General features: G+C 37.6%; 2 protein-coding genes across 5 annotated transcripts; one reads left to right on the plus strand and one right to left on the minus strand.

The window, feature by feature from the left end:
- Positions 1 to 21,254: 21,254 nt before the first annotated feature.
- Positions 21,255 to 33,919, plus strand: RSPH4A (radial spoke head component 4A). The gene is made up of 6 exons (XM_063098476.1): positions 21,255 to 21,934; positions 25,545 to 25,779; positions 29,403 to 30,143; positions 31,345 to 31,495; positions 32,122 to 32,239; positions 33,685 to 33,919. Exons 1-6 carry the CDS (start codon positions 21,255 to 21,257, stop codon positions 33,917 to 33,919), a joined length of 2,160 nt encoding a protein of 719 aa, XP_062954546.1.
- Positions 33,920 to 35,414: 1,495 nt separating this feature from the next.
- Positions 35,415 to 60,445, minus strand: ZUP1 (zinc finger containing ubiquitin peptidase 1). Of its 4 annotated transcripts, none has more exons than XM_063097260.1 (10): positions 60,254 to 60,445; positions 58,357 to 58,928; positions 51,963 to 52,073; positions 50,018 to 50,139; positions 49,060 to 49,228; positions 45,950 to 46,138; positions 38,721 to 38,886; positions 38,075 to 38,226; positions 36,792 to 37,012; positions 35,415 to 35,584 (listed from the first exon to the last, which is right to left on the minus strand). In XM_063097260.1, exons 2-10 carry the CDS (start codon positions 58,916 to 58,918, stop codon positions 35,537 to 35,539), a joined length of 1,740 nt encoding a protein of 579 aa, XP_062953330.1. In that variant the 5' UTR covers positions 58,919 to 58,928; positions 60,254 to 60,445; the 3' UTR covers positions 35,415 to 35,536. The 4 variants fall into 4 exon arrangements, with proteins under 4 accessions (XP_062953330.1, XP_062953329.1, XP_062953328.1 ...); XM_063097259.1 differs by having other exon boundaries at positions 59,942 to 60,445; XM_063097258.1 differs by lacking the exon at positions 60,254 to 60,445 and adding an exon at positions 59,478 to 59,500.
- Positions 60,446 to 60,948: the final 503 nt, after the last annotated feature.

Below are 60,948 nucleotides of genomic sequence, written 5' to 3' on the forward strand. Positions count from 1 at the left end.
GTGTCGCCTAAGTTTTATGTATTAGAATCATAGCCCCACTGTGACTGCTAAGAGGATGGGAACTCCTATTATGGCAATTTAAAGGTGGAGCCTTGAAGAGGTGATTGGATTGTAGCACCATGCAGTAGTGAATTGATTAAAAGTGGTGGTCAAGGGCATGGTTCTGAGGGCTTTAAAAGAAGAGAAGAGTCTGTCTCTGTCTCTCTTCTCTCTCTGCTTCTTCCATCTTGCAATGTGAGACTGCTGGGACAGTGTTGCCACCACCAGGTGTGTTCCTTGGACTTTGGACTTTGAGCCTCCACAACTGAAGCAATAAATTTCATTTTCTTTATAAATCACCCAGTTTCAGGTATTTTGTTATAAGCAACAGACGTGGACTAATACAGCAACCTCAAAAACTACCCCTGCAAAAGAGGGCAAATTAAATTAGGGCAGTCTCTGGAACAATTTATGCCTCAGGACATTTTTGAAAATAATAGAGCAATCAGCCAATAATTAATACAGCTTAACAGCTTGGTATGATTAGGGAAAGAGACAATCAAAGAGAACCCTGCCAAAACCACCACCATCTTAGGGAAACTGGGTGAATGTAAAGGCTGCTATCTCTCAGGAGCAAGATTAGAGGCTTCATATTGTGGAGAGAAAGACTTTATCAAAAATAATAAAGTAAATCAGTAGAAATAAAGAGACAAAAATTACAATAACAAACTCTGAAATTGGAATACCTTGCACCCAGAGTTGCTGCAATAAAGAATAAAATGTTAGTTCTCAACAATACATCATGAGAAATGCAAAGAAAAAATTAAAGTCTGATGATTGCTGGGAGGTGGGGGGTAGTGGTGAGAAAGTAGGCAACAGCAGCTGCCTGCTGGTGAGAGTGAGCAGGAGAAATATGTCACAAAGACTTAAAAGTAGCCATTAAAACATTTTCAAAAATTAAAGATGATAATGCTTAAAGAAATATGAGAGAATGTCATAACATTTCATCAAATAGAGAACATCAATACAGAAATAGAAATTGTAAAAAAGAGCCAAATGGGAATTCTGGAGTTGAAAGTACAGTAAATGAAATGAAAATTTCAACATAAGGGTTAGCTCGATAGTAGATTTGAGCACGCAGAAGAAAAAAATCAGAAAACTTGAAGATGGATTGTTAGACATTATGCAGTCTTAATAATGGAGAAGAAAAAGAATGAAGAGAAATTAAGAGTCTTAGGGAAATGAGAAATACCATTAAAGCACACATACATATACATAATGGAAGTGTAAGAAGAACCTTTATCTACATATCCAAAAAGCACAGTGAAATCCAAGTGGAATAAATGTAAAGAGATCTGCAAACAGAGTCATCATATTAAAGTACTTAAATAAAAAGACAAGAAGAAAATCTTGAAAGCAGCGAAAAACAGCAGCTTATCACTTACATGGGAACCCCAATAAGGAACCCCAATAAGAGTAACAGCTGACTTCTCATCAGAGATAATGGAGGACAGAAGGCAGTGGGAAAATATATAACAAATGCTCAAAGAAACAAGGAAACAAACTCTCAGCAAAGAATTTTATAGCCACCAAAACCATCTTTCATAAATGAAGTAAAGACATTCCCAGATAAAGAAAAACTGAGATAATTGGTTGTTAGCAGGCTACCTTATGAGAAATGGTAAAGAAACTTCTTCTGGCTGAAATCAAATGATCACAGATATATATATTTTTTTTAATTTTATTTTGTCGATATACATTGTAGCTGATTATTGCTCCCCATCACCAACACCTCCCTCCCTTCTCCCGATCACAGATATTGATTAAAATTCACATGAGATAGGGGAAAAGCAAGATGGCTAACTAGAAAACTCTACCACTCATCTCTCCAACAAAGACAGACAAAACAAGATAGGTAACTACACTTGGACAAAAATAACTAAGGAGCACACTGGAGCACATCAAAGGAGTAACAGAAACACTAGTGAGCACAGAAACTCAGGATAGCCACATACAGAACAGAAGGAAATACCTGGCTTCCATCACACCATTTCCAAGCTAGGAGTAGCAGGGAACCAGGAGGAACTTCTGCCTCCAGGGAAAGGTAAGCAAGAGTTCTGCCATGGATGCCTACAATCCAAACTACAAGAGAGCTGGGGGGCCCTTGCAGCCTGTGAGCCCATGTGAGGAGCTGCTCAGTAGATGCAGAAAAAGCATTTGATAGTATTTAGCATCCTTTATGATAAAAACTCTCAACAATTCGGTATCGAAAGATAGTATCTCAATACAATAAAGACAATACAATGAAGACCATATGTGACAGACCCACAGCTAACATTATCCTGAATGGGGAAAAGTTGAAAGCTTTTTCTGTAAGAACAAGAAACAAGACAAGGATTCCCACTTTCACCACTGTTATTTAACATAGCAGTGGAAGTTCTATCCAGAGCAATTAGGCAAGACAAAAATAAATAAATAAATAAAAAGTCAGGGGGCAATAAAATTGGGAAAGAGGAAGTCACATCGTCCCTGTTTACGGATGTGTAGATGGCATGGCATAACTTTATATTTAGAAAACCCTAAACACTCTCTTTTTCCAATTTAATGGAGTAGATTTTTTAGGAATAGACTTTTTTTTTACATTGGTCTTAGGTCTTAGGATTTCAGTTTGGTATGATATGTTGTCTTTGGTTGTGGGTGGACTTAGTTGTGTGGTCTCTGTGCTTTTTTGCTGTAATTTTCATCAGCTATGTCTGCAGTTGTCTCAGTTGCTTGGGCTGCAGAGTTTTGCGACAGAGGTGGTGTGGTTTTCTAGGGACAGGATACTTAACCATTTTGGGGGAGCTGGGCATGTTTGGGCACTGCAGGCCAGCCAGCTGTGTGTGTCAGTGTCTCCCAGGGTGTAGGGCCACTTCTAGCTGGCTGTCAGAGCTAGGTGGAGTGCATGCAGGTGACAGCATGCCAATCTGCTATGTATTGGTGTCTTCCAGGGTACGGGGTTTCCACTAGGGCAGTAGTCAGGGCCAGGTACAGGCACACATGGGCATGCACAGGTGTGGAAGGCTGGCACCCACGTGGTAATGTGGTGGTGGCTCTTGAGGGGGATGGAGGTCAGGGCTGGGCACAAACATGAAGGAATGGTCTGCTATGTGGCAGTGGCTCCCAGGGTTAGGGTCATCAACAGCATAGCAGTCAGGGTTACATGGTGGCATGAATGACTGCAAAGTGCCAGCTTGCTGAGTGTAATGCTCCTGAAGGGCAGGACCACAGCTGAGGTGTCTGTCAAGGCTGAGCATGGACATGCTTGGGTGAAAAGAGCCAGCTTTCTGTGTGGCAGTGGCTCCCCAGGCACAGGGCCACCATTGGGATGTCTTCAGTGGTGGAGCTGGGCAAACAGGAGTGGAGGGCCGGCTTGCTATATGTTGGTGGCTGCCAGAGGGCAGGAGGCCACTGGGCAGCTGATGAGGTCAGGCACAAGTGTGTGCCAGTGCAGCAAGGTGGCCTGCATGCTGGGCTTTCTCCTAGGAGAGAAGGTCACCATTAGTCCTACTGTTGGGTCTGGACACAGGCACAATGGGGTGGTAGGCTTTACCACGATGTCGGCAGGGAGGTGGGGTTGCCATTGAGCCTGATTATGGGGCCAGGAATGGGCAAAGAGGGCAAGCCAAATGTGTAGTCATGTCTCTAGGAGGAGGGGATGCCACTTTCCCTACTGTTGGGCTTGGTATGGGTTCATATGGGTTCCATGCAGGTTGGCTGGCCACTTTGACTTTTGCAACTAGAACTAACAGACATCTGTAGAACACTCCACCCAGCAACGGAAGAATAAACATTCTTCCCAAGTGTGCATGGAACATTCTCCAGGAGAAATCATATGCTAGGCCATTAAGGATTTTCACCTTTTTTAAGGTGGGATAAAGTTACATTGTAAGTATATACCACATTTTCTTTATCCCTTTATTCACCAGTAAACATTTAGGTTGCTTCTACCTCTTGGCTATCGTGAATAATGCTGTAATGAACATGGGAACATCTCTTTGACTCTGATTTTAATCCTTTTGGATATATACCAGAAGTGGGACTTTTGATTTATATGATAGTTTTACTTCTAATTTTTTAAGGAAACTGAATAATGTGTTCCATAGTGACTGCACCAATTTGCATTCCTACCAACAGGGTACAAAGATTTCCTTTTTTCCACGTTACCAATATTTACTGGCTTTCATTTTGTTGATAATAGCTATCCTTATGGGTATAAGGTGACATATTATTGTAGTTTGATTTGCATTTCCCTGGTGATTAGTGATGTTGAGCATTTTTTTAAATGTATACTTGGGTTTATTTCTGGGCTCTGTCTTTGCTCCATTTGTTTATATGTCTACGTTTATGCCAATACCATACTGTTTTGATTACTGTAAATGTAAAATATATTTTTTAATTGTGGAGTTTGTTGCTTCCAACTGTGTTCTTACTCAAAATTGCATTGAGTAGTCAAAATATTTTATGATTCTATATAAATTTTAAGACTGCTTTTTCTATTTCTATAAAAAATACCATTGGATTATAATAGGGTTTGCATTAAATCTGTAGATCACTTTGGGTAGTATGGATATTTCAACAATATTAATTCTTCCTAATCACGACCAGAGGATAACTTTCCATTTACATGGGTCTGCTTAGTTTCTTCCATTAGTGTTTTACAGTTTTCAGGGGATGAGTCTTTCACCTCCTTTGTTAAGATTATTCAGAAGTATATCCTTTTTTGATGCTATTGTAAATAAAATTGTCTTCTTAATTACTTTTTTAGTTAATTTGTTGTTATTATATAGAAACACTGCTGGATGGGGTTTTTAAGATGGCGGTGGCTGCGGCGGTTGGCGCGGAGTAGCTGAGGTGGAAAAGGCGGCCACTGGGCCTCAGGCAGCCAGGAAACTTGTGGACCTTCCTCTTGCCATCTCTTAAGGGAGGACTGCTGCTGGTGGCCGGTCGTGGGGGGTGACCGCCACTTTGCCCCCGGCAGGAGAGGCTTCCTCATTTACATGCAACAGCTTTGAAGTGTGGAGCAGGAAAACAACTGTTTCTTAGCTGCAAAAGCGAGTCTCTAAACAGGGAACACGGCGCCAGGGCTGCTGTGGATGCAGCCAGGATCCCGGAGGCCGAGGCCGCGCTGAAGGCGGCCAGCTGCCCTATTCAGGATTCGAGGTTTCAGGCCGGCATTAAAGAAGATTCCTGGGAGTGCCCGAGCCACGCCACGACTGAACAGCCTGAGGCGGCAGCGGCCGAGAACGGGGAAGGTGGCAAACCAGAGGCAGAGAGTGAGTGCCTGACCTGGTACAACCCTGTGAGTGACCCCTGGACCAGCACTGTTGGGGGGGCTGAGGCCCACCCGGCTCCCGCCTGCATCACCAGGCCACTCACCGCCCCGGGGCTGCCTCCATTTTCCCAAGTGCTGGCAGCTCCACCCGGCTTGGCCGTCACTGAGCCTTCCCACTTGCTTGGCCCGGCGGGGGCTTTCCAGAGCCTGCGGGCCGGCCTCTCCTCCCCCTCCCTCCGCGGTTCTCTGGCGGGGCTGGTGGCGGGGGGCGTCCCTGGCCAGTGTCGGGAGGGCAAGGAAGTACGGGTGAGCTGACTGTCACTCCACCACACCCTGGACTCTGGCCCCCGGTAAACTTCCTGTTACTGGGAGGCAGATACCATCTCTGTGGCCACCAGTTCAGAAAAAAGCCTAACCAATTTCTGGTTGGGAATAGTATGGTAGGATAGTTCCCAGGTCCGCTTGAACCTGCCGGAGAGCAGGCTGCAGGGGGGCGCTAGACTCGGTATATACCGGAGGGATACAAAGGTGAACAAGTCCCGAGAAAGATCTACACAGTGCTACAAAGGCACCCAGAGCGACTGGTCATCTGTGCCTAGCAGAAACCTGGTAGACTTCCTGGGCGAGGCGGTGCCGAGCAGGGTCTTGAAGGCCCAGCTGATAGACGAGGGTTGCAGAAGACACGCCCCAGCCCAGCACAGTGTGCACAGAGTGGGCAGACATGCAGCCAGGGAGGCGGAGACTCAACAGAAACCACACACCCTGTGGGGTCGCCACTGCACGATCCAACAGACTGGGCCAGAGGACAGGAACAGGGAGAAGTCCTGCACAGGAAGTGAAAGCTCAACAGCGATCACACACCCTGTGGTACGTGATCCACCAGCCCAGCAGAGTCCAAGCTGATCAGAAAGGTGGCTCCCCGGAGAAGCCCAAGACCCGAGGCAACCACACACACAAGGCACTAGAGGCCAACTGAGCAGTCACGGAGGTAGCCATATGAAATTAGCAACCACAGCAACATTCTAGTTAGTCATTAGTCTCAAACCGATGGACTGTGAAACCCCCTGCCACAATGAATAAACACCAAAAAAAGATACCAGAAATACAAAAAGTCAAGAAAGTACACCACCAAAAGTTAATAAATCTCAAACTCTAGATCCTATAGAACAAGAAGCCCTTGAAATGACTGACAAGGAATTTCGAGTGATAATTCTAAGGAAACTGAATAAGATACAAGAAAACTCAGCTAGACATCATGATGAAATGAGGAAAAGTATACAGGATCTGAAAGAGGAAATGTACAAGGAAATCAATGTCCTGAAAAAAAATGTAGCAGAACTTGCTGAACTGAAGAAGTTATTCAGCGAAATAAAAAACACAATGGAGAGTTTAACCAGCAGGCTTGTCGAAGTTGAAGAGAGAACCTCTGAACTTGAAGATGGGCTGTTCGAAATAACACAAGCAGACAAAAAGAAAGAAAAAAGAATCAAGGACATTGAAGAAAATCTGAGAGAGATATCAGACAACCTTAAGCGCTCAAATATCCAAGTCATGGATATTCCAGAAGGGGAGGAAAATGGAGATTCCATTGAAAACATATTCAACAAAATAGTGGCAGAAAACTTCCCAGGTATAGGAAAAGTCACAGATCTTCAGATCCAGGAAGCTCAACGATCTCCAAACGTATTCAACCCAAAAAGGCCTTCTCCAAGACATGTCATAGTCAAATTGGCAAAACTCAGAGACAAAGAGAGAATCTTAAAATCTGCAAGAGAAGCGTCAAATCACCTATAAGGGAGCCCCAATCAGGCTAACATCAGACTTTTCATCACAAACCCTAAAAGCTAGAAAGGAATGGGATGATATTTTCAAAATACTGAAAGACAAAGATTGCCAGCCAAGAATACTCTACCCTGCAAGGCTATCCTTCCGAAATGAAGGGCAAATAGTACATTTCTCAGACAAACAAAAACTGCGGGAGTTTACTACCACACGACCACCCTTACAAGAAATCCTCAAGGGACTACTGGGTTTGGTTCCTGAAAAATAACTACCACTGCCATAAAAACCCAAGAAAGATCAAAACTCACTAGTATAATAAAAATGGCATTCATGAAGAGAAAACAAGCAAACAAAAACGCTATCTACAACCTAAGGAACCAACAAACACAGAAACCAAACAGTAAATCAGAAAGCAAGGAACAAAAGACACCTAAGACAACCAAACAACCAATAAAATGCTAGGAATAAGTCAACACCTTTCAATAACAACTCTTAATGTAAAAGGCTTAAATTCCCCAATCCAAAGACACAGACTGGCTGACTGGATCAAAAAGGAGGACCCAACTATATGCTGCCTACAAGAGACCCACCTCACCCATAAAGATTCACACAGACTAAGAGTGAAAGGATGGAAAAAGATTTACCATGCAAACAGAAAAGAAAAACGAGCTGGAGTAGCTATTCTTATATCTGACAAAATAGACTTTAAACTAAAAACCATAAAAAGAGACAATGAGTGACACTACTTAATGATAAAAGGACTGATCCATCAAGAAGACATAACAATCATAAATATGTACGCACCCAATGTTGGAGCAGCCAGATTTATAAAACAAACTCTATTAGACCTAAAGAAGGAAATAGACACTAATACCATAATAGCAGGGGACCTGAACACCCCACTGTCAATATTAGACAGATCATCTAGGCAAAGAATCAGTAGAGAAACACAAGATCTAAACAAGACTCTAGACCAATTGGAATTGGCAGATATCTACAGAATATTCCACCCAACAACCTCAGAATATTCATTCTTCTCATCAGCACATGGATCATTCTCCAGGATAGATCACATATTAGGTCACAAATCAAGTCTCAATAAATTCAAAAAAATTGGAATTATCCCATGTATCTTTTCAGACCACAATGGATTAAAACTAGAAATTAATAACAAACGAAACTCTGGAAACTATACAAACACATGGAAATTAAACAGCATTCTAGTTAATGACATATGGGTCCAAGAAGAAATCAAGCAGGAAATCAAAAAATTTATTGAAACTAATGAAAACAATGATACATCATACCAAAACCTGTGGGATACTGCAAAAGCAGTATTGAGGGGGAAATTTATTGCATTAAACGCTCACTTCAGAAGAATGGAAAGACGGCAAGTGAACAACCTAACACTTCACCTTAAAGAACTAGAAAAACAAGAACAATCCAAACCTAAAGTTAGCAGACAGAAAGAAATCATTAAGATCAGAGCAGAACGGAATGAAATTGAAAACCAAAAAACAATTCAAAAGATCAATGAATCAAAAAGTTGGTTTTTTGAAAAGATAAATAAAATTGACAAACCATTAGCATGGCTAACAAAAAAAAGAAGAGCGAAGACTCAAATAACCAAAATTAGAAATGAAAAAGGTGATATTACAACTGATTCATCTGAACTACAAGGAATCATTTGAGACTACTATAAACAACTATACGCCAACAAATTTGAAAATCTGGAGGAAATGGATAAATTTCTGGACACACACAAGCTCCCAAAACTGAACCATGAAGACGTAGAAAATTTGAACAGACCAATAACAATAAAGGAGCTTGAAGCTGTTATCAGAAGGCTCCCAACAAGAAAAGCCCAGGACCAGATGGATTCACAGCAGAATTTTACCAAACATTCAAAGAGGAATTGACACCGATTCTTTACAAACTATTCCAAAAGATTGAAACGGACGCAAATCTCCCAAACTCATTCTATGAAGCAAACATCATCCTGATACCAAAACCAGGTAAAGATATAACCAAAAAAGAAAACTACAGGCCGATATCCTTGATGAATATAGATGCAAAAATCCTCACTAAAATACTAGCAAACAGAATACAGCAACACATATGAAAAATTATTCATCACGATCAAGTGGGATTCATCCCAGGGATGCAAGGTTGGTTCAACATACGCAAATCAATAAATGTGATACACCATATTAATAAACTCAAACACAAGGACCATATGATCATCTCTATAGATGCTGAAAAAGCATTTGATAAAGTTCAGCACTCATTCATGACAAAGACCCTCTATAAGTTAGGTATAGAGGGAAAGTATCTCAACATAATTAAAGCCATATATGCCATACCCACTGCCAATATCATCCTGAATGGGGAAAAGCTGAAAGCTTTTCCTTTAAGAACAGGGACTAGACAAGGATGCCCACTCTCACCACTCCTATTCAACATAGTGTTGGAAGTACTAGCCAGAGCAATCAGAGAAGAGAAGGAAATAAAGGGCATCCAGATTGGAAAAGATGAAGTCAAACTGTCCCTGTTTGCAGATGACATGATCCTATATATCGAACAGCCCAAAACGTCTACAAAAAAATTGTTGGAATTGATAAATGATTTCAGCACAGTAGCAGGATACAAAATCAACACACAAAAATCAGTAGCATTTCTTTTCTCCAATAGTGAACATGCAGAATGAGAAATCAAGAAAGCCTGCCCTTTTACAATAGCCACCAAAAAAATAAAATACTTACGAATTGAGTTAACCAAGGAGGTGAAAAATCTCTATAATGAGAACTACAAACCACTGCTGAGAGAAATTAGAGAGGATACAAGAAGATGGAAAGATATCCCATGCTCTTGGAGTGGAAGAATCAACATAGTGAAAATGTCCATACTACCCAAAGTGATATACAAATTCAATGCAATTCCCATCAAAATTCCAAAGACATTTTTCTCAGAAATGGAAAAAACTATCCAGTCATTTATATGGAACAATAAAAGACCACGCATAGCCAAAGCAATGCTGAGCAAAAAAAAATAAAGCTGGAGGCATAACACTACCTGACTTTAAGCTATACTACAAAGCTATAATAACCAAAACAGTATGGTACTGGCATAAAAGCAGACACACTGACCAATGGAATAGAATAGAGAATCCAGAAATCAACCCACACACTTACTGCCATCTGATCTTTGACAAAGGCACCAAGCCTATTTACTGGGGAAGGGACTGCCTCTTCAGCAAATGGTGCTGGGACAACTGAATATCCATATGCAGGAGAATGAAACTAGATCCATACCTCTCACTGTATACTAAAATCAACTCAAAATGGATTAAGGATTTAAATATACACCCTGAAACAATAAAACTTCTTAAAGAAAACATAGGAGAAACACTTCAGGAAATACGTCTGGGCACAGACTTCATGAATATGACCCCAAAAGCACGGGCAACCAAAGGAAAAATAAACAAATGGGATTATATCAAACTAAAAAGCTTCTGCCCTGCAAAAGAAACAATTAACAGAGTTAAAAGACAACCAACAGAGTGGGAGAAAATATTTGCAAAATATACATCTGACAAAGGATTAATATCCAGAATATATAAGGAACTCAAACAACTTTACAAGAAGAAAACAAGCAACCCAATTTAAAAATGGGCAAAAGAGCTAGGCATTTCTCTAAGGAAGATATACAAATGGCCAACAGACATATGAAAAAATGCTCAACATCACTCAGCATCCGGGAAATGCAAATCAAAACCACACTGAGATACCATCTAACCCCAGTTAGGATGGCTAAAACCCAAAGACTCTGAACGATAAATGCTGGTGAGGTTGTGGAGAAAAAGGGACTCTCATACATTGTTGGTGGGACTGCAAAATGGTGCAGCCTCTATGGAAAATGGTATGGAGGTTCCTCAAACAATTGCAGATAGATCTACCATACGACCCAGCTATCCCACTGTTGGGAATATACCCAGAGGAATGGAAATCATCAAGTCGAAGGTATACCTGTTCCCCAATGTTCATCGCAGCACTCTTTACAATAGCCAAGAGTTGGAACCAGCCCAAATGTCCATCATCAGATGAGTGGATACGGAAAATGTGGTACATCTACACAATGGAATACTACTCAGCTATAAAAACGATTGAAATACTGCCATTTGCAACAACATGGATGGACCTCGAGAGAATTATATTAAGTGAAACAAGTCAGGCACAGAAAGAGAAATACCACATGTTCTCACTTATTGGTGGGAGCTAAAAATTAATATATAAATTCACACACACACACACACACACACACACACACACACAAAACCGGGGGGTGGGGGGGTAGAAGATATAACAACCACAATTACTTGAAGTTGATACGACAAGCAAACAGAAAGGACATTGTTGGGCGGGAGTGGGGGAGGGAGAAGGGAGGGAGGTTTTGGTGATGTGGAGCAATAATCAGCCACAATGTATATCGACAAAATAAAATTAAATATATATATATATATACATGAAGCAGAAAAGAAACATAATAATTTGAAAAAAAAAAAAAGAAAAAAAAAGAAACACTGCTGATTTTTGTATGTTAATTTTGCTTTGCTGAAATTGTTCATCAGCAAATTTTGCTTAATTGTTTATTAGTTCTAACCAGTTTTTTTGGTGGAGACTTTCCACATATAAGTTTTCCACATTTAAGATCATGTCATCCTCAAGTAGTGATAATTTTACTTCTTTCTTTCTGATTTGGATGTCTTTTTTTTTTTTCCCCTTGGCCAATTGCTCTGGATAGGACTTCAAGTATATGTTTAATAGAAGTGACAAGAGTGGGCATACTTGCCTTGCTCCAGGTCTTAGAGGAAAAGCTTTCAGTTTTTCACCACTGAGTACAATGTTAGCTGAGGGCTTTTTATATATGGTCTTTATTGCATTGAAGTAGTTTCTTTCTCTAACTAATTTGTTTTGAATTTTTCTTGTTAAATATGCTGAATTATGTCAAGTGCTTTTTCCTGCACCTATTGACGTGAACATGTAATTTTTATCCTTCATTTTGTTAATATGATGTATCACATTGATTATTTTACATATGTTGAACGTTTCTAGTTTCCCAGGGATAAATCCCACTTGGTCATAATGTATAATCCTTTTAAGGTGTTGTTGAGTTCAGTTTGCTAATATTTTGTTGAGGATTTTTGCATTTATATTTATCAGGTATATCGGTCTGTAGTTTTCTTTTCTTCTAATGACTTTGACTGGCTTTGGTATAAGGGAGATGCTTGCCTCATAAAAAGAGTTTGAAAGTTTACCTTCTTCTATTTTTTGCAAAAGATTAAGAAGGCTTGATACTAATTCTTTTTAAATATTTGGTAGAATTCATCTTATTTAAAACTATCTGGTCCTGGGCTTTTCTCTGTTGGGAGGTTTTTATTACTGATTCATTTTCCTTATTTGTTATTGGCCTGTTCAGGCTTTCTGTTTCTTGATAATTCAGCCTTAGTTAGGTTATATGTTTCCAGGAATTTACTCACTTCTTCTAGGGTGTCCAATTTGTTGGCATAGAAGTGCTCATAATAGTCACTTATGATCTTTCCCCCATGACATCTCTTGTAATGTCTCCTATTCCATTTCTGATTTTGAGTCTTCTCTCTCATGCTCACCCTCTCTTTTTTTAGTCAAGTTAAAGGTTTGTCAATTTTGCTTATCTTTTCAAAGAACCAACTCTCAGTTCCACTGATTTTTTCCTACTGATTTTCCATTCCCTATTTTTCTAATTTCCACTCTAATCTTTAATATTTTCTTTTTTCTGCAAACTTCTGGCTTAATTACTATTATAAAGCTTAAATAAAAGGAAATACAAAGGCTAAGGATAAAATAAACTTATGAATTTTTTGAAATGTCTAGTAAAGTTTCACTCATTGATAACCTCCAAAAATTCTTTTATCTAAAAAAGCCTTAGGTAAGTATACTTTATAAGTATTTATTCAGTCAGTCTCAAAAGGATATATATTGTATGGTTTATTTATATAGCATTCTTGAAGTAAAATTGTAGAGATGGAGAACATATTAATGGTTGTCAGGGACTGAAGTAGTGATCACATGAAACTACACATGTGATAAAACTGCACAGAACTACAGCCCCTCTCCCCACCCCCCACGAGTGCTTGTAACACTGGTGAAATTTGAATAAGCTTTTGGAGTTGCACCAATGTCAATTTCCTGGTTTTGATCATGTGTTATATAGTTATGCAAGATGTTATGAAAGAGGCTGAGTAAAGGACAAATAAGACTTCTTTGTATACATATTTTTGAAGCTTTGTGCGAATGTATAATTATTCTGAAATAAAAAGTTAAAACATGGTAAAGATTTACAAATGACAATGTAAATGTGCCATAAATATATGTGTTTGAGTATATATATTAATGTCTATGTTATGAGCTAGTTTGACAAAAAAATTTGGTAGAATCCACTCAAACACACTACAAACCTTCTTTATTTCTTCATAGGTAACAAAGAGAATATTGAATTTATCCTTATGAGTGTACCAGCCTTTAATATGATCAAAACAGGAACTTCCGAACCACTGGTGAAAAGAAACATAAAATAGGTAAAGTAGAAATTCAAAAATATAATAAGACCTATTTTTTAAAATTTATTTTTATTTATTTATTATTTTTTAAATTTATTTTTTAATATACTTACATGTGGGGTACAATGTTGATTTTCAATAATTATGTAGAATGTGTGGTGGTTAGATCAGTATAGTTAGTTTATTCATCATTACAATACACAATCATTCTTTGTGTCCATTGACCAATTCCTCATTAGCCCCCCATCCCCTTTTCCACTACTAGTTTTTTAAAAGCTCAATGTATTATGGTGATTGTTGTTTCTTTCTTTCTTTCTCTCTGTTTATCTTTATTATTCATTTGTTTATTTATGGATTCAGCTCCCAGCTATGAGTGAGAACATGTGGTATTTCTCTTTCTGTACCTGGGTTGTTTCACTTAGGATAATTTTCTCCAGGCTCATCCATGTTGTTGCAAATGGTAGAATTTCATTCTTTTTTATGGCTGAGTAGTATTCCATTGTGCATATACACCACAATTTCCTTATCGATGGACATTTAGGTTGATTCCATTGCCTAGCTATTGTAAATAGAGCTGCAATAAACATGGGAGTGCAGGTATCCCTTCGACTTGATGTTTTCCAGTCCTCTGGATATATCCCAGGAGTGGGATTGCTGGATCATATGGAAGTTCTATTCGTAGTTGTTTAAGGAACCTCCATACTGATCTCCATAATGGCTGTACTAATTTACAGTCCCCCCGACAGTGCAGGAGTGTTCCTCTCTCTCTACATCCTCGCCAGCATTTGTTATTCACTTTCTTTTTTATAATAGCCAGTCTGATTGGGGTGAGGTGATATCTCAAAGTGGTTTTGATTTGCATTTCCCTGATGATTAGTAATGTTGAGTATTTTTTCATATACCTGTTGGCCATTTGTATGTCTTCCTTTGAGAAATGTCTATTCGGCTCCTTTGTCCATTTTTTAATTGATTATTTGTTTTTTTTGCTGTAAAGTTGTCTGAGCTCTTTGAATGTTCTGGATATTAATCCCTTGTCAGATGCATATTCTGCAAATATTTTCTTCCATTCTGTAAGATGCTTTCCACTCTATTATTGTTTTTTTTATGGTAGAAGCTTTTTAGTCTGGTATAGTCCCATTTGTTTATTTTTTCTTTTCTTGCCTGTGCTTTTGGGGTGTTATTCATAAAGTCATTGCCCAGTCCTAAATCCTGGAGCATTTCCCCTTTGTTTTCTTCTAGGAGTTTTAAAGTTTCAGGCCTTATATTTAGGTCTCTAATCCATTTTGAGTTGATTTTGGTATATGGTGAAAGATATGGATCAAGTTTCATTCTTATACAAATGGATATCTAGTTTTCCCAGCATCATCTATTGAAGAGGCAGTCTTTTCCCCAATGTATGTTCTTGGTGCCTTTGTCAAAGATCAGTTGGCTATAAATATGTGGGTTGATTTCTGGGTTCTCTATTCTGTTCCATTGGTCCACGTGTCTGTTTTTATGCCACTACCATGCTGTTTTTGTTGAAAATAAAATTACATGTGCAATATCCAGTTTCTTTTAGGAGGAATGGCAACTCCGTGCAGGAAGACTTTAGGGGTCAGGTAGTGCGATCCAACTTGTGCTGTGAATAGCAAGTCGTGCATTAGTGGAGGAACAATGTAATCACAGAATGCATGTGTGTTCATAGTGAAGAAGGATGGGCCCTTAATCTAATATGAACTGGTGGCCTTCTTATAAGAAGAGTGAAGAGACAAAGACACATGCAGAGAGGAGAACACCATGTGAGGACAGACACAGTGGGAGAATGCCATGTGACCACACGGCCAGAGAGTGGAGTGAAGCAACCACAAGCCAAAGGATGCCTGCGGCTAACAGAAGCTGGAAGGGGTAAGAAAGGATTCTCCCTTAGAGGCTTCAGAGAAAACATGGTCCTGCCTGCTAACACCTTGATTTCAGACGTCTAACCTCCACAACTGTAGAAAATGAATTTCTATTGTTTGAAGCCACTTATTTTGTGGTACTTTGTTACTTCAGCCCTAGGAAACTAACACACTTGAAAATGTGTTTTTAACATCCTCCACAGTTTTTGAATACTTTCTGATCCTTTTCTATCCTTAATTTAATATTGGTTATTCATATTTTTGCAGAAAAAAAACATTAATGCCATGAATATTTTACAGCTTATTAGCCAGGCACTGTAAAGAGTAGTCTCATTTATTCACCTCTGTAACTGTGGTCATATAACTTATTCTTTCTTGTTTGTTTTTCTTGTCTTGTGTTTTCCCTTTCAGTTAGTTTGCCAGATTGTGTCATTCATCTTTTCAGAAAAACAGAAAGAAGAACATTCGCATTGATTTTTCAATCTCAATGTTCATCTATCTTCAGAATATTAGCTTCAGTTTTTATCTTTGTTAATGCCTTTCTCCTTTTCCATTTTCTAGCTTCTTGAGTAAAGTGCTTAGCTCATTGCTTTTATTCTTATGTGTTAAAATAAAAGTATTTAAAGTTCTGTATTTTAATTGAGACCACTGTCAGCAGGTCCCCCTCAAATTAGGGCAAGCATAGTCAGATAAAACCAATCTTCTGCCAGCTGAGGTCAAGACGGCATTTCTCCACATCTTAGAATAATCACCTTCTCCAGGCAAAGAAGCACCCATTAATAAGACCCCAGTAGGAGCTCCCGAATGCTATGTGATCCTGCAAGGACTCCCACATTCCCTCTCCTCAACTGTCACAACAGACCCACTCTCCTCTGCCTTGGAGTCTTTAGGACTAATCCCCCTATATGCTTGATGTCATCCATGCTGGTCACCACAAGAGCCCTGGGATTCTAACTAATCCCTGCTCCTCTCCTCCCCCACCAAGCTCTGGACTTTACCCTTGCTGAATATTCTACCCTTCCACATCTCTTATGTCCTTTGAAATTCATCGTCAATTATCAATCAAATACTCTGTAACCTCAACCTTTTCTGGGAACCTGTCCTTTACCTTCTTGCTATAACAAACTTGTCTCTTCCCTTTGAAGACAATGCTTCCCTTTGCAACTCCCTAACGAGTAGTGAATGTTTTCTCTCTCAGACTAGGGTTTGTCCTCCTTCCTTCCTATTGCTTCTTTCAGACAATTAGCCCACCTTCCTCTGCAAAAACAACCAGGCTTGAGTTTTATGTCATCTACCCTATTACCCATTATCCATCTTTATTACTACAGTTATGCACCAACTCCTGCCTCAGTCCTCTTATTCCTTGAAGATTTTAGCTTCTTGTCATTGAAAGATAAAGTAAGCACTTTTCACCCTAATGCTACCATTAATTACAACTAAAAACCCTGAATAAAATACTAAGAGCAATTATCAGAAGGTTCTGAAAGGTGGTGAAAAGAAGAAAGACTAGCCACAGATCACAGGACTCTAGGAATGACTGACTCAGTGATCAGTTGTCTGGTTTTTACCCTCCTATATATCCAAGCCTGGGCACTAGAGTAATCCACACACAGAAATTCCAATGGGCACAGACTTTCAAAAGCCCTAAGAAAGGTCTGCTCTCCCTAGAAAAAAGACTGGAAATAGAGAGGCCCTGCAGAATGGAATCTTTTTTTACTCTATTCCAGGCAAACACCAAGGAAAACACTACATTCTGCCTCCTTCACACTGGGTACTGCAGAGTCAGTGAGTTACAGCTTGTTTAACCATCCCTGCCTTACATGAGCTCAAGCTGAGGTGGCATCCCATCCCCTCCCCACTGAGCCCTGCATTTGCAGAGACTGTGAGGTAGAGTCCTGTCAATCATCCCCACCCTGAATTAACAGGGGCAGAGGCAGTGCCTCTGATTTTCTTCCCCCAGGCAATGAAGAGAGTAAAGTAGATCTTTGTCAAATATTCCCACTAAATTAAGTGAACAATGACAAACGGGTGGCACACTCCCAAATACAGAATGGGGTAAGAGGTATGGAGAGAGGGCTAAAAGGAGGAGGGGGGATTCTTTAAATCTGTGTATAAATTCCTAAGCAGAATCCCAAATGACCCATGCATAAAACCAATAAGAATGAACACAACAAAAGCTGTGAGAACTGAGTTACTACAAGAATACTGCTCATATTTCAAATTGACCTTTTGGTAGCACATAGAGAGGCAGACCAGAATTTTACTGCACATGTTTTGAAACTGAGTTGGCTTTCAAACTACAGCTCCCACAATTGGATCTGGACATGGGTTATGAATCTCAGAAAACTGACTGCCTACCAAAATAGATTTATGTATGAACCAGAGTCTCAAAATATCAAAATATCTAGGATACAACCCAAAATTACTTGTCCTACCAAGAACAAGAAATCCTCAACTTGAATGAAAAAAGACAGCAGATGCCAACACCAAGAACGCACAGATGCTAGAATTCTCTGACAAGGATTTTAAAGCAGTCATCATAAAAATAATCCAAGAAGTTATTACAAACACCCTTGAAACAAATAGAAAAACAGAAAGTCTCAACAAAGAAATAAAAGATAAGAATAGAAAAAAATGAAAATTTTAAAACTGAAAAATGTAATAACTAAAATAAAAATCTCACTAGATGGCTTCAAAAGCAGAATGGGAATGACAGAAGAAATAATCAACTATCTAGAGGACAGGTTAATAGAAGTTATCTCATCTAACAACATAAGAAAAAAATACACCAACCCCCCACCCCCAAACAAACAAAACAAAAAACCCAACTCAGGAACCTGTGAGACAATAACAAAAGATGTTAACATTTGTGTCACTGGAGCAGCAGAAACAAGAGAATGAATGTGAAATAGAAAAAAAAAATTGAAGAAATAATGTCTGAAAATTTCTCAAATTTGGTTAAAGAGGTAACCATACAGATTTAAGAAGCTGAAAGTAAATCCAAAATAAGAAATGTAACCTTGACCTAACATCACAAAAAGTATATTCTCTGACAGTAATGGAATTAGATATAAATTAATCTCAAAAATAATATTAAAAATTTCCAAACACTTCGAAATTAATCATCACACTTATAGTTTATCAGTCTAAGAGAAAGTCTCAAGGGAAATTTAAAAATATGTATTAAACTTAATAAAAAGGAAACAGACCTAGAAAAATCTGTGAAATACAGCTAAGCAAGTATTTAAAAGGAATATATAAAACACTAAATGCTTATTTTAGAAAAGAAATCTCAAATCAATAATCCAAGCTTCCACCACAAGACACTAGCAGAAGAGCAAAATAAACCCACAGTAAGCAGAAGAAAAGAAATAATTAACAGAAATAAATGAAATTGAAAACAAAAATAATAGAGAAGATAAATAAAACCCAAAGCTAGTTTTAAAAATATTCAGTGAAATTGACAGACTTTCAATAAGATTGACAAAGAAAAATAAAGACAAATTATCAATATCAGAAGTGAAAGAGGAGTTATCACTAAGACCCCACACATATTGAAAGTATGAGAAGAGAATACTACAAAGAACTCAACATACATAAATTCAACAACTTAGATGAAATGCAAAAAATCCTTTAAAATTGCAACTTAAACTACCAATATGCATCCAAGATGAAAGAGACCATCTGTACTGTCCCGATAACTAATAAAGAAATTGCATTTGTAGTTAAAAAACTCCTGAAATAGAAATCTCCAAACCTATAAAATTTCACTATAAATTTTACTAAACATTTAAAGAAATGATGTGATTCTATTCAATCTATTCCAGAAAATAGAAGAGAAGGGAACACTTTTCAACTCATTTCACGAGGCCTGCATTAAGGTAGGTGGCTTAAGATGAAGCTGGGAGGGTAAGTAGGCTAAAACTTTGGTCTTTATCCTAAGAACAATGAGAAACAACTTTAGGACGACTAGAGTGGAAGTCTAGATAGAGATTTGGGCTTAAAATGAAGCAGGAATAATAATGGACATTTTCTTAGGTTGTTCCTTTTGGTTGCTCTTCTCTCGGAAAGTGGAGAGATAAGCAAGCTCTAAGTCTGTTCCTTCATGCTTCCTTTCCCCTGGCCCTACCACCTGCTGTGGCTTGTCTTTCCAAGAAAAAAAAGCCTACATCATATCTTGCTAGTTGCAAGGAAGAAGAAAAAAGAACCATGAGGGTGGAAAAAAATGCCAACTCCTTAATCCTTGTACCAGTTACCAAAAAAATCCAATTTATACTCGTTGTACTAGTTTATCTTAACCCTTTGTCTTGTTTTTAGAATTCCAAGTGTTCTAAATCCCAGGGGTCTAACTTTATGGAGTCCCTATACAAGCAGAAATTATATGCAACATTTTGTGTGTGTGCACATGTGTATATTTTGGGAAGGGTAAAGATCCACAGCTTTTATCAAATTGAAGGGTTCTGTGATTCCCTCACCAAACTGGGGAGAGAGAGTATTATGTTCTTCCATAAAGTTGGAGTGTATGAACGACGTCTTGCTAAATGGAATTCATACTAGTGAAATGTGTTAAATATCAAGTATTAGTCGGTTTATTAAAAAAAGACAGAGAAATACAGAACAAATTAACATTAAAGACTTCATTGATTTATGGTTTATAGTCAAGGACAGATATGGTACAGTCCTTTATACCTTCTTCATGTTCGGATTGCATACTCTAAATTAATTGTCATAATCCTGATCTTAAATCATTGTAGAAGTATGGATTCGCATTTATATAATCAAATAAAGATTATATTATGCCAATATAGTTTAGTGTTAGTTTAAATATCAGTTATTAGAAAATAGATAGCCCATGAGCTGTCTACTAATATAGGGTAAATTTCTGCATTGCCTTCTTGAAGATAATATTCTGCCTACTTATTGGGCAGATTCCATATAAGCAAAACTCAGGATTTTATTTCTTCTCCAAAAGTCTCCAGAGTTGGTTGACTAGCGCTGATGAGACAACTTCTATGTACACTATGAATGTTGGATTCTCCTGGTCTGCACACTGGATCCCTTTGTCACCTGCACCTCCAAGATACCCAATCTCTCTGTCTCTCTGTCTCTCTCTCTCTCTCTGTCTCTCTCTCTCTCTCTCTCTCTCTCTCTCTCACACACACACACACACACACACACACACACACACACACACACACACACACACACACACACACACACACACACACACACACACACACACACACACACACACACACACTACATTGTCCCTCCATGCACGTCTCCCTACTCACAGTACAAGTACAACTTGGATCAAACTATCTGACCCTTTCAAGTCCTCCTGCGCGGACTCGCCATTCCTCCTACTTCGTGCTCACGTCTCAGGAACTAGCTCTCGGGTTTCCAAACAAAAGGGTCCAGGTGGGATTGGCTGCACTACAAAGAGGGGCAGGGGCTCCACCCAATCACAAATCTAGGCTTTTCCTCTTTCTTAATGTCCTTCCTGGGATCTTGGCACCACGTGTGCATTGTTTTTCTTGGAGGAGCACTACCCGGGGTTGCTATGGAGATAGGACGCTGCAACTTGCAAGGCAAAAAGGACTCAGAAATCGCTTAGGAGACCTCAGCAAAGCGACAGCTCTGCGTTGCTTTCTTCCATATCTTCTCGTCCCCTTTATCCACAATTTTATCCCCCCTGATTCCTTCCATGGAAGACTCGACCTCCCTGAAGCAAGAAAAAGAAAGCCAAGAACCGGAGGAAGCACGGCCGCGGGGGAAAGGAACGACAGCAGTTTCTCCCCCATATGCTGAGCCTGAGTCATCCGAGCCCTTGGAGGTGGAGCAGGGGCCGGAAACTGGAGCCCAGCCCAGGAACAGCCCTCCTCGGAGCCCCCGGTCTAGAGCCAGCACATCTCTGGGTGACCTCACGGGACTGGGAGCATCACCTTCCCCTTCTGCTCCTCAGGAGTCCTCTTCTACTCTTTCTCCCCTGTCTCTGGCTAGACAGGACCTTGTGGCCCCATCGCAGTCAGACAAGACCCCTAGTGTGATTCCTGAAGCTGGGACGCCTCATTCTGATCCTTTGGAACTATCATCTGATAAAAGAGAATCGACTCCTCATCACACAAGCCAATCAGAGGGAAAAACCCTTCAACAGTCTCACCAACCGAAACCTCACTCGTATGGGCCAAGGGATGAGAGATATAACAGCTCTAAACAAAAAGAGCTGAGATTTGACATTTTCCAGGAGGAAGACTCAAACAGTAACTCTGATCTAGATCAGCCTGAGCTGGGGCCCTCGGAAGCCGCGCCCAGCATGCTTGAGATTGCCATTCAGAATGCTAAGGCTTACCTGCTGAAGACCAGCAGCAAGTCAGGCTTAAATCTGTAAGTGTCGGAGAGAATATAAAGAGAAAAGTCAGGCAAAGCAAGAGGGGGTGGGAGTATCTCTTTGTGTGAGTGAGTTTCTGTGGGCAAATGGAAATACATTTGACAGAATTGTGTTAGTGAAAGAGTTAGTGACTTAATTCTTTGGCCACTCACTGGTTGGGATTCTTCTAGCTGCTTTTTACGACCCTAGGCAGATGAAATAAAAAATAGGAATTGTGGAGTCTCGGGCTTGAAAGAGACCTCAGAGATAGTGAAGTCCAAGCATCTCTCCAGGATACTTATAAAAAATAATTGTCTACTGGTGGTAGGGAGCTCATGTCTCTAACTTAGGCATTCTAGTGCTTGCATGGCTTGGTTTTGAGTTCCCACTCAGGCCAGTGCTAGGGTGGCAAACCATCCAAATTTGCCTGGGACTGTCCTGATTTAAGCCCTGAAAGTTCTGCATTCTAAGATACCTCTCAGTCCTGAACAAACTGGGAGAACTGGTCATTATGCAGGCCACACAGAACACATGCCTTATTTTCCAGGTCACTCCTGAAATGTGATGACCAATGATCGAGGTATGTTCTGGCCATCCCATTATAGCTTTGATTTCAGAACTCATGACTAGGTATAGATTTCTAGAGAGTCTTGCTTCCAGAGTTACATAATCATAAGGTCAACAGAATTTTAGGGCTAGAAGGGACTTTAGAAAACATCTAATACAATCCACTTGTTTTTTAAATGAGGGGTCTGAGTCACAGAGAAACTAATTTGCTCAAGATTCCACTGGCTCACAGCATTCACTGCCTCTTACCTCTCTCTCCATCACTGTGCTCCAGCCACATGGCCTGTCAGTTCCCTTTGCCCAGAATGCTTCTTCCCTAGGTCTTGCCTGTCTGGCTCCTCATTCTTCAGAACTCGGCTTCCATATAGCACTAATATAACAGCCTGTTCTTTTTCTTTATAGCAATTAATGCCATTTATAATTTTGTATATATTCATAGATTTATATTTTAATGTTTGATTCTCCCACTAGATTGCAGGGCCCTGGAAAGCAGGGACTATGTGGGTTTTGTACTGTGCTATCTACTTAGTGCCTAGCACAATGCTATCAAGTATTATTTAATACGAATGAATGAAAGAATGAATAGCAGCACGGGGACTACAATCTATACCTTCTGAATCTAGTTCAGTTCTCTTTATAATCTGCTGAGGTGCCTCCTGATTTATCAGTAAATATTACTTGAGTGCATATTGAATATAAAATGTGGCAAATGTTTGCAGCTATTTCTAGACTTTAAGAAATATGAGATATAATTTTAAGGTCTAATGAATAAAAAAACCCAATTAATATTTGAAGTGAGAAATCTTTCACTAAATCCAAGATGGACCATTTAAAATATTATTTATAAGTTATTATTTTAAACTACAGTTTACTTAAGAATGTGATTGGCTATTTAGTAGTGGATTCTTCTTGAATTTCTGATATAAACTTCTTGTCATAATGCCCTGGGTTAAAAGACAAGCACAAATTTAATTCTACTTCAAAATGTCATCTCTGAGATAATAAATTGTTATGTTCCTTAATATTCACTATTATACTCTGAGCACTTTAGAGCATGCAGTTAAAAACTGCTTAGTAAAGGATGACTTTAACTCCAAATCTTATATGAAGATCTAATCTGACAGCCATAAAAGCTATTTTTCATGGCAATTAAAACAATCTTTGACTAAAATACAGGGTCTGATAATGGTATTTTATCATGGAACAAAAAGCCTACAGAAAAGAATTGCTTCTTCCTTTCTTCTATTCTATTAAAACAAATTATTAATCCTTCCTAACTGAAAAAAAGTTTTAATTATGAATTAAAATCATATGACCATATTTCATAATTGGACATAAAGCCATTTCCAGGTGTGGACATTTATATACCATCCGGACCGAAGAACTATGAATAAAGCACAAGGTAGACATTATATTAAAAACTGAAAAGTAAAATGAAAAATTTGGACTTCGAGTCCCTAATCTGATGTCATACACGACCCCTATTGGAGCAAATCAAACACTCCAGTTACAAACCCAGCTATTGCCTGGTAAACAACAATATTTTTAGTCTGGTGGCTTCTCCATAAGTTTCAACACTGAATGTATATTGAGGAAGCTTGATGAAGTTTTAAAGAAACTCCTAGTCAAAACATTTCTGTTATTTATGAGAAGAGCAATATTTGGGGAAAGAATGATATATGCTTCAAGCATAATATTTTTAACCGCCCTTCACCTTGATTGTCCATATGTTCTACACATTTTTCTCTGACATTCCTACAGTCCACAAGATAAATGTAGACATTAAAGAAAAAATTTTTTAAAATAGGTCATGTCAATTAATAGAAAATAGGCAATTATTGAGCATCTATTTAGTTTGTTTTACTACAATAAGGGAGGAGATATATAAAAAATAAAATGCTAATTCTGGCCATGGAAGAACCTAGTGCAGTTGCTGAATAAGAAATATATAGTACAAAATTTCATAGCAGCATATCAGTGTTCTCATAAAGGGCCACCTAAACTGAGGAAGAATGGTTTTGGGGAATGACTAGAGTGGTAAGTTCTTGAGGATAAAGGGAGTTTTAAATTATTTTTTGAGAGAAATTATACATATGGGACATAATGAGCAAAGGCACCCAGGTAGGACTTAACAAACGTATGAAAGTGATTTTTATTAGATTTACTTTGCTGAGGGAGAAGGTCTAATTGAACTAATAATTAGAAATGACATTGAAGCCATACAATGCATTTCCACCAAAGGCAATTTATGCAGGTTTCCACATTGAACGGAGGAGTTTCTTTTCAACATGAGAGCATTTTGATAGACATTTTGGCCTCTTAAACCATAAATCCACATTGTATATATGGTATTTGAAAAAGCACACACCAACAGTTATGTACAGAAAATGATGAATGTAATAAATTAATGAGAAGGTAGAGGCAGCACTAATTCAGTTGTGAAATAAAAAGGCAAGTTTTTTAATAGAATAAAGCAAAATATTAGAGTGCCTCATATTTTAATAAAGGTGAGTAATATCTGATGACACTTTTAGTTGCGTGTTGGTGGAGTTTATAACATGAAATGTATTTCTTTTAGGTCTAAAAAACACTGAAGTAGATAATTGGTTTTAAAAAAACAGAATAGAAAGGAAGAAAACAGATCTTAAAGACAGAGTCGATAGGATTTAGAAATCAAATTGAATTTGGGAAGGTGAGAAGAGGATGGAAAAGAAGTTAAGGTAAAAGAGTGAAAAATGATGTTAATCACTTCTAAATATATAACCAAGAGATTTCAGGTTCAGAAATAAAATGTGAAAATGTACCTGATGTGGAACATGTATCTTGCTGGAATATGTTTTTCTTTAACAACTTAAACATCCATATCATATCGGAGGCATTGCCTAAGAAAAGTTCTAGGATAGGTTCATTGTGGCATAGTAGAAATTACCTGAGGTGTTTATCCACTGACAATGTCTGGAGACTTCAAGTTGTTGAAGTTTCCTAAAGACCAACTAGTTGAGTCTGCATGAAATGATTCTTCAAATGCTCTTGATATTATCTGGAATTTTCTCTGTGTAGATACGATCATCTTTCTAATATGCTGACCAAGATATTAGATGAGCGTCCTGAAAATGCTGTTGACATTATTGAAAATATTAGTGAAGATGTAAAGATGGCATATTTTATCAAAAAGTTAGATACACTCCGAAATGAGAATGAGATGCTTCCAACATATGAAATAGCAGAGAAGCAAAAGGCTCTTTTTCTCCAGGGACATTTGGAAGGAGCTGACCCAGAACTGGAAGATGAAATAGTAAGTCACTGCTATGAATTTTAATAGTCAAATCTTAGAGTTTCATTTGAGATGAGTGGGGTATGGTTTCAAATTCACACCAACTGCCTTTTATAGCTTTCTAAATAGTATTTGCATCTTATTTTTCTTAAATCTCTCCGGGCCTTTTCCAATCAACCTCATTTCGTGACACTTTTTTCCTTGTCTAGGGTTTTTTTTTTTTTTTTCCATACCGTATTTTACAAGCCCTAGCTGTTTGTTGTGTGTTTATGGGGTAAGCTTCTTGATATTAGAGAAAATGGTTTCATCATATTGTATATTCTCTAAGGTGCCTGGTACAGATCTGGGTGTGTTGTTGTTTCTTATTAAATATTTGCTAAATAATGAATGGATGTCAGATGATTAAAAATTAGGTTTTAAATCAAGTTGCGTCTTTCCCCCTTTAATTTACTAGATAATTTAGAAGTACTTCTAATGTAATTTGCTTTCTCTTTTAAGGCAAACTCCTCTTATTCTGTCTTAATGTTATGAATACTAATGTCAATGGGACACAATACAAGAAGAGAGGAATAAAATACTTCTTTTAATCTTGGTAGACAAATTGTTGAAAATATTTAGAGAGAAAGTTGGTGACGGGGGAAAGCTATAATTAGAGAATCAAATCTAGTGCATGCATCACAGGAATTTTAGCTTCAGATATTTCAAAATAGTATCCAATATTCACTGGACTAAATACCTATATTCTTGTAATTTATACACATTTGCTGAGCTTCCATGTTCTGTTACCACTTGACTATTTAAAATATGCCTACATACTTGCAAATTTGTGTTTGGAATAAGGTATTTTCAAAAAAGGGCTCTATCAGGGAAAAGACAAGAGGGACAGGGACCTAGATGGTAGGTGCAACCTCTAGGGCTCAGCAGCCTATGGAGAGAGACCCAAACTATAACCAAAAATTAGGATATGGGGCAAGAGCACAAATAAGCTGTTTTCATGAGTCCCTTAGCCACGTTCTGTAAAACTTCCTAATAAAAAGTAGGATTTGTGTTAGAATCTAGAAGAGCTGAGTCATCAGGTGAAGATTAAAAGCTCCACCTCAGAGTGGAACGATGCAGGCACGGAAGAGAGGCAGGTAGGTCTCCAAAGCATTGAAACGTGCGCTGTGTGACCAACTCAGTCCCAGATTTATATGAGGGTACTTTAAAAAGTTCGTGAAAAAATAGAATTAAAAGATAATATGGATCTTTCCACAAACTTTGCCAAGACTCCTCGTTTGTTTAGAGTGTTCATGTCTTTACTCCTGTCTTCGCCCATACCGGGACCCCTGTGCTTAGTCTTCAGCATGCATTTGCTCGTTTATCCATTCGTATGTGAACCTCGTGAGTACCCGCTGCATGCTAGGTACTGAGATAGATGGGTGAAAAAGATTTTTCTGACTTTAAGTTGCTTACAGTCTAGTGAAAGAGGCTAAAAAGATTAAGAAGCCATTTGATTAGTGCAATAAAGAAAAAGCCTCATATAAAGGAAGCACATGGGCTTTGGAGTTATGTCTGAGGTAAAATCCTAGCTCAATCACTTACTAGTTGTGTGACTTTGAGCAAGTGACTAAATTTTCCAAGCCTCAGAGATAATCACATTGCAACAACCTGAGGAGTAAAGGTAATATATAGAAATACATAGAAAGATAATATATAGAAAGGGTCTGGCATATACTAGGTACTTAATAAATAGTGACAATTATTATATTGGTTTGACAACAGGCTACAAGACAAAATGGAATATGTAACTGCTATTGAGAATTGGGGAAGGCTTTGTAGTGGAAGTGATATTTCATTTGGGTCATGAAGGATAAGTAGGTATTCACCAGGTAAAGACTATAAGGAATGAAATTCTAGCAAAAAAGAACAATAGAAATCAGAAAAGATTATTTAATGTTAAGAGGAGCATGGGTTTAAGGGAGTGAGTAATGGAAAAAAGCAAACGTATTTCTAAAACTCTTTGCACATTGATAAGAAATTTCCTTTTTCGTATACAATGGGAAGTCGACAGAGGTTTTCAATAGGGAGTGACATGGTCTGACTTTTGGTTTAGGAAGATAACTCTGGTAGAAATGTGGAGGAGAATAAAAGAAGAAAGGTTAAAATAGGGGCAGGGAGGAGAGCATTAGAAGTTTCTATAGTAGAACAAATAGTAAGGACGGTGACTAACATGACAGAAATGAATAAAAGAGGTGGAGATAATGCCAACACATTTTTAGGTGCTAGAATCAATAGGACTGAAACTAATTGAGTACTAAAGGTTCAAGGGGGTCAGAGGAAGCAAAGATGACTGAACTTGCTGTTTTGAGAAACTGAGGTAATGGTGCTGTCATTAGTGAAGAGAGAGCACACAGAAGAAAGAGAAAACTTTGAGAGAAATATGAATTACATCTTAACTTGCGGTATCTGTAGAATATACAGATTGGAATTTCTAATGGGTGGCTGGAAGTATGCGTGGGCAATATGACAGAAAAGTCACAGTTGTAGAGATGACTTTTAAACAGCCACATACCAGTTAGGGGGAGTGGGAGAACTCTTCCCAGCATAAAGCAATGAGTGATGAGATGGCTGAGAATGAAAGTTTGAGAACACTAACATTTAGGGCTCAATTAAGAAAAAAGAGACTTAAGAACTAGTTCTAGAGGGCTGGGTAGGCTCGAGAGTGAGTGGTGCAGCGGATGTCAAGGAAAGAGTTTTACAATCCTACATGAGAGAGATGAAGATTGAGAAATGTCATTATATTTATTTTGACACTACAATAATAACATAAATAAGAACAGATTATTTGTAAGAACAGCAAAGTGCTCTCAATTTTTCCATCTTGAGGATTGAGATTTTGTCTTGCAAGTTATTCCGACCTCAGTTAAGTTTCTTTCCTACTATCTCACAAATGTTTTCCTACAGTCCACTTGTGACTCTGCTCGCCCATTTTCCTGTACTTCTTTTAATGAATTATTTATGTTTCTCGTTATTATTTTAAATACAAAAGTATTTATTACAAGTAGAGGCAAACATCTGACTATATCTCCAAGTATAGTCATGCCTGAGCACTTTATTATAAGTTCCTTTTATTTATCCTGTATTGCCCTATATGTAGGGTATTACATTAATTTTCATTTTTCATATATATATAAAACCATTTATTTAATAAATATTTATTTTTTAATATAGAGTAATATAAGCATGTAATATTTAAATATGTATATATAAAAATATTTTCTTTCTAAATATGTGTGAACCTAAGTTGTACTACATCTTATTTTAGGATAGAAAGGGAGTCACTTAAATATATTTATTAAAGAGAGATGTTGAATTTTTATTATTAACAGTAATTATTAAATTCTCTCTGCCTAAGATAAACACATAAAATAAAATAACTTATAATATATTATTGAGTATAAGACACAGTGGTAGAAACTACATTTATAAGTCATGAGAGAAGAAATGAAATTCAGGAATTATCATAGTTTGATATAATCTTGAAAGAAATGCCAAATAAGTGGTGGACAGAGAAAGCAGAGCTGATTTCAAGATGTGTTTAAAAAGGGAGGTGGGGCAAGCTCTCTCTTATGGATCAATTTTAACCACAACATTTGCTTTCCCAGGCAGAAATCCCTCTTCCGAATATAATGGAGTCAGCTTTTTATTTTGAACAAGCTGGAGTTGGTTTGGGCACAGATGAGACTTACCGCGTATTTCTTGCCCTCAAGCAGCTTACTGACACCCACCCGATCCAAAGGTGCCGTTTCTGGGGCAAGATCTTGGGTTTGGAAATGAATTATATTGTAGCTGAAGTGGAATTCCGTGAGGGGGAAGACGAAGAGGAGGTGGAAGAGGAAGATGTAGCTGAAGAGAGGGACAACGGAGAAAGTGAAGCTGACGAAGACGAGGAAGATGAATCACCGAAGTCCTTCTACAAGGCCCCACCGGCTATACCAAAAGAAGAAGGTAGAACAGGGGCCAACAAATATGTCTATTTTGTTTGCAGTGAACCAGGAAGACCATGGATAAAGTTACCATCAGTTACACCTGCACAAATTGTTATTTCAAGAAAAATCAAGAAATTTTTCACTGGGAGATTGGATGCTCCCATCATAAGCTACCCGCCTTTCCCAGGAAATGAGAGCAATTACTTACGAGCACAAATTGCCCGAATTTCAGCAGGGACCCATGTCAGTCCTCTAGGATTCTATCAGTTTGGTGAAGAGGAAGGAGAGGAGGAGGAAGAGGTAGAAGGCGGGCGAGAGAGCTTTGAGGAAAACCCCGATTTTGAAGGCATCCAAGTGATCGATCTAGTGGAATCCCTATCCAATTGGGTTCATCACGTACAGCACATTCTCCCTCAGGTAGGGGCTTTGCAATTCTCAATCTATCTGCCAATCAGCAAACATTTATCAAATAGTCCCTACAATGCACAGACACACACAAAACGAAGATCTTTAGACTCTAGACAGAGAAAGAGATCATTAAGGAACAAAGTAAAAACAGAGCACTATGTAATTGCCAGGGTCCCAGGGATCTTCAAACAGATATTTATTTTCAAATGGAAAATAAAATAAGTACTTCTTTGGAGTATTTGACAGGTGATATATGGATTTAGATTTATGCGTGTTTTGAAATTATTTTTATATGTTAAATATAGATGAGTGTATTAATTTTGGAAATGATTTTTTTATTAGATCTCTATAATACATGGAGCGTAGATGCTAAGAACAATAAAAAATGATAATGAAAGCAAAAAGCAAGCAAACAGCGCTATATAGCATCTATTGTGCCAGGTGCTGTTAATAGCACTGCGTGTGTGTGTGTGTGTGTGTGTGTGTGTGTGTGTGTGTGTGTGTGTACATATATTCCTCACAACGACTCTATGAAAGAATATTATTATTATTATTTTACAGATGAGAAAGTTGAGGCAGAGAGTGTAGGAAACGTGACAAAGGGAATATTGCTAATAAGTAACAGAGTCAGATGTGGGGCTATGCAGAATGGACCCAGAGCCCATCGTCCTAACCACTCTGCGATACTGCCTCACTCTGCTGTACCTGCTATACTGCAGGTAGAAAATCTTGAGCACACTTTCATCTAGACAAGAGATACTGGTAGGTATCTCTACGTGAAAATGAATTAATGAGAACTTATACACCCCACACTTTCATACCTAGCATTAAATTACCACGTTTTAAATTTTGTTGTTGATCATCATCATCATCATCCTAGCTTTACCTCTCATATAAATTATTTATTACGTACCAGTAAAATGCATTATTACCATTTTTACTAAGGTTCTGCTAATTTAAAAATATAACTGAACCTTCAAGGTTTCTAACTTCAAAAAGTTGGCAAATTCTTGAAATAAGTAGTACCGTTTTTGTTTGAAATGGCCTAGATTGAAATAGCACTTGGTAAATATATGTTGAATGAATGAATGACTAATTGATCAAATTCCCACACAGTGAAACTTCATCCTGATACTTGGTTCAATCCAAGTAAATATTCTGAGATTTTAAGGTCCTCATTACTGCTAAATCTTGCAACATTCCTTCTCAGGGTCGCTGTAATTGGTTCAACCCCATACAAAAAAATGAGGAAGAAGAAGAGGAAGAAGATGAAGAAAAAGAGGAAGAAAAAGGAGAAGGGCCTGACTACATAGAACAGGAAGTGGGGCCGCCTCTTTTGACACCAATCTCTGAAGATTTAGGTAATTTTACATAACTATATCACACACAGACACGCAAACTGTATAATATACTATATGCATTGTATGGCAAATATATAAGAGTTGGAAACCTCTAAGAAGTGGGCTAGAGCCAAAGTTCCAACCCTTTGCCCCTTCCTGTGTTGTGGGATGGGAGGGAGTAGAGAATGCAGCTGGCCACACCAATGTCCCCTGACAGAGGTGGAAGGAATGACACAGGGACGAAACATAAGTTGGCTACAGCTCTTACTGGAAATGCTGACAGTTATGTTGTGTGGTACTGTTTTTTGTTTTTGTTTTTGTTTTTTTGTTAAGTGTACTCTTGTTGCTATATTCTTGTTTCTTCCTACTCAGCCTTGGAGTATTTGTGTTCGTAACCCTTGATCTCTCTCATAACAATTTGACCTTTCATTTGGTCATCAAATATTGCTTCCTCTACCACATAAGCCTTAATATAACTTCTTGTCTCTGTTGCAAAAATGAAGATATAATTTCAAATTTCATTGTTCCAAATGTTGATAAAATGCCCTCCTGATTTTATGTTAAGCTGCTGATGCTTTTACCTTTCTTTCTATATCAAATGTGTGTGTTGAAGATGTTATGAATTTGAATTTCTTTTTGGGTTCTAGAGATTCAGAATATACCTCCTTGGACAGCACGGCTATCCTCCAATCTCATTCCTCAGCATGCTATTGCAGTCCTTCGATCCAACCTTTGGCCGGGAGCATATGCCTTTTCCAATGGCAAGTAAGTATCTCACCACTTACAAAGCCATTACTGTGATTTTCTAAGCTCCAGAAATTATAAATTATCACTGGAATGTTAAGCTACCATTATTTTAACTCATCTTTGCTATTTTAGGTTTGTGTGGCTTAAAATCACATCTGTATTATACAGTAAAGTATGAAATTCAGGACATTAGAGTAATTCACACTTCTGCCCTTTTAATTTTCCTATTAATTAAGATAACATATGGTTTTTTGCTATGATTATTTGGGTAATTGACTTATTCATTCACTTAGTAGATTAATGGAGCTAATTCTAAGTAGCCTTTAAATTAGTTTGTCTCAGATCATTTTCTTGGACATCTTGATAAAAGATAGCTAAAAACATGCTTTACTTAGGCTATCACTTTCAAGAGAATTAGCGTCAAGAGAATACTAAAAATCCTTTATTCCTCACATAGAACATACACTTCCATTTGTCTTTGCTTCTATTTCTTTCCTAATAACCCAGTGTCAGAAGCTCAGTTGAGCTGAAACAAGAGCTGAGCTGTGAGGGGTCAGGGTAACCGTTAAAGTAACAAGCCAAAAATCAGAGTTCAGCCTTTAATTATTTACAATGATAGTATAAGCAAGAGAAAACTTTGACTTCCACTGTTCCATTTCCCCCCATGGAATGGCTCACCAGTGCAAGGTCCGGTGGATCAGCACAAATGTGGGTGTCATAGATGTGGGGTTGTGGGGTCATCTCACTGTCAAGAGAGGCCCTGAACAAAAGGCTCCTGCAGTTCTATGGACCAGGGGGAGGATGGGAGGGCTAGAAGGAGGAAAAATACTGAATACAGTCATAAGGGGGAAGGGAGGTGCCAGAAGGCCTCTCCTGAAAGCCTCAGAGATAGACCTAGGGATGAAGGCACATGGGCTGGGAATGCAAATACGCAGAGTATGAGAAACCAGAGGGCCAGTGTCCTTGATCACAACTCCCCTTACAGACGGCAATACATTGGTTATGCACAAAGTCTGGTGTGGAGGTGGGGGCAATTTTCCCTGGTGAGGCCTGCCAGGTAAAGGCCTTTGTGATTGCCCATGATCAGGCTTGAAGAAAATAACAAACTCAACTCCTCACCTGGTCGTTTGCTGGGTTAGCAACTTTTTAAATCTGTTTGTGAAAGGTGGTACCTTTTTTCCCACCGAAAATAATTGAATGACCAGTCTTTTTTGTGTGTGGTTTAGGTATAGGGTACATTTTGACAGGATCTGGCCCCATGGTTTTAACCAGCTTGAGCAATTTGGGACAAAATAATTCCCTGTGGTAGAAGAATCATTGAGGGATATTCTACCTGTAGCATTTTAAATGTATTGTTTTTTAAAATTATGGGAACATGATACTCTACGCACTTTATTATTACAGAATGGTCAATTTATCTTACTGAAAAAATTAAGTAATGATCTTGTTTTTTTTACTTATAGAAAGTTTGATAACCTCTACATAGGCTGGGGTCATAAATATAGTGTAGACAATTATACACCCCCAGTTCCACCACCAGTTTATCAAGAATACCCCAGTGGACCAGAAATTACAGAAATGAACGACCCTAGTGTGGAAGAAGAGCAGGCTTTCAGGGCTGCAGAAGCAGCAGCTGTACTTGCATCTGAAGAGAATGAAGAAACTGAAGATGAGGATGAGGAAGATGATTATGACTAAGAATACAATTAGCCTGATCTTATGTGGCACCGATACATACGCATCCCTTATGTCAGACTGATTTCATATACAGCTATGTGTACACACACACACACACACTTAGGTACTTCAAAAAGTTCATGGAAAAATAGTTAAAATACAAACATCCCATGAACTTTTAAAGTACCCTCATATACAAATATGAAATTATTCATGTGCAAAATGCCATTCTTTGAAAATATCAAATGTGGAATTTCATATGTAGAACTATTAATGTTTATAGAAAGATGCACAATGGATTTTCTGGAGGCTAAATTACATGCAATCACATCAGTGTTCTGATGGCTATGAATAATGGATATGTGCTTGTGTATTCTTGTCTTAAAAAGGTCTTAGGTTTAATTTCTAATATGGTAACAACTGAAAGACATAACCCACAAAAGCTTTTTGGAAACTTCAATATTTTTTAAGTGTCAAAGATTACAACAAAAATACTGATAACCACTGAAGTAGAGCATGTATTCTTAAGCCTTTGTAACTGCCTACTTTTGGGCCTGTGACATTGTGTACAAATACTGTATATGTGTATATATTCATATTTTTCCAGCAGAAAGTGTGTTCATAATTCCATCACCTGCTCAAAGACTATAGAAACATTCGAATTTTTAACCCTTTTGCTACTTCTCAAAACTTTCTCAATCTGACGTCTCCTTCCTCCTACAGAAATTGATTTGAACTGGGCAAAAATGATTTGCACAGAGCTGGTTAGCTGGGATATCAAGAAACTTAAGACTTAAATTTTCTACCACTGCTTCTCTAAAACATTATTTTCATTGACTAAAAAAGTATTTTTAAGTCCTATATGTACCAGAAACCCTGAGGCTACGAATAAAAACTAGGCACTGCTCCTGAAATAATAGAGCCTTTCATTGAAGGGGGTAATATAAAAAGTTAAATAAAAAATTAGAAGAGATTACAATTTAGCAAGTTTTGTGATACGTGTATTACAGGGTACCATAGAACAATGCTTCTCAAATTCTATAGCAAAGGACCAATTAAAAAAATAATAGTTCCAATCTACTGCTGTTATTTTTGTAAAATAAAATTTCACAGCAATTCTTAATTTTTCTGTACTTATTTTGTCACAGACTGGCAGTTTGCAGATCACTACTTTGAGTAACATTGCCGTCAAGCACTTAGAAGGTGCATTTAATCCAGACTTGAGTAGGTCAGGAAGCAGTTCTAAAAGCCACCGGGTGGAGTGCTGTGAGGGAAGGGTTCTAGGCAGCACGGGCTGTAGGAAGTCTGGAATTTTTCCATGACCAATACATGTAAAATAACTATGAGTACCTAACACAAGTAAAGAACCAATGCATATTATTATCTTCTGGCTATAATACAAAACTGGTTTCCGAAACATGGATAAGAAAAAACCTACAATGCAAACAAGATATTTTATTGAAATAATTACTAAACAATGAAGTACTACAGGTATAATTTAATTAATATAGGCATTTTAGAAATTAAATTATATGTTAAGTACTTAGAGAATTCACAGATTCATAAGTTGTATTAAGGAGTTCGGTATCTGAATTTGAAAAACAGTGTAATTCCATAATCACTGAAGTGCTTAATTCTTCAAGGAATCTTCTCGGCTGTAAAGACTTCAGAAGCTTGTCTCCTGGCCTTGAAAAGGAATTTAAAAAAAACTATTAGTTGTAAAGTAGAAGTCAATTAATTAGCATGTATTAATTATCACGCTAGTATAAAAAATAAAGCCTAGAATTTTTTTCAAGATAATAATGAACATCAAAGAAGATAACAGATAAAGATAAAATGGAATAAAGTAGAAAGAATCTTCTTTAATTTCTTTATGGCTTGGCTTTAAAATTTTTTATTCCTAATTTCGTAAGTTTGAGGTTGTAATTTTCCCTTAGAAGTTTTCGTTATGTTCTCAAATGTTATCTGCATTTTGGTGAGTGTGCATCTTGGTATTTTAAAATAATTAAAATGAAGCCCTAACTTTATCTGGCCAAATTAATAACGGGGTGAAAAAAATGAGTGCAATTTTGGTATTTAAGTCATTGCAATAAAATCTTTTAATGTATCATAATTAAACTGAAGAAGCTCTTAAACAATCCTTGTCTTTATATCCCAAGTCAAGAGGATGAAAAGATCAGCCTGGCTCTCTCTCATTTCAAACAATTTTAGTCCTTTCCCCCATGATCCTGTTATTCTCCATAACTGTTCCTCTCTAGTCCTCTATCTCTTTTCTCTTTAGAGAGCAATAAATTAGTATGAAGTACTCAAATAGGGGAAATTATTTCTTTAAGATTCTGGGGCCTGTGCATTTTCTAGATGATGTGCTATCACATAGCTTCAGGCAATACCAAGTGGAGGTTTTTCAATTCCTAAAAATTTTTCTGTAATATATCACTCATCATTTAACCACAAAGGACAAAGATAAGAGGCAACTCTAATGAAGTGAAATTCTAGAACTCTGTATACCCAATAAGCTCAGGTGCATAAAACAGAGCTTCAGGAATCATAAGAATCACATTTTAAGAAACAACAATTATAAGACCAATATAAGTTAGGTCTCTAGATCAAATTATGTCATTATTTGTAACTCATCTTACATTAAAAATTATATTAAATATAATATTAAATATTTTTATGAAGCTCTGAGTAAAGTAATTACAAGTCTTTACGTTCCATTTCAGATTTAAAGATGCCCATTCTAGAAATCAAATGACATCAGAAAATGTATTTGCCAACCTAATGAAATAGAATGATGTGTTAGGAAATACAAAGGGGTAACAACGATTTTAACTAAGAATTTTCAACTTTAAGTTCAACCCATTCAGGTGTCACATAATATTTAGATACTTACAACTTTCTCTTCTGGAGAAAGAGTACCCTCTACTGCCACTATCTGGTATTGCTTATGTTTTAAATTTCCCACAGATTTCCGAAGTTGCTTAAGACTGCTAGCCTCTATGTCTTGCTTTAACAGTTTCTGCATTTCTCGAGAAGGACATCCAGGATCAAATATTAGTAAACACAGTGTTCGGTTTTTTCTCTCTTCAATTCCAACAACTGTTCGACTATGACCTATCAAAAGATCAAATAACAGGTATATATATGTCATATCTATAACTATACATATACACAGATATTACTATATATGTTCTCTCTCTATATAGTGTGTGTTTAAAAGATAGTCAGTCTTTCCAATATGTATGAGGGTACTTCAAAAGGTTCGTGGAAAATGGAATTAAAATATACTACGAATCTTTCCATGAACTTTTTAAAGACCCCTCATTATGTATCTGAGCTCTCTAAAACACAAGTTTAGTTCTACTTCCTAACCTTCAGTTTTCTTTTGTTGAATTTTAGTTTTCTAAAGGCTTTTAAAAAAAAAATTCTGTTCTACTCTGCCATATATTTTACTTTTCCTTTTCTAATCCCTTGATCCTTCTTTTTGAAATTATCTTAAATGAAAAAATTTGAAATTTACCTATCCTAGAACAAAAACTCTCATGGTTCCAAAAGGTAAACAAAAGTAAAATTATATCTTCTAGAATATCAATGGGGGAGGGCTTAATCTTTTATAGTCTGTATTCCTAAACAATGAAATTCCTAACATTTATTTCTCTTTACTCCTATCAATCCAAATCATCCACTCAACAAATTTATCAAGTATCTATGTGCCAGGCACTATTCCAGGCAGTAAGGTATACAGCAGCAAACAGAACAAATGTGCCTGCCTTCATGGAGCTTATATTCTACTAGGAAGAGATACTCTATAAACAAGGTAGATAAGGGAAGGAAATGCTGGGGTGGGAGACTGGGATAACAAGTTGCACTTCTAAATAAGATGAGGCCAGAGAAGGCCTCATTTAAGTAAAGACCTGAAAGAAGGTAAGGGATGACAATTAAGGGACAGTGAACTAGACAAAGAAAACAGCAAGTGCAGAAGGCCCTGAAGATGCCAAGTATGTCATCCTTCACTACCCAAGAATGTCCTGTAATGACAGAGTAGCTCTGAAAATCACACACCTAATGTCACAATAGCACTCCCTTCTTCCCATTATCAGAATCTTAATCTGTCCTAAAGCAATAGACAGTTTTGTTTTCTTATAAATGACACTGTTATCTGTGAGTTATACTAACCTTGATGCTGAAGGTAGAGAGGAGGTTTAGACGTACACACTACCTTTGGACTCCCTTCCCTCTCTGAGGAGTAATAGTTCAATATCCATTCAAATAAGTGAGGGTGTGTACCCAAAGGACCAGTTGACTTGTGAAAATCAACAATATGGCACCTATAAAAAATTGACAAAGTAAACTATTAAGATAATATTTTAAAAATACGTTCATCAATGGAGTTATCAAATACAAAAAATTCTTAGAGTTAATTTTATCTAGCCATTACTTCCCTATGAAGGGAAGCAATATTTACACAATTGTAATGATGTCAATTCATATTTTAATAAAAACTGAGATTTAATCACATTAGAAAGAATGAGGGTAAGCAAGAGGAAGGTATAAAAAAATACAATAGACAATGTCTAAAAACTGATAAACCAAGAAATAACTATGAAAGCATTTATTAAGAAGCAATGAAAGTGACAGTTGCCTCTGAGAAACAGGACTTGAGAGTAGACAGGTGCATGAGATAGCGAATAAGTTGTTGGTTTTCATTATAAGCCTTTCAGTGCTACTTAATTTTATCTTTTAACTATCTCTTTGATAAAATAAAATTTAAAAAAACAAAAAAAGCTCCCAGATAACATTAACTTGGGTTTTAGGTACATACTTTACCCTTAGGGAGGTCAGGAGTGTATATACTTCACATGCTCCAATCCAGGCCTTTGTTCCCTGTAACCTATTATTAAGTTGAGAGGCCCCCTGAGGATCAAAACCTTCCTTCCATGCATCTTCAATCATAGATTGAATTTTTGGAATGCAAGGAACTGACATACCTAAAATTATATAAGCAATCATGTTATATGACAGTTACTAAAGTACTGAACATTTAGCAGTATATCATATACTATAAAGAAACCTCAGTTTTTAAGACAGTTATTCTTTTTTTTTTTTTCCTTTTTTTAAAAATTTTATTTTGTCGATATACATTGTAGCTGATTATTGCTCCCCATCACCAAGACCTCCCTCCCTTCTCCCTCCCCCCCCCCCAACAATGTCCTTTCTGTTTGCTTGTCGTATCAACTTCAAATAATTGTGGTTGTTATATCTTCCCCCCCCCCCGGTTTTTTTTTTTTTGTGTGTGTGTGTGAGTGTGTGTGTGTGTGTGTGTGTGAATTTATATATTAATTTTTAGCTCCCACCAATAAGTGAGAACATGTGGTATTTCTCTTTCTGTGCCTGACTTGTTTCACTTAATATAATTCTCTCAAGGTCCATCCATGTTGTTGCAAATGGCAGTATTTCATTCGTTTTTATAGCTGAGTAGTATTCCATTGTGTAGATGTACCACATTTTCCGTATCCACTCATCTGATGATGGGCATTTGGGCTGGTTCCAACTCTTGGCTATTGTAAAGAGTGCTGCGATAAACATTGGGGAACAGGTATACCTTCGACTTGATGATTTCCATTCCTCTGGGTATATTCCCAGCAGTGGGATAGCTGGGTCGTATGGTAGATCTATCTGCAATTGTTTGAGGAACCTCCATACCATTTTCCATAGAGGCTGCACCATTTTGCAGTCCCACCAACAATGTATGAGAGTTCCTTTTTCTCCGCAGCCTCGCCAGCATTTATCGTTCATAGTCTTTTGGATTTTAGCCATCCTAACTGGGGTTAGATGGTATCTCAATGTGGTTTTGATTTGCATTTCCCGGATGCTGAGTGATGTTGAGCATTTTTTCATATGTCTGTTGGCCATTTGTATATCTTCCTTAGAGAAATGCCTACTTAGCTCTTTTGCCCATTTTTTAATTGGGTTGCTTGTTTTCTTCTTGTAAAGTTGTTTGAGTTCCTTATATATTCTGGATATTAATCCTTTGTCAGATGTATATTTTGCAAATATTTTCTCCGACTCTGTTGGTTGTCTTTTAACTCTTTTAATTGTTTCTTTTGCTGTGCAGAAGCTTTTTAGTTTGATATAATCCCATTTGTTTATTTTTCCTTTGGTTGCCCGTGCTTTTGGTGTCGTATTCATGAAGTCTGTGCCCAGTCCTATTTCCTGAAGTGTTTCTCCTATGTTTTCTTTAAGAAGTTTTATTGTTTCAGGGTGTATATTTAAATCCTTAATCCATTTTGAGTTGATTTTAGTATACGGTGAGAGGTATGGATCTAGTTTCATTCTCCTGCATATGGATATCCAGTTCTCCCAGCACCATTTGCTGAAGAGGCAGTCCCTTCGCCAGTGAATAGGCTTGGTGCCTTTGTCAAAGATCAGATGGCAGTAAGTGTGTGGGTTGATTTCTGGATTCTCTATTCTATTCCATTGGTCAGTGTGTCTGTTTTTATGCCAGTACCATACTGTTTTGGTTATTATAGCTTTGTAGTATAGCTTAAAGTCAGGTAGTGTTATGCCTCCAGCTTTATTTTTTTTGCTCAGCATTGCTTTGGCTATGCGTGGTCTTTTATTGTTCCATATAAATGTCTGGATAGTTTTTTCCATTTCTGAGAAAAATGTCTTTGGAATTTTGATGGGGATTGCATTGAATTTGTATATCACTTTGGGTAGTATGGACATTTTCACTATGTTGATTCTTCCAATCCAAGAGCATGGAATATCTTTCCATCTTCTTGTATCCTCTCTAATTTCTCTCAGCAGTGGTTTGTAGTTCTCATTGTAGAGATTTTTCACCTCCTTGGTTAACTCAATTCCTAAGTATTTTATTTTTTTGGTGGCTATTGTAAATGGGCAGGCTTTCTTGATTTCTCCTTCTGCATGTTCACTATTGGAGAAAAGAAATGCTACTGATTTTTGTGTGTTGATTTTGTATCCTGCTACTGTGCTGAAATCATTTATCAATTCCAACAGTTTTTTTGTAGAGGTTTTAGGCTCTTCGATATATAGGATCATGTCATCTGCAAACAGGGACAGTTTGACTTCATCTTTTCCAATCTGGATGCCCTTTATTTCCTTCTCTTCTCTGATTGCTCTGGCTAGTACTTCCAACACTATGTTGAATAGGAGTGGTGAGAGTGGGCATCCTTGTCTAGTGCCTGTTCTTAAAGGAAAAGCTTTCAGCTTTTCCCCATTCAGGATGATATTGGCAGTGGGTTTGGCATATATGGCTTTAATTATGTTGAGATACTTTCCCTCTATACCTAACTTATAGAGGGTCTTTGTCATGAATGAGTGCTGAACTTTATCAAATGCTTTTTCGGCATCTATAGAGATGATCATATGGTCCTTGTGTTTGACTTTATTAATATGGTGTATCACATTTATTGATTTGCGTATGTTGAACCAACCTTGCATCCCTGGGATGAATCCCACTTGATCGTGATGAATAATTTTTCGTATGTGTTGCTGTATTCTGTTTGCTAGTATTTTAGTGAGGATTTTTGCATCTATATTCATCAAGGATATCGGCCTGTAGTTTTCTTTTTTGGTTATATCTTTACCTGGTTTTGGTATCAGGATGATGTTTGCTTCATAGAATGAGTTTGGGAGATTTGCGTCCGTTTCAATCTTTTGGAATAGTTTGTAAAGAATCGGTGTCAATTCCTCTTTGAATGTTTGGTAAAATTCTGCTGTGAATCCATCTGGTCCTGGGCTTTTCTTTGTTGGGAGCCTTCTGATAACAGCTTCAATCTCCTTTATTGTTATTGGTCTGTTCCAATTTTCTGCGTCTTCACGGTTCAGTTTTGGGAGCTTGTGTGTGTCCAGAAATTTATCCATTTCCTCCAGATTTTCAAATTTGTTGGTGTATAGTTGTTTATAGTAGTCTCGAATGATTCCTTGTATTTCAGATGAATCAGTTGTAATATCACCTTTTTCATTTCTAATTTTTGTTATTTGAGTCTTCTCTCTTCTTTTTTTTGTTAGCCATGCTAATGGTTTGTCAATTTTATTTATCTTTTCAAAAAACCAACTTTTTGATTCGTTGATCTTTTGAATTGTTTTTTGGTTTTCAATTTCATTCAGTTCTGCTCTGATCTTAATGATTTCTTTCCGTCTGCTAACTTTAGGTTTGGATTGTTCTTGTTTTTCTAGTTCTTTAAGGCGAAGTGTTAGGTTGTTCACTTGCCATCTTTCCATTCTTCTAAGGTGAGCGTTTAATGCAATAAATTTCCCCCTCAATACTGCTTTTGCAGTATCCCACAGGTTTTGGTATGATGTATCATTGTTTTCATTAGTTTCAATAAATTTTTTGATTTCCTGCTTGATTTCTTCTTGGACCCATATGTCATTAAGTAGAATGCTGTTTAATTTCCATGTGTTTGTATAGTTTCCAGAGTTTTGTTTGTTATTAATTTCTAGTTTTAATCCATTGTGGTCTGAGAAGATACATGGGATAATTCCAATTTTTTTGAATTTATTGAGACTTGATTTGTGACCTAATATGTGATCTATCCTGGAGAATGATCCATGTGCTGATGAGAAAAATGAATATTCTGAGGTTGTTGGGTGGAATGTTCTGTAGATATCTGCCAATTCCAATTGGTCTAGAGTCTTGTTTAGATCTTGTGTTTCTCTAGTGATTCTTTGCCTAGATGATCTGTCTAATATTGACAGTGGGGTGTTCAGGTCCCCTGCTATTATGGTATTAGTGTCTATTTCCTTCTTTAGGTCTAATAGAGTTTGTTTTATAAATCTGGCTGCTCCAGCATTGGGTGCATACATATTTATGATTGTTATTTCTTCTTGATGGATCAGACCTTTTATCATTAAGTAGTGTCCCTCATTGTCTCTTTTTATGGTTTTTAGTTTAAAGTCTATTTTGTCAGATATAAGAATAGCTACTCCAGCTCGTTTTTCTTTTCTGTTTGCATGGTAAATCTTTTTCCATCCTTTCACTCTTAGTCTATGTGAGTCTTTATGGGTGAGGTGGGTCTCTTGTAGGCAGCATATAGTTGGGTCTTGCTTTTTGATCCAGTCAGGTAGTCTGTGTCTTTTAATTGGGGAATTTAAGCCTTTTACATTAAGAGTTGTTATTGAAAGGTGTTGATTTATTCCTAGCATTTTATTGGTTGTTTGGTTGTCTTAGGTTTCTTTTGTTCCTTGCTTTCTGATTTACTGTTTGCTTTCTTTGTTTGGTGGTTCCTTAGGTTGTAGATAGTGTTTTTGTTAGCTTGTTTTCTCTTCATGAATGCCATTTTTATTATACTAGCGGGTTTTGATTTTTCTTGGGTTTTTATGGCAGTGGTAGTTATTTTTCAGGAACCAAACCCAGTACTCCCTTGAGGATTTCTTGTAAGGATGGTAGTGTGGTAGTGAACTCCCACAGTTTTTGTTTGTCTGAGAAATATACTATTTGCCCCTCATTTCGGAAGGATAGCCTTGCAGGGTAGAGTATTCTTGGCTGGCAATCTTTGTCTTTTAGTATTTTGAAAATATCATCCCATTCCTTTCTAGCTTTTAGGGTTTGTGATGAAAAGTCTGATGTTAATCTGATTGGGGCTCCCTTATAGGTGATTTGACGCTTCTCTCTTGCAGCTTTTAAGATTCTCTCTTTGTCTCTGAGTTTTGCCAATTAGACTATGACATTTCTTGGAGAAGGCCTTTTTGGGTTGAATACGTTTGGAGATCGTTGAGCTTCCTGGATCTGAAGATCTGTGATTTTTCCTATACCTGGGAAGTTTTCTGCCACTATTTTGTTGAATATGTTTTCAATGGAGTCTCCATTTTCCTCCCCTTCTGGAATACCCATGACTCGGATATTTGAGCGCTTGAGGTTGTCTGATATCTCTCTCAGATTTTCTTTCATGTCCTTGATTCTTTTTTCTTTCTTTTTGTCTGCTTGTGTTATTTCAAACAGCCCATCTTCAAGTTCAGAGGTTCTCTCTTCAACTTCGACAAGCCTGCTGGTTAAACTCTCCGTTGTGTTTTTTATTTCGCTGAATAACTTCTCCAGTTCAGCAAGTTCTGCTACATTTTCTTTCAGGACATTGATTTCCTTTTACATTTCCTCTTTCAGATCCTGTATACTTTTCCTCATTTCATCATGATGTCTGGCTGAGTTTTCTTGAATCTCATTCAGTTTCCTTAGAATTATCACTCGAAATTCCTTGTCAGTCATTTTAAGGGCTTCCTGTTCTATAGGATCTAGAGTTTGAGATTTATTAACTTTTGGTGGTGTACTTTCTTGATTTTTTGTATTTCTGGTATCTTTTTTTTGGTGTTTATTCATTGTGGCAGGGGGTTGCACAGACCACCGGTTTGAGACTAATGACTAAGTAGGATGTTGCTGTGGTTGCTAATTTGGTATGGCTCCCTCCGTGACTGCTCAGTTGGCCTCTAGTGCCTTGTGTGTGTGGTTGCCTCGGGTCTTGGGCTTCTCCGGGGAGCCACCTTTCTGGTCAGGTTGGACTCTGCTGGGCTGGTGGATCACGTACCACAGGGTGTGTGATCTCTGTTGAGCTTTCACTTCCTGTGCAGGACTTCTCCCCGATCCATGTGCTCTGGCCCAGGCTGTTAGATCGTGCAGTGGCGACCCCACCGGGTGTGTGGTTTCTGTCGAGTCTCCGCCTCCCTGGCCGCACGTCTCCCCCCTCTGTGCACACTGTGCTGGGCTGGGGCGTGTCTTCTGCACCCCTCGTCTATCAGCTGGGCCTTCAAGACCCTGCTTGGCACCGCCTCGCCCAGGAAGTCTACTTCTGCTAGGCACAGACGACCGGTCGCTCTGGGTGCCTTTGTAGCACTGTGTAGATCTTTCTCGGTTCTTGTTCACCTTTGTATCCTCCCGGTATAAACCAAGCCTAGCGCCCGCCTGCAGCCTGCTCTCCGGCAGGTTCAAGCGGACCTGGGAACTCTCCTACCACACTATTCCCAAACAGAAATTCGTTAGGCTTTTTTCCAAACTGGTGGCCGCAGAGATGGTATCTGCCTCCCAGTAACAGGAAGTTTACCGGGGGCCGGAGTCCAGGGTGTGGTGGAGTGACAGTCGGCCCGCCCTACTTCCTTGCCCTCCCAACACTGGCCGGGTATGCCCAATGCCACCAGCCCCGCCAGAGATCTGGGGAGGGAGTGGGAGAGGAGGCCGGTCTGCAGGCTCCGGAAAGCAAGTGGGAGGGCTCAGTGATGGCCGAGCAGGGCGGAGCTGCCCGCACCTGGGAAAATGGAGGCAGCACCAGGGCGGTGAGTGGCCTGGTGGTGCAGGCGGGAGCCGCGTGGGCATCCGCCCCCCGAACAGAGCTGGACCAGGGGGTCACTCACAGTGCTGTGCCAGGTCGGGTGCTCGCTCTCTGTCTCTGGTTTGTCGCCTTCCGTGTTCTCGGCTGCTGCCGCCTCGGGCTGTTCAGTCGCGGCGCGGCTCGGGCGCTCCCAGGAATCTTCTTTAATGCCGGCCTGAAACCTCGAATCCTGAATAGGGCCGCTGGCCGCCTTTAGCGCGGCCCCGGCCTCCAGGATCCTGGCTGCATCCACAGCAGCCCTGGCGCCGTGTTCCCTGTTTCGAGACTCGCTTTTGCAGCTAAGAAACAGTTCTTTTCCTGCTCCACACTTCAAAGCTGTTGCCTGTAAATGAGGCAGCCTCTCCTGCCGGGGGCAAAGTGGCGGTCACCCCCCACGACCGGCCAGCAGCAGCGGTCCTCCCTTAAGAGATGGCAAGAGGAAGGTCCACAAGTTTCCCGGCTGCCTGAGGCCTAGTGGCCGCCTTTTCCACCTCAGCTACTCCGCGCCAGCCGCCGCAGCCGGCGCCATCTTGAAAAACCCAAGACAGTTATTCTTGACATCATCTATTATATCATTTTTTTCTTCCTCCAACCAGAATTCAGATTTCTTATGTAAATATACCAAAAATACTTTTGTTAAACCTATTAATTTTGCCTGCTATAAATTAATTCATTTCATATCATATATATTTCATTAGATGACAAGTTGAGAGTACTGTATTTCACATACCTTTCAAGCAATCATCATAAGCATCATTTTGTAATAATGATGAAAGTAGCATTTGGAAATTTCTGTAACCACAACCCCAACCTTTGTCGCCTAAAGATGAATGAAAGTGATCCACCACTGTAGAAAGCCACACACGGCGCACATCTGTGGCAGTATTCTGATAATACCTATGAAGTGCTTCAATAATTCCTAAAGTAGAAAAGAGATTTAGGAGATTTAGAAGGATTTATTATCACCTTTAAATGGTTATCTCATACATTTCTAATGTCAACCCCTTAAGCTCAGTATAAATCCAGTCATTTCCATCTTCTTTACCTTCTTACCCTTTTAACCTTAGTTTGTGTCCTTGCTTATTAACTACAATCCAAGTTTCCTAACACTGGCATATTACTTATTACACTCAGTTGAAATTGTTGCATCCTTTGTCTCTGCATCTTCAGGCCCTGCACATAAAAGTACGCTAGTTGAATCAATGTTCTTCTTGTCTCTCCATTTTATTAACTACACTGCTGAAGATCACTCAGTCCTAATTAATTTCCTCCCAGTCAAAAAACATCAGGAGCTCCCTATCACCTATAGAACAGTTTTAACCTATGGTATATGAAGTCCACAGCAAGTTATCCTCAAACTCACCTTTATTGCATACTGTTCTTCTTGTCATAATTTTGGCTGTGACCTAACTTAACACATTAAACACAATTTTGCCCACAGAGTTTTAATTCAATTTCAGTATTTCCTAAGCACTTGTTATATACCTAGCACTATACTAAGGATAAAAAGATGAATATGACAATATCCCTTGAAATCATATCGACCCAGACTATAAACAAGCACTATAATATGGATAAACAAGGTGTAAGGACAAGGGACATCTGACTCTGTCCCTTTCCTCCTTTTAGTACACTCTCCTCATATTTCAAAATCCTACAGATCCTTCAAGGATCAAATACTATAGTCTTCATAGACCCTTCTTCTGATTCTGACCATTTTTGTGACTTTCTTTTTCTGAACACTCATTGCATTTATTTCTTGTGCCCCCTGAGTACAAGTCACATTCTGCCAGAGCAGAATACCACAGTTCTTTGTGTATACTTTACTTACTGTACAGACTTTGTGAAGCTTATAATCAGGGATGTTTTATTTGTATAGCCCATACTTTCTCATAACATGTGGCACCAAAATGACAATCATTAAATGGTTTTTACTGAATGAAGGGTATCCTATAGGAAAATGTTTTTTTGTCTTCTAAGAAGGTAGATAAAGGTTAATAAATCAAAACAATCAAATGAACCAATAGTTGTAGCTGGGCCTAGCACCATGAAATATAGAAATATAGGTCATTATAACCATTTCCAAAGAACTTGAAAGATACGACTTACACGGAAGAGGAACAATCAAAATGGTATATAACTGAGTACTAAATATTGTGGCATGGAATGGGTATGCTAGAAATTCAGAGGTTAAGAGAAATGTGGACTTTCCTATCATCAGCTTTGATGAAGAGATCAAGATTTGAAACAGCCCTTTAAGAATGGGGGTGGGAACCCCCCAGAAAAATGAAGAAGAAAGTAATATACATTCTTGTATAGTCTAGCATACTTATTACGTATAAGACAGGTGTGTCTGGGTAACACTGTCTTATCAATCATATTATATAACATCTTTAAGGGAAAATTTCCCTACAATAAAATACCTTTTGTTCCTTAGCATCTAAATCTCTTTAGGAATTTTCCAAGGTGAATCTATCTTTTGTTAAATTATATTATATTATTTAAATTATAACAAGGTTGCAGTGTATAAATGGAAACTCTTTAAATGACAGTTGCTTCAATTAACATTTGCACAATTAACAAAAAATAAAAGTGTTTGCCACTAAATCACTTCTAAATTTCAAGGCAGCTTATAATAAGGACATAATATATATATACGCCAGGCTCAGAAAAGAGAAATATTGCATGTTCTCACTCATAAATGGGAGCCAAAATAAATAAATAAGCAAACAATAACAGTAATAATAAGTTGAACTTTCAGAAGGAAAGAGCAGAACTGTGGTTACTGAAGGGAAAAGGGAAGGGGGAGGGGAGAAGTGTTACTTAATGGACACAAAACAGCTACACACGAAAAATAAATTCTGTTAGTGTACAGTTGAGCTAGGCATCTATAATTAACAATAACTTACTGCATTTGATCAAATGGCTAGAAGAGAGGACCCTGAATGTCCTCATCACAAAGAAGTAAATAAGTTTCGCAGTGATGAATATGCTAATTGCCCTGATTTGACCATCAAACCTTTGTATACATGTACTGAAATTTAAATTCAACTCTGTACCCTACAAATACGTATAATCAATGTTTCAATAAAAAAAAAAAGGAAAAAGAAAATACCGTTAAGTCAAAAATGCATTTAACACACCTACTCTAACAATCATAGCTTAGCCTAGCCTACCTTAAACATGCTCAGAACACTTACACTAGCTTATCATTGGTCAAAACCATCTAACACAAGCCTATTTAAAAAAAAAAAAAAATTCACCTGTTCCTTTGTACTTTTTAAAATGTGGCTCTGAGAAATTTAAGATCATATATGTGGCTCACATCATATTGCTTTAGACAGCACTAGCCTAGAACATGGTAAGCACTTAAGTGTGGTAAGCAATAAAAACTTTTTTTAAAGGTTCATTTTCTTTTTCTTTTTTTTTTTTTGTGGCCAGTAAGGGGATCGTAACCCTTGGCTTGGTGTCATCTGCACCGCGCCGCACCGCGCTCAGCCAGTGAGCGTACCGGCCATCCCTACATAGGATCCGAACCTGTGGCCTCGGCGCTCCCAGCGCTGCACTCTCCCGAGTGAGCCACGGGTTTGGCCCTTAAAGGTTCATTTTCAAATGTCAAGTAAATTAACACAATATAAAAGTAAATTATTTTTAAGTGAATTATTTGCTGTAAAAAAATTCAGATGTTTCAAAACACATTTAAAAAAATTTGAACACAGTCTCACCTAAAACCATACAAACCATGAATTATGAAAATCAAGCAAAATTCAAATGATTCTGATTATTACTTCAGTGGTGTACGCAATATTAAAACTATGATTTTGATGCTTAAGTACTCACCAGAAGTTTTTGTTTTTCCATCATCAATACCAATAGCTAGTGATTCCATCATCTCAGCTTTTCTTCTATGAAATTCAGATGGATGCATTCTTCCCCTATTTACTTCTATCTCCATATTCCGTAGTTGCTGTTGTTTGTATCCTCCAGAATTATCTAAACCATATTGTCTCTATTGAACATAAAAACAAGTGACTTAATTTTTATGTACCTATACCTCAATGAGGATGGAAGCTTACTACAATTTTATTTGGAAATCTATGTTGAAACATTCTGGTTTATGGACGTTTATACAAGTCAACTTAAAGTATTTTTATGAAAACTAAATCACACACACACACACAAAATCCCTGATTTAATAATTAACAACCACTTCTCTGTAAACAATCATTGTGGCAAAAGACTTGCATTCCCTGAAGTAGGGAAAATAGAGGATCTTCTTTTTCTACTAAATGTATCGTGAAAGACAGAAGAGTTATGGCAATCTGTAAAAGAATTTAAGACTCAGGCAACATTAATTCAAAGTATAAATTTCACCTCTAAGTATATAAACACTTAAATTCTCAGTTTCCTAACTTGCCCCATTACCTTACACAGGTTTGAATACAAGCTTTACCACTTAAGAGCTGCCTGACCCTGAGCAAGTTATTTAACCACTCTGCTTTGCCTCCATTTCTTCATCTGAAAGGAGGGCGGGTGGGGGGGGGAGCTAAAATAATTTCATCCTGGATTTGTTATGAAGATTTTGAAATACTGTGTATGAAGTGATTACCCCAGTACCTGACCAGAACGAGGACTTATAATGGTGGCTGTTAAGAACTATAAAATATATATATACATATATATATATATATTTTAGTAATAACAAAGGCAAAAATAATAGGCTGAAGTCTTGAAAACATATTTGAAAAATAAGAACTCTACCAAATCAAAAGATTATAAATGTTATTAATCTTTGTACCTGCAGCTTCCGAAATTCCTCTATCTCTTGTCTTGATTCTTCAGATCTCCTCTTTCTGTCTTCTTCTTGTTGAAGCTGGTGAGCCAATTCTAAATCACTAGAACACTGGACACTATCCATGCCTATTAGATATTTTTAATGTTCAGAATAAAATAACTGCTGCCATCAAAGCTTACCTTTTAGTTAATACATATTTTATTAGCACCACGCTCTAACCAACTAAGCTAACCGGCCACCTAGTTAATACATATTTTAAAAACAAAGTAAATGCCGTATTTGCCATTTATTCATGACTTTGATATCATGGAACCATTGAGTACAAATCTAGCAGAATTTAGAACTGCTTCTGTAAGGGGATAACCTCCATTTAAATAACAAATAAAATTCACTGAGTGTTTAAGCTGTAACACTTTATCTCATTTGATCTTCATGACAACTTTATGAAGTAGGTATTATTATCTACTGAGGAAACTAGAATTTAAAGACATTAGGTAACACCCTTCGTTGATGCTCCCTAACACAACTAAGGTTGATTTTTCCAAGAAATACTAGGGGTGGGAAGGAAATAATAAAAAGCACAAAAATATACACAAAGGTGTTGGAGAGAAATTTAATCACAGTTTGGCCCCACACAAATGGTGTAACTTTGCAAAATCTCACCCTGCTTCCTCTCTACCCAGTGTCCCCCAGATCCATTAGTCAGTGACTTCTAGCCAGTACCCTGTCTCCTTGAACCCCCAACCTAATGGCTTAATTATGTAATTGAATATTCTTCCTTTCCTTTCAAACCTCTCAGCCACTGCTACATCTTCCTATTCAGTCCCCCCTTCTATTATTGTTGAACACAATTCACAACTGACTTTTTGTGTACCCTGATGCTATCTACAGCGACTTACTCAGACCATGTCTTTCTCTCATTACTCACTATAGGCTTACAGAGTAATATATGTAACCATACAAAGCGTATTGCAAACAGAATAAAAATTATCAGAAATTCAGCTTCTAAAGGATTATCCTTCCACAGTACTCCCTTGCAATCTTGTCTAAAGGAAGATAGCATACTAGCTTGAGTAGTTAATAGACAACCACTAGAGTAGAGGACAATTCCATCTTTGCTCCAATAATTCTCGTCTTGGGGTTGGGCTGAGTGAGCAAGTAATGCTGTACATGGAGATCACTGATAGCAGTACTAGGATCACTTGGTACTAGACACTCAAGACCCCTGCATTAATGAGTTATCTATGTACCTTAAGAAACTGAAATAGAGTAGAACACAATTGGTTTTTCTTAGGGTATACTTTATATTTTCTTTCAGTGGGTTTGTGAAACTCACATAGGATTTTTCCACTTCTAAGGTACCATAATTACTTAATACCAATATTAAAAAAGATAGGGAACAGAGGAAAACTTTTATGTAGTCACTATAAAACCAGTAAGTAATTTTAGAAGCTGAGATAAATAAGCAGGTGGATATGAACTGAAAGACTTTTAGCTCAAACTCATTTTTAAAATTATATATGCCACACAGCAGCTTCCTTGTTCAACCATTTTTGCTGACCAAGTGCTAAATTCAGTTACTTCTAGGTGTTGAAGGAATGGCCTCAACTTCTAAATAAAATATTTTAAAAATTGCATTATATTTAAAGATCATTATCTTAAATGTTTATACCCTCTAAATATTGATGTTCTGGGGCAAAATCCAGGATGTACAGCCCTAGTTTGGATGGGGGTCACAACAGTTCATCCGTTACAACTTTTTGGTGAAACAACTTCTACAGAAGAAGTTACAGCTAGATAAGGATTCTTTACAGGAACAGATTTTTTTTTTTGATAGTATTTTTTTCTAGATAGTATTTTTTTTTCTCTATATCACTAATGTAAAAATTAGGTATGTTCCCTAAGGAATTAAATCATGATATTTTTATCTTTAAACATATAAACATACCTTGTCGAAAGCTGTTTTCTTCTAAATGCAAGACAACATGCTCTTGGAGAATATGGTAATTTGTACAGATGAGCCCACACATAGGGCAGTCATAAAGTGGTTGATCACAGTCTATATTAGAGACATAATTAAGTTGGATTTATTTTTAAAACGTTTAGATTTTCACTACATGTCAAAGAATGTCTATCACCTGCTAACTTTACTACATACATAAAATTCTCTGTAGTTGGATTTAAAAGCTATTTTTCTACTTCTAGGGTCAAGATGAAAGACCAAGCATAGCACAAAAACCTTTTTTACCACTCCAAAAAAGAGAGAAAAAGCTACTAATAAACATTCAGATCTGTAGTGAAAACAAGTAAAGTAGAAAGGAAAACCAAAGTGGTAAGTAGGAGACAGTTTGGATCTGGGTTTTTGAATGGTGAGGTGCTGAACTCAAGCATCCAGCATAAAGCTGGGAATTGGGATCATACTGCGTATCTAGGAGCAGAAGATTAAAGAGCTGGAAGTCTCTGAAAGTAGAGACTGTGAACAGCAGGGTGAAGGAACTATGAAACTGCTTCTCTGGGAGTAGATCACATGAGAGAAAACTCCTATAATAGATGAATACTAAAAAATTTTTTTAAAAAGATTTTTAAATCTTATTTATTTATTTATTTTTGGCACTTGGCCGGTACAGGGATCAAAACCCTTGACCTTGGTGTTATTATACAGCGCACTAACCAACTGAGCTAACTGGCCAGCTGATGAATACTAAAATTTGAATTGCAAATTGGTAGGTCAGATGTTATGAAAAACAATCCAGAAATCCACAAACTGAAGAAGTTACCTGTGAAGAAATGGAGCTAACGGTTATCTATTAAGGATTGTAAAGTAAGTACTTCATAATCCTCACTGAAATAAAGGAGGGAACTGAATCTTTGAAACCAGGACAGAAAATAATAAAACAAAAACAGAAATGGAAAAAAAACAGAAATATTAAAAATAAATTATATAATCATTGAAATAAAAAATTCAATGGCAAAACTCCAATGAAAATTCTAAATAAGTATTTAGAAGTACTGAGAAAATATTTCCAAAAACATTACAAAGAGATAAAAATATACAGCTTCCATAAGATATAAGAGAGGGCTTTCAGCCAGTTCTCTACCATAAAATGCCTCAGAACCAATGCCTAGAGGAGACCTTTGTTCATCCCTTTGGTCACCACACTACCGCAAGCCTCCATTCCCTAGAGTTTGAACTGATCACCAAAGTTCCTCAACATTAAACCATTGCCTTTCATATCCCTGCACCTTTTCTACCACCAGGAGCATACACCTTTATCCATCATCATCCAGTGGAGTCATCCAGGGCTGATGTAATCACCAACACCATTGTGACAATGAATCCATTCTAATTGGTCACTGACCATGTCTTAACAGTCTTTAAGACTGTTAAATACTTAAATAAATATTTGGAATACACCCACTAATGGGACCCAAGCTATCACCATTCCTCATCTTCCCAAAGCCTACTACTATATCCTCTGGAAACCATAGTATATCATCAGCCAGCTTCTCTATATCCACAATCTTTTTCTGAATACTCATTTCATCTTCTTGCCTTAACTGAAATCTGGTTCACCCACAGGACCCCATTTTCCCTCTAGCCCCCTAACACAGAGGCAATTTTTCTCTCATAATTCAGAGCCCTACAAGTAGAAAAGATGTCCCCTTTGCTCCCTTTCATCACTTTCAAACCAGTTTTCTCCCTTCCTTCTTTGAAAGTCCTATCTATTTATTAGTTCATGTCACCAGAATATAGCACCGATCTTAGTGGCTAATATTTTCTGAAATCCTGGACACTTTCTGTTATTTACAGATTTCAGCACCTGGATCAAAATCTTCTTTTCCTAGCCCTTATACTGTGATCATTCTTAGCAACTTCAATATCCATGGGTATGGTTCCTTGCCTTCACTCCCAACAATTTTTTCCTTCACCCTAATTTAGCCACTGAATGATAAAATTACACCCTTGATTTGTCATTACCAATAACTGAACCCCCTTGAAATCTCAATTTCAAACACCCCTCTTCTAACTACCTATCCTTCCACCTCATTTCTTTTAATTCCACCACTATAAAAGTCTTTGACTTAATTAAAATTTCCTGTATAAAATATGCATAGGCCCTAAATTTTTTGTCATTCTTTACTGCCCTTTTTTTTTTTTTTTTTTTTTTAAACTTTTCAGCCTAGTTTCCATGCATCCTTTCTATGATCATTACTCCCTTAACCACCTGCAAACTCCTTGGTTCCATTTACTGTAACTAAACATTGGTTAAATCCAGCTATCTACTTAGTCCACTTCTGTCCCTCTAATGACAACCAGGTCTTTTTTCATTCAACTAAACATTCAGACTCATAAGACTGTCATAAGCCACACTTGGCAGCAGCTTACTAGGAAACAGTATGCCAGCAGAGCAGTGTCAGACATTTCTCATCAATGGGAGTCCTTGCAGCAGTCCATAAAGTTTTCATTATTAGCAGATAATAAAATCATTGACTTAGAACACTCAAAGGAATCAATGAACAACTATTAAAATTAGTAAGAGTTGAACAAGACTACATACCTTAACTAGAAATAAAAATTGATAATGCTTCTATAAACCTGCAAAAGTTAATTAGATAAGAGAAAAAAATCTAATTTACAAAAGCAGTAGAAACTATAAACTACACAGGAATAAAGCTAACACAAATGCACAGCGAAAAAGAGACAAAATTTTATTGAAGGATTCAAAGGATGACCTGAATTAAAGTGGAGATGCTCTTTGGTCTGATTTCAAACAAAATTCTAACAGAATTTTCATAGAACTTGACAAAATGGTTCTAAAACTCAAACAAAAAATAAAAGAATGAGAATGTCTAAGTTAGGGATAAAAACAAAGAACAAGGAAAGAAATATCCTATCCGATATTGATAACATGTTACAAAAGCATAGTTACTTAAACAGTGTGGTGCTGAGGAAACAACAGCTAAGTAGATAAGTAAAGCAGCACTAAAAGACCAGAAAATGACCCATATAGTTATATACACAGAAAAATCCAGATGGAATTTTTAAAAATGTAAAAAAAGAACATAAAGCATTAAAATTTTTAGAAGAAAATATATGAGAATACTTTTATGACCTTAGGGTAAAGAATATTATTTGACAATACATAGAAAGCAAACACAAAAATTAAATCCTGAACAAAATTAAGATAAGCAAGAGCCTGTGTAACACAGCTGAAGTCAAGGATTAGTACTGAGAATATATTTAGAAAGCAACTGACAGTAGCAGGATACAAAATCCACACACAAAAATCAGTAGCATTTCTTTTCTCCAATAGTGAACATGCAGAAGGAGAAATCAAGAAAGCCTGCCCATTTACAATAGCCACCAAAAAAATAAAATACTTAGGAATTGAGTTAACCAAGGAGGTGAAAAATCTCTACAATGAGAACTACAAACCACTGCTGAGAGAAATTAGAGAGGATACAAGAAGATGGAAAGATATTCCATGCTCTTGGATTGGAAGAATCAACATAGTGAAAATGTCCATACTACCCAAAGTGATATACAAATTCAACGCAATCCCCATCAAAATTCCAAAGACATTTTTCTCAGAAATGGAAAAAACTATTCAGACATTTATATGGAACAATAAAAGACCACGAATAGCCAAAGCAATGCTCAGCAAAAAAAATAAAGCTGGAGGCATAACACTACCTGACTTTAAGCTATACTACAAAGCTATAATAACCAAAACAGTATGGTACTGGCATAAAAACAGACACACTGACCAATGGAATAGAATAGAGAATCCAGAAATCAACCCACACACTTACTGCCATCTGATCTTTGACAAAGGCACCAAGCCTATTCACTGGGGAAGGGACTGCCTCTTCAGCAAGTGGTGCTGGGATAACTGGATATCGATATGCAGGAGAATGAAACTAGATCCATACCTCTCACCGTATACTAAAATCAACTCAAAATGGATTAAGGATTTAAATATACACCCTGAAACAATAAAACTTCTTAAAGAAAACATAGGAGAAACACTTCAGGAAATAGGACTGGGCACAGACTTCATGAATACGACACCAAAAGCACGGGCAACCAAAGGAAAAATAAACAAATGGGATTATATCAAACTAAAAAGCTTCTGCACAGCAAAAGAAACAATTAAAAGAGTTAAAAGACAACCAACAGAGTCGGAGAAAATATTTGCAAAATATACATCTGACAAAGGATTAATATCCAGAATATATAAGGAACTCAAACAACTTTACAAGAAGAAAACAAGCAACCCAATTAAAAAATGGGCAAAAGAGCTAAGTAGGCATTTCTCTAAGGAAGATATACAAATGGCCAACAGACATATGAAAAAATGCTCAACATCACTCAGCATCCGGGAAATGCAAATCAAAACCACATTGAGATACCATCTAACCCCAGTTAGGATGGCTAAAATCCAAAAGACTATGAACGATAAATGCTGGCGAGGCTGCGGAGAAAAAGGAACTCTCATACATTGTTGGTGGGACTGCAAAATGGTGCAGCCTCTATGGAAAATGGTATGGAGGTTCCTTAAACAATTGCAAATAGATCTACCATACGACCCAGCTATCCCACTGTTGGGAATATACCCAGAGGAATGGAAATCATCAAGTCGAAGGTATACCTGTTCCCCAATGTTCATCGCAGCACTCTTTACAATAGCCAAGAATTGGAACCAGCCCAAATGCCCATCATCAGATGAGTGGATACGGAAAATGTGGTACATCTACACAATGGAATACTACTCAGCTATAAAAACGAATGAAATACTGCCATTTGCAACAACATGGATGGACCTTGAGAGAATTATATTAAGTGAAACAAGTCAGGCACAGAAAGAGAAATACCACATGTTCTCACTTATTGGAGGGAGCTAAAAATTAATATATTATATAAATTCACACACACACACACACACACAAACCGGGGGGGGGAAGAAGATATAACAACCGCAATTATTTGAAGTTGATATGACAAGCAAACAGAAAGGACATTGTTGGGGGGGGGGAGGGAGAAGGGAGGGAGGTTTTGGTGATGGGGAGCAATAATCAGCTACAATGTATATTGACAAAATAAAATTAAAAAAAAAAAAAATTAAAAAAAAAAAGAAAGCAACTGAAAAAGGCAAACAACTCAATAGAAAAATGAAGAAAAATATAAAGATAGTTGGAAAATGCACGTAACTAAGTAGAAAAGTATACGAAAAATATAACATGAGCTTCATAATAGAGGAAATTAAAATAATTGCAAAAAAGATATTGATTTCACTATCGTGAAAATGCATTAAAAAAATCTAAACACTGACTTTATACCTTGTACAAAAATTAATTCAAATGGATCACAGATCTAAATGTATAATGCAAAAATATAAAACTTTTAGAAGTTGGTGATGAGTTTTTAGATACAACAGTACAAGCACGATCCATGAAAGAAGAAATTAAGGTGCACTTCATTAAAATTAAAACTCCTACCCTGTGAAAGACACTGTTCAGAGAATGAAAAGACAAGCCACAAACTGGGAGAAAACATCTTCAAAATACATATCTGACAAAGAACTTGTATCCGAAATACACAAAGAACCCTTAAAACTCAATAATAAGAAAAAGACCTAAGATCCTAAATGTATATACACCAGCAACAGAGCCTCAAGGTACATAAAGCAAAACCTGACAAAGCAGAAAGCAAAAATAGATAAATTTGCAATTGTAATCAGGGATTTCAACAACCCCTTCTTAAAAACTGGTAGAACTAACAGTCAGTACTAGACAGGAAATCCATAAGGATATATACATAATTTGAACATGAACGGGATCTAATTGACATATACAGAACACTTCCCCAACAATGCAGAATAGACTTTTTTCCCCCAAGTTCCCATGGAATATTTATCAAGATAGACCATATCTTGAGCCGTAAAACGAGCCTCAACAAATTTAAAAGAACTGATACAGTACAGAGTATGTTCTTTGATCATACTGGAGTCAAACTAGAACTCAATAACACAAAGTTTGAATCCAGGACAGCCAAATGCCCATTGAGCTCATGAAAATAAAAGAACGCACTCTGGAAATTAAACAGAAAGGTGCCAAAACTACTTTCGATGTACCTGAAACATTTTATATCTGCGTCATAATTGTTTTCCATAATTGTATTTTTATATTGCAATAATGGCAAGTGAAAAACTTTATAGACATAAGCTGAATTTAAAAACACATATGTAGTAATCTGATTTACAAACCAACTTTTAGGATACCACACATTAAACTGAGACTACTGTTACTTATAATAATTTGTAATAAAATGAACACTTTACCTTCTAATGGAGTGTCTAAAATATTGGCATGCTTTGTCTTCACATGAGTTTCCATATCTTGACTACACTTCTCTATTTTTCCACAGAATGGGCATTCAGGAGGACTATACATTGCTTCATAAATTGATCCTTTTATTTCTTTTAGGCCAGGCTGTTTTTCTCTACTTTTCAGGAATTTTCCAGATTTAGTTAAGTTCTCTGAACAAATGGCTTCATGTTTTAAAGTACCAGCCTTAGGCAGGCTTTGAGCTGAACTTTTTGGATGATTAGATGCACAAGCTGAATGAATACCTGAGTTAACTTCCTTTTTACACTGTAGGGTGTTGTCCTTCTTGTTATCTGAAGTTCCATACTGTACTGTATTTATCCTCTCAAAGTTTCTTTCTAGTGCATTCTGCTCAAAATGAGCAGTTTCAATATGAAAACACATTTCCTCATAATTCACACCTGACAATTTGCAAAATGGACATATAACTTCATTTTCCATGTGAACAATTAGGAGGTGAGCCTTCATGTCTGGTTCTGAGGTTACTGTTTCACCACAAATATCACAGGAAAGCATGGTAAGACAGCTGGAAAAAAAATATTATTTTAAGTTTCAAAGGAAACAGCTGAAGAAAAATACATTTCATAAAATGATCTGGGACAGTTATTTGGTATTTAATGCTGGATTATTTTCATGAAGAAATTTCAATGTATTTACTGTTCCTCAAATAAACAAACTTATTTATAAATCTCAATCAAAATTTCATTAACATACTTCGAATTTATGGTTTCAAGAAAACAAAGGCAATAATAATGAAAATAAATAATTTTAAAAACGCAAGATTTCAAAAAGTGTGTCTGGTCCGAGGTGGAGGAAAAATAAAGTTTAAAAAGTTGTCTAGATAAGTTAGGTAAGAGAAAACAAAAAGAAACCTGTTAATCAACTGATGTATCTAAATATAGAATTTTAAAGATAATTATAATAGGGAGGGTAAATAAACACATCTTAATAATAAAAACTTAAACAGCCTTACATATATCTAACTAATTTAAGTACTATTATTATTCTACACATAAGGAAACTCTGGCTCAGGAAGTCACAACTGCCAGAAAACGGTGGAAGCCAACACACTAACCTAGTCATGCTCCACAGCATATACTCAGTCCGAAGGATAAAGCAGTGTGGGGACAGCAGAAAAGGGCACTCATTCCAGAGTCAAGAAAATAGGATTATAATCTCAGATTTAATGATTTTAGGTAAGATACCTCATTTCTTTGAGATTCGGTCTGTAAAATAAGTTGTTCTAGGTCAGCAGTCACTCTTGAACTTTATGAATAAGGTACTGGCTACCGACATGAAGGTGATGTTAAGAAATAATTTTTAAAACCAATCACCATCATCACCTTTCTACCACAGACCATCTTTCAGCTAAAGACTATTTAAAAGCAAGCAGAAAAAGAAAAAAAATAAGGACACGATTCCCTTCATTTAGATAAATTTTGCTTTACGAGACCTCCCTACATTGTCCTTCTTTTTCTCATTTCTCTCCAGACAAGTGAAAACAGTCTCTGATTTAACAAGGAAGTTCTCCCGACACACCTCACGCCTCTCCCGCGCGCCCGCGTCCCTAGTGGGAAGAACGTCGTCACACCGAGAGTTTCTTCTGTTCCGGTGGCTGACACGGCTAGATACCGGAGGACACACTTGGACGTAGAGTATATATAAGAAGGCCCGTGGCAGGTGCCGGACTAGATCATTGGTGAAAGAAGCGGTAAGGGACAGAACGCCGCCAGGCCGAGTGTGCCCAAAGTTCCCTCCAACGTCCCGAGCCAGAAGACGTAACCAGACCAGACTAACTGGGTAAGAGCTTCATGGGCCTGGGGAGTGACGTCTGTGGCCGTCAGTTCTCACCCGCACGGAGATCCGCGCTCCGCTCGGCTTCCCTTCGAGCCCTGCCGGCAGAAGAGTGCGTGCGAGGCGTCTAATATCTCTCCCGGCTTGAAAGACTGAGGCCAGGCCCTCCCAATACCCGGAGATTCACAGTTAACCGAGAGAAGAATCAGGGACCGCAAGAAACCTTAGTCCCGAGTTTCGCATTCAAAAAAGCACTTCCTCAATTCTCCGGAAGGGAAGTAATCCCAGCATGCCCTGCTCCACGCCGGTCCGGGTCGCAATGCTTTCTGGGAGTTGTAAGTCATTTTCCTTTTCACTCTCCTGTCAGAGTTCCTACGCCTTATTTGTTAGGAGATAAACTAGGCTCTCGGGTCTTTAAGACTCTGAGTGAATTTATAGGGCTGGCCTTAGGGCAAACACAAGTCTACATTATTCATTGTCTAGGCCCTGGCTGAGTAGCACTTTTTTTAGTATCAATAAAGAGTTTATAATGCTGCTAGGTGTCAAGATGGAGGATAACTAAGACAGGTTCTTTCCTCAAGGTTTCAGGATCACAAGTATCTTATTTTTGTCGTTCAGTCCTTATTTCACTTAACAAATATTTAAAAGTGCCTATAAGAAAGGCAGTCTGCTCGGGACAGGAGCTGTAGCAGTAATCAAAATACACAAAATCCAGGACATTTGAAGCTTACATTCTGGTGAGGCAGAGAAAA

The sequence above is a fragment of the Cynocephalus volans genome, chromosome 5, assembly GCF_027409185.1.
Source record: "Cynocephalus volans isolate mCynVol1 chromosome 5, mCynVol1.pri, whole genome shotgun sequence".
In the NCBI taxonomy this organism is placed as follows: Eukaryota; Metazoa; Chordata; class Mammalia; order Dermoptera; family Cynocephalidae; genus Cynocephalus; species Cynocephalus volans.

Excerpts from the sequence above, each read along its gene's own strand:
- ZUP1 (XM_063097258.1), bottom strand. The coding sequence starts at position 59,497 with ATGCTGTGGAGCATGACTAG. Across the intron at positions 46,139-49,059 it reads TGGAAAAACAAAAACTTCTG|GAATTATTGAAGCACTTCAT; the intron begins GTGAGTACTTAA and ends TTTCTACTTTAG. Across the intron at positions 37,013-38,074 it reads TCTCTACCTTCAGCATCAAG|GTCATAGTCGAACAGTTGTT; the intron begins GTTAGTATAACT and ends ATCTTTTGATAG.
- RSPH4A (XM_063098476.1), top strand. The coding sequence starts at position 21,255 with ATGGAAGACTCGACCTCCCTGAAGCAAGAAAAAGAAAGCCAAGAACCG. Across the intron at positions 21,935-25,544 it reads AGCAAGTCAGGCTTAAATCT|ATACGATCATCTTTCTAATA; the intron begins GTAAGTGTCGGA and ends TTCTCTGTGTAG. Across the intron at positions 25,780-29,402 it reads CAGAACTGGAAGATGAAATA|GCAGAAATCCCTCTTCCGAA; the intron begins GTAAGTCACTGC and ends TTGCTTTCCCAG.